The sequence below is a fragment of the Geotrypetes seraphini genome, chromosome 9 (genome assembly GCF_902459505.1).
Source record: "Geotrypetes seraphini chromosome 9, aGeoSer1.1, whole genome shotgun sequence".
NCBI classification, from domain to species: Eukaryota; Metazoa; Chordata; class Amphibia; order Gymnophiona; family Dermophiidae; genus Geotrypetes; species Geotrypetes seraphini.
In genome coordinates, this window is record NC_047092.1 from 164,848,631 (window position 1) to 164,920,719 (window position 72,089).

The window sequence follows — 72,089 nt, forward strand, 5'->3', positions numbered from 1 at the left end:
GTATGCTGAACCTTTGAGTACTCTTGTCCATTCTCATAAGCATACTGCAGAAATATGTCAATCCCGGCTTTTGAAACTTCCTCCCTCTCCCAGGAGTCTGCTGCCCCCTTCAGTTCATTCCAAAGCATGCAAGATTATAAATTTATCATTTTAACTTATTTTTTTGTGTTACCCACCATATGTGTTCTCCCCTAAATGTTTCCTTTCTCTCTTTAAAAATTGTAGTTCATCCCTTTCACCTTCCGTACCAGTCATGCATTAGAATGTATAGTATTTGTTTGTAATTGTATAAAAGAATTTTGTTTTGCCCCCTATATTTTTAAAATGTTATACGTATTGAAGCATTTGATACTGCATACATAACAAAATTTAATAAAACTTGGAAACTTGGAGGAGGGTCTCAACAGTAAGAGAAAGCCGCGAAGCAGCCTGTTTAGCGTGCTGCGGCTGCCAACGCTGGAGAGAAATTAGTTGTTAAGGTCATCTAGCTGGGAGGGTCGCATGGGAGGGAGAGATAGGAGCGTCAGCGGGGGTTGGGCTGGGAGGGGAGAGAAGCAGTCTGCCTCGGGTGCTTCAAGGCCTGGCTTCTTCGGGCAGCAGCAGCGTTTACAATTCGCTGCTGTTGCCGGCTTCAGGCCTTCCTCTTTGGTGGGTCCTGCCTACTTCCTGTTTTCATGAAGACAGGACCCGCCAGAGAGGAAGACCTGAAGCCGGCAACAGCAATGAATTGTGAATGCTGCTGCCCGACGAAGTTCAAGGAGGAAAGGGAGCAGAGGGGGCGAGAATGGCTTGGAGGGAAGAAAAGATGGCAGGGCATGGAGGAAGGTATGCCAGACCAAGGGAAAAGGAAGGGGGAAATGCCATATGGAACAGAGAGAGAGAGGACGGACACTGGATGAAAAGAGAAGAGAGGGCAGTGAATGGAAGGGGCAAGACAGAGGGTGAACAGTAGATGGAAGGGGTAGAGAGAGGGAGACAGACACTGAATGGAAGTGTGGGGGACAGGGGGAGCAGACCGTTGGAAGGAAGTGGGGAGGAGAAAGAAAAAAGGGCACATGCAGGATTGAGGGAAGAGGATAGAGTTAGAAATAAAGATAGACGGGGCCAGGGAGAGACACAGACAGAAAGAATGACAGACAGACAGCGTCCAAGGAGAGAGAGATAAATTTAAAAAAACCCAGACAGACAGACATCTACTCTAGCACCCGTTAATGTAACGGGCTAAAACACTAGTCACTAAATACATTACATTACATTAGTGACTTCTATTCCACCTGTACCTTGCGGTTCTAAGTGGATTACATTGGAAGATAACTGGACATTTCCAGGAAGTTACATTACATTGGAAGGTAGCTGGTTTCAGGTTACATAGTGAGGATTCAGATTATATTTTGTGACATAGAGAAGAAGTTACCAGAGGGGTGGGTAGTTCGCAGGAAATTTGCAGAGGGGTTAGGAGGAGGGGGAAGTTAGGTTAACAAATCAATCACTAAATTAAAAAAAATAAAAGCATTTCCCTTACCGTTGTTGTCTCTCTTCCTCCATGTGCCTTGCCTTCTGGCCTGCCCCTAGGTGTTATTTTTGGGTGATCCAAGGTGCGATCAATGCGGTGTCTTCGTCTGAGTGCTGCATTGCACAAAGCTGTGGGCAGTGGCTTCTCGCACAGGTCCCGCGCCTCATCTGAAAGCCTTCCCTCTGATGTTGCGACATCATAGAGAAGGCTTCCGGGTCAGGCACAGGATGCGCATAGGAGCCTTTTTCCATGGCTTTGTGCACTGCAGCACTCAGGGAGCCGGCCCGAAGACGCCGCGTTGATAGCACCGTGGACCGGAGGCTGAAGAACGCTGTCTTGGGCATAATGGACATACCGGCCCTGTGGACCGGCAGAAAATCTCTGCAGACCGGCACCGGTCCGCAGACCGGCAGTTGAAGAACACGGCTCTAGAGTAAAAAACAGGAGGAGGGACACAGAACTCCCCAAAACCAAGGTTGTAATCTGCTCATACATTATAACTGTCAATGAAACTAATGTATAAATTAATGAACATTACCATTAATCAGTAAAATGCATCAAAATAAAATCAACTTGTTTATCAGAGAAGTTTAATTATCTCTTTAGATTCTATTTACAAACTGGATAGTTTGTCCACGCGCAGTGCAACGCTCAGCCTTTATTCGTGTGGCAGCCATGAGGTCAGAAACAAAGATGTTCCATTGCAAGATTGCACCATCAAAGAACACCGTGCAGTAGTGCGTTTTTTGGGCAGAAGGAGTGAAACCTGTGGAAATTCACCGTTGGAAACTGTCTCAGTATGGACATAGCACCATGACTCAATGAAAAGTTTATGAGTGGGTATAAAGGTTTAAAGTGGGAAGAAGAGGTGTAACCAATGAAGATTGTCTGAAGTGGATGGGAAGCCAATGAAGGAACTTTAGGAGAGAGGTAAGGTGAGTGTAGCGGCTCTCCCAGAATATAAGTCATGCAGCTGAATTCTGGACGGATTGAAGGGGAGCAAGATGACTAAGTGGAAGGCCTGAGAGTATCGAGTTGCAGTAATCTAAGTATAAGGTGATGAGAGCATGGATAAATGTTTTGGTAGTGTGTTCAGAGAGGAAGGGTCAGATTTTGGTAATATTATAGAGGAAAAAGCGGCAGGGTTTTAGCGATATGTTGTATCTGGGCAGTGAAGGAGAGAGGAAGTCAAAGATGAGCTCTAGATTACCAGAAGAGCTCCAAGGAATTTGTTAAGAGCAGAACTCTAAGGAATCTGTTAAAATTCTTGTTGCTGTTTTTGTTAAATTGACTCACTTTCAAAGCTCAGATTGATAGTGTTTGCTCGTCCTTTCATTCTCCATCATATTCATTCCATTCGTCCCTTTCAACCTTTATGTGCCATCCACTCACTTCTTTTACCACTAGTGATTACCTTCAACCACTGAAACTCCCTGTATGCTTTTTACCACTTTATAATGGTACTTTACTGTTGCTGCCACCGTTTCTGCATCATTTTCCTCTGCTGTGAAAATTAATCCCACTGCAGAGGGTGCTACAGCAGAAATGGCAAGTGATAGATGATTTCAACTAAGTTGAAAGTAATCACACAAAATGTGGTTTGGCTGCTGCAGGTGGTGGAGATAACATTTGCCAAATAGTGGGAGAGGAATGTTGATTATACCAATGGGGGTAGGGATGGAAGATATTTTATTGCACCAGGAAAAAGTGGTATTAACTTGTATGACTGAAATGCACCCAATGCACAGTAGCATAAAAGGCTGGGACCTACTGCCTTACTAGTTAAATTTAAAAGAAAAAATAAATCCCTTAAAATATATTCTAACTAAATAAATGGCCAAAATGCTTCTGCTCAAATACTGTCCTGACACTTAAAAGTAACAAATAATTTATAAGTTGTTCAAACATGTGGTCAATTTCTGACCAGGAAAATAAGCAAAAATCTTATAGTAAATGATCAGCATGTTGTTGTTTTTTTGATTAGGCCACTTTGCTGAACCAGTCCAATCTAATAAAGGACTACTAGAAACATAGAAACATGATGGCAGATAAAGGCCATCTAGTCTGCCCACCCACAGTAACCATTATCTATTTCTCTCTCTAAGACAGTGTCCCGCAAACTTTTCCAGCCGGCAGCACACTAAATGCAGTGCCCCGGCAGGAAAGCACCCGGATGTCGACATGATGATGTCATGCGCATGCATGACATCGTATCAATGTCCGCGCATGCGGAGGCCCATCTTGCCACGACCCCGCTGTTACAGGGATACGGGAGGTACAGGGAGAAGAGGAGAGACTCCGGCCAGGAGGAGAGTCGTCCATGCCGGCTTACTTCCTACAGGACGTGCCTCTCGCTGCGAGAAGCACATCCAGTAGGCAGGCAGCCAGTGTGGATGACTCTCCTCCTCGTCATTGTGTCACGGCACACCAGAAATCTCAGGAGGCACATGGTTTGCGATGCACTGCTCTAAGAGATCCCACGTGCCTATCCCACACCTTTTTGAATTCAGATATTGTCTCCATCACCTCTACAGGGAGAAATAATGGGTCTGAAAATAGAGAAGAGGGAGAGATGATGGACCATAGTTTTTAGAGAGGGAAGGAACAGAAAGGGAGAGAAGTTGGACACAAGGGATGGTGTGGAGGGGGGGATAGAGATACTAGATGGGAGGGTAGTTGGGAAAAGAAAGGGAGAGATGGTGGACCCTGGGGTGGTGGGGAAGGAGGGAGAGATGCTGGATGAAAGGGTAGTTAAGAAAAGATAGATCTGTGGAGGGAGACGAAAAAAGGATAGATACCAGACCTCCTGGGGAGGGAAGGGAAACGGGGAGGACAGAGATGGCAGATGGATGGTTAGCATACAGGAAGAAGGAAGAAGGAGACCCTGGCAAGCAAGTTATCAGAAGACAACCAGAGCCTTGGACCAACAAGATTTGAAAAATAACCAGACAACAAAAGGTAGAAAAACTAATTTTATTTTCTGTTTTGTGATTACAATATGTCAGATTTGAAATGTGTATCCTGCCAGAGCTGGTGTTAGACCGCAAACGTGAGCTAGGATTTAACAGAGAGAGGAAAAGTCCTTTTTGTTTCTTTATTTTATTTACACCACAGCGCCAGTGTGGTTAGAAGACAAAGGGGGTGAAAAAGCTATAAAATAAACCCACCAGGATGTTTGAAAAAAACACCCAATTGGGCAGGAAAATCGTATCAAAAAACCAATTCAATAGGCTGAATCGAATCGAAATTTTTTTTCCTGAATCGGGCAGCACTAGTTTGCGCTACTGTCTTAGACTTTAGGACCTGGGATTGGGGAGAGATGGCATCCTGAATACTTTATAATGCAAGTGAAACGAGGATTTGGTCAGACTTTTGAAGAGTCTGCAGAAGAAAAATATTGTATAGGCCGAGGACATGAGACAGCAGGAAATGGGAACTTTTCTATCTTCTATTTTTGTCAATGGCAAGGCTGAGGATGTCAGAGAATTCAGTTAAAATATGTGCTTTATAAGAAAATATAATAATGTGTTTTATAAAGTTTATAAGCTTTGCTGGCCTACCCGGTGAGGTGTTCCTAGTGGTGGTGGCAACGTGTCAATGTGTTGAGAGGAAGAGGTGGGAAATTCTGCTGAGCCAACTCCGGGCCGATTTCCACCCCCCAGTTAGTCCACTCCACTCAATTGGTTCACACACTGAATGGGTCTTTTGGTGTTGTGCCTGGGTAGTTGTTTTGGGATCTCTTCCAGTGGTATGTCAGGATCTCCTTGTGGTCCAAGGAAGGAAACTTTGTTAACCTTGCTGCTTGTGTGTCATTAGGCTATGTAGTGATCGAAAGAAAAAACCAGACCTTTGCACATTTTTGCACTATATGGTGGGTGTATGAGGAGATTCACATTTCCTGTACAGCTAAGTCCGTGTGAAGTTACCTTGTGCTGTATTTGACATCTAGCAAGGTCTCTGTTTGGAAGGAAAGATCTAAGCTTAAAAATGAAGTGGCCAGAAGTTATGGTAAAAGCAGATAGCGTAGCTGGTTTTAAGAAAGATTTGGATAAATTCCTTGAGGAAAAGTCCATTGTCTGTTATTAAGACATGGGGGAAGTGTCTGCTTGCCCTGGATCAGTAGCATGGAATGTTGCTACTCTTTGGGTTTTGACCAGGTACTAGTGACCTGGATTGGCTACCATGAGAATGGGCTACTGGGCATGATTGACCATTGGTCTGACCCAGTTAGGTTATTCTTATGTTATGTTGTCATCTGTAAGGGCCTTTGTTTTCACTTATTTTAATGTATATTTTTTTTTCTGGGAACTTATCAGGGTTTTTTTTTTAATGGGAACAAAAATGGAAGAGAATTAATGTGTGTGGAATGGGGGGGGTAACTAATTTCTTCAGCTAAATAATTCAATCCACCTCAACTAGACATAGGAGAACTCACGCACCATTCACACACCCTCCAACCAAAAACGTCAAAAGAAAAAAATTGTTCGACAACCTCCTAGCCATTCGAGTTGCAACACTCGACCCCCAACTCTACAATTTATTGACCTCGACCATAGACTACAAAACCTTCAAGAGAAATAAAAACCCTTCTATTCAAAAAACACATAAAACCGAACTAACACAATCAGAACTGTCCCAAGCATCACCTGCAACTACTCCATATGTACTTCTGATGTCATGACAATTCAGAAATAATTTATGTTATGTTATGTTTGGAATAATGGTTACATATATGAGGTTCAATAAAAGAAAATTTTCACTGCCTGTTTCTATTCTGACCATTTATTCCGTTTCATGGTTATTACAAAAAATATTTTTTTACATGGGGGGTGTCAAAAAATGATGTGCCCCGGGTGCCACATACCCTAGGTACGCCACAGTTCAAACAGGAACGAAGCATATCCCCAAACACACAGAAACACAGAGATAAAACAGAAATATTCCCAGCTCTGCTTTCAGTATCCCAAAAGAAAGATGTAGCATATGGGAGCTGTGAAATCCCAGGTGGGCAAGGGATACACTCTTCTAGGAATGTGGCAGACTAAAAAATCCACTTCTATGGCTACACTTTCCTTCCCCTGGCTGGTGTGAGCTTTTGCAAAAAAAAAAAATAAATAAAGCAGTCTGCCACAAAGAAAATGTAAACAAAAGACAGTTTATTCTAACTCCTCACTCTCTATATATCACCTCAAGCCTCATCTTTGTAAAAGAATCAGAACGCAGTAGATGGTGATGACGCCAGAATGAGGCTTGGAACGCACACAGGCGGAGGAAGGGGGAAGGAGCTATTGGGACATCCCAGGCACTAAGAAGACGCTACAGTATTAGAGACCCAGAATGAAGTTTGGAATACAGAGAGAGGCAGCCGGAACACTAAGAACACAAGAATTGCCACACTGAGATAGGCCGAAGGTCCATCAAGCCCCTATCCCGTTTCTAACAGTGGCCAAGCACCTAGCTAGATCCCAAGTAGCAAAACCAATTCTATGCTGCTTATCCTAGGTATAAGCAGTGGATTAACCCCAAGCCATCTCATTAATGGCCTATGGACTTCTGAGGTTTAGAACGCATATTTGGTCGTATTAGTGAATACTGGCCAAAGAAATCCCTACAGCCAGCTTCAGAAATAACTACATTTGGCGGGAAAGCCAGCTAACTGGAAATGCTACCTTCAGCCCACACTCCCCTCCCCTTGAAGGGCGTGGATCTCGCACTCCTTGGTTCCTGATTCTTCTGCAGTTTTCTAGGTAACGCCTGCCCTCCTCGCGCTCCTCCCTTCTCCCCTCCCCCTCTAGTCGTGGGGGGCGGAGCTTGCTGCTTTGCGGTTTTGATGCTGCTGAGTCGACTTTTCGTTATTGTTCGGAGGGGGTGGAATGTAGCTATTTGGGCCGGATGGGGCTTTGTCTGAGGGCACAGCTTGCTGCTTTAAACCAGATCGCTGCTGAGAAAAGGAGAACAGAGCATACTTTCGGCTCTACTGCTTCAAGGTATTTGGGGCTGGGGGGGAACATGGTTTAATGATCTTTTTACTTCCGTTTGTTCTCGGTGCCTGTTACAGAGAGTGTTTCCCTGCTTTTTGACAGTACTGCTCCTATGATCTTATTATAACGCAATAAGCTTGAAGGATGCTAAGTTGCATAGGGAGAGGAATGACCTGTAGGAAAAAGGAGGTATTGATGCCCCTGTATAAGACTTTGGTGAGACCTCATTATAAATATTGCATACAATTCTGGAGGCTGCACTTTCAAAAAGATATAAAAAGGATGGAGTCAGTCCAGAGGAAGGCTACTAAAATGGTGTGTGGTCTTCATTATAAGGTGTATGGGGTCAGATTTAAGATCTCAATCTTTGGAGGAAAGGCGGGAGAGGGGAGATATGAGAGGGCATAAGATGAAGTTAAGAGGTGATAGGCGTCGGAGCAACAGTCTCCTGGATGAGGTGGTGGAGACAGAGACTGTCTGAATTCAAGAGAGCATGTGGGATCTCTCGGAGAGAGAAAGAGATAATGGTCACTGCGGATGGGCATACTAGATGGGCCATTTGGCCTTTATCTGCCATCATGTTTCTATATGTATTTTTAAAAGACATTATTGGTTGTGACACATCACAGATAAGGACAAACCGTAACAAAAGTAATGGGGGTGCTGCTGGGTAGCCTCGATACCAGGTGCTCCAAAAATAGGAGCTGGGGAAGGATCAATAGTCTCTACATTGTGCCTGTACTTGCTGTCATATGTACTGGGGCTTGGAAATTCAATGTATCATGGATCTGTACGATAGATGCAGTTGGCTGCATTTTGGATACAGAGAGAAGATGGGGGAGGGAGCGCATTAGAAAGCTAAAAAGCAAGAGGAGAGCAGCTGGAGGGAAGAAGCTTGTGTGGAGGAATGTAGAATGAAGGCAGGGGAGGGAATGGTTAAGAACCACAAAGAGGACTGCTATATCACCCTGTATCTCACATCTCCATCATTCACACCAAGGGATAGTATCGGAGTGATTTTATTTTTCCATTTCATTGTACATTGTAATGCACATATTTATTTCTGTGTTGTAGCATGTGATAATTTACCATGTCTGACTAATTGTAAATTGACCTTGCTAGCACTAATTTCAGAAATCGATTCAAATATCATTATAAACCGCATAGATTCCTTGCAGAAAATTGAGGGTATATTGTATTAAAAGCAGGGTGGATTTGATTTAAATCAAATCTATTTAAATAATTTTTTAATGCACAATTTAAATCACTAGTCAGAAAGACTTGATTTAGTTTCAAACAATTTTTATTGATGCAATCCAACAACAGAGCCAATCGGCAAAAACAGTTACCAATGTAAAGAGACAGGAAATGCAGCTTATTCCAAATAAGAGACAACGTCCAGCATAAAAAAATAAAAAAAATTTGTTATCACCCCACACTGGTAAAAAAAAAAAAAAGTAGTAGAAAAGCAGAACAATAAAGAGGATTCTTCAGGAAATACAAAAAGTACACACTCAAGATTTGAACAAGCAATAAAACAGCCAGAATAATAAGCATCACAAGAACTCGATAACCCCTCCACCCCCCAAACCCCCAAGAGGTGCAAGTGGAGATGAGCAATAAATAGAAGAACCCTAAAAAACCCCCAGAGAGGAACTAACTCTCTATCCATTCCAATTAAGAAGGGAACAGCAGCCTGATATGGAAACTGGCCTCAACAATTACCAAAAAGAGCAAAAGACAATCCCCAACTCAACCTCCCCCCCTACAAGTACCAGAGGAGAGTAATCAACAGCAAACCACACCAGGGTCCTGGACTCTTATGAGCCCCGATGAAATCCCTCCCTCAGATCTACTGACCCCGCTATCCCCCCCTGTACCCCTGCTTACCTACCCTTAACCCCCCCTCCCAGTCATGCAGTGAAATAGTAAGGATGGTGGAGGTGTGTGTGCAACTGTCAGAGCAACAAATTCAAATCAAAGCCTTCCAGGAGGAGGCAAGGCGGCATCCCCCAAGCGATTTAAGATAGAATTACGCAGGCGATGAGGCAAAGATTGTATGTAAAGATCAAACAGAGATCCTAGAGTTCCAACAGTAATAACTCATGAATGCATACTGATGGGGAAAAAGACTATCCTCCTTCTTTGGCTGGATGCCCAGAACCCCTCTTTACAGCAGTGCGGCCAGAAGTTCTCTCGAATTTGGAGCAGATTTTGGAACTCCTTTTCTCCTGTGGCCGGCTGCTGAACTTTTAACTGAGTCTTCCTTTTTTTTTTCTCCTCTGTTGTTACTTTTACTCTTTTTGATTCTTGAGAGTGGGGTTGGGTGTGGGGAGGTGAATGGTTTCTTCTGTATGATAAAACTGTTTGAGCTCATGCTGCTCTTTGCTGTACAGGTGTAGTCTGTTTTTGCTGGAATGGTTGGCAACCTGTTCTGTTTGCTGAGTTCAATAAAAATTATTTAAACATAACTTATGAATGTGTTTCACCAGTGCCAGAACGAAGGAGCTGCCTCGTTTGTCCAATGTTGTAGGAGGCATTTTTTTCCCCTACAATGCAAGATTTGGTAACCCAAAGTCGGGGTCCCTTACCTCGAAACCTGCCCTGGAAGAACACCCACAGGATGAAGCTGAATCGATTGCTGGAGAATACCTTCAAGATACCGAAAAAGTGCCTTAGTGAACAATCTGGGGGCAGATCCACAGAGAATGTATAAAGATATTTGAGGCTTGATTACAGCGACAACAAAGATCAGAAGAAATGCCTCCCATCAGGAAAAGACCATGCTGACATACGTATGCATGACACAAGATACGAAATTGGCACTCCCGCAATTCAGCATAACCCACCCAGGAGGGAATAAACCGCATGAATGTCCATGTCTAAGTCCCAACCTCAGCGAGCAAGGATAAGCGCAACAGATTTAACAGGGAGATTTTCCACCAACCTCCTATGAAAATACAAAATAGAAAGCGTCTCCTCTGCAGAAGGAACAAAGATATCATCCAAAAGTTGAGCTATGTCCAATGTTAGAAAGTCGCAGACAAAGACTTCACATAGTGACAAAGCTGTCTATAAGCAAAAAAACCTCTGCCCACCCAGCCTCCGGTCCCCCAAGGAGGCCAAAGGGCAAAGCTGTCCCGTGGGTGTAAGAAAATGCCTGACCTGAACAAATCCCATAGATCCCCCCACCGACGGTAAGTAGTGCTCCCTAGGCCTGGCAAGAAATCGCCATTCCCCTGCAGCAGCAATAAGCCTGTCTCATTATGAATGGATTAATGAGATTTATTTACCCAAAAATGTAAACACAGAATGAATATATAGCCTCATGCCACCACAACAGAAGAGGGGATACTACCTTCCCAGGTAGAAAGACAAGAAAAAACAGCAAAGGTGACCTGTGGTGTTCAATTCTTTATTGCATCGATTAAGACTCTACACATACATGTTTTGGCCACTATGGCCTGCCTCTGGAGTATGTGTCTTGAATTTATAAAAGAAAATAATGTCAACTATATTATTGATGTACATGAAAGAAATTAAAAATTGAAATGTGTCTTAAGAACATAAGAATAGCCTTACTGGGTCAGACCAATGGTCCATCAAGCCCTGTAGTCCGTCCTCACGGTGGCCAATCCAGGTCCCTAGTACCTTGCCAAAACCCAAAAAGTAGCAAGATTCCAGAATCCCAATGAGAGCAATATTCCAGAGCTGAGCTTTGAGCAGCCAGGTTTGCTCATAGGTGGGTAAAATGTACATGAATGATGGGCACATGACGCAAAAGGTTAAAAAAAAAGTATTAATTTTATTTATTTCCATAACATTTATCAAAAGATTATTGCGTCTTTGGTGGGAGTCATTACAGGCGCCAAATGCTGGTTTTTCTGGCAAAGAATCCCCACCAATAATTCGTTGCTCACTAATATATATTTTCTGTCCAATCAGACATCATCCAAAGCAAAACAACTGGGTGAAGAATAAACAAAGAATTGTTCCAAGGTTTGATAATCACAAAAAACAATAAGGAACAATGCTGCAGAAATTTTTAACACCTTTTTAAACCCGAATGGTGCTCAGAATCCACGGATGGAATGGAAAAAGCTCAACGTGGGGAACAAACCCCTAAAGTATTTTCACAGAATCTATCATTGCACCACCGATTTTGGTAGAAAGGTGATTAAAAATATTTCTTAAAAACCGGTGTAATATTGTTATATGTCCATAAAATGAATAAATATCCAATGCGTAAAGAATTCAAAAACAGTGAACTTAATCAGACTTAGCTTAAATGTCCATACAGCGATGGTCCGGCAAGGTTCTGAGGCGTTTCGCCGAGTTGGCTTCTTCAGAGAACCCGCAACGTTGTGTGAGATTCAATTATAAATCCTTCCTAGACAAAAACAAAAAGAAGGTGAAACTTTATAAGATTCAAAAAAACAAGGTGTATACAAACTCTCGACGCAGTCGGCAGGATACCTGGTTCAAAGGAAAAAGTCTCATTTCCTGTGACGTCAGTGCTCAGCTGAGCACCCTGTATTTGTAATATGCCAAACTGTCCATCATCAGTGTAGAAACGCCCACCATTCAACTTCACGATTCAGTCCAGTAGGAGTCACTGTCCTCCAATGATATATCCATCTCTGCTCGTGTTTCCACAACCAGGCTTAAACATTGCCACCTCTCGTAAGGTTGGCCACTTCCAAAATTAAAAATTATAGATCATTTAGCTGGTGTGATGCCGAATGCCAATGCTACACTAACGGGGCTCCCATGTCACCCCTCCTAATTTTGCTCAAATGCTCAGTGATGCGTACCTTAATACTGCGGATAGTGTGTCCGATGTATAATAGCTTACACGGACATATGATCATGTAAACAACACCCCGAGTGTCACAATCCCTATAATGTTGAAAAATGTGAAATTTGGGTAAGTTGGGATGGTTGATACGAGTTGTTTCGAGAGCATAAGAGCATATTGTGCAGTTTCCACATTTGAAGTGACCCTTAGACTGTGCAGAAGTGTTTATATGTGTACTAACAAATTGAGAGGTAGTGATGTGATCTCGTAAATTTCTGCCTCGGGAAAACGCAAACAATGGGGGTTGAGAGAGCCCTGGGTGTACGTGTAAGATGTGCCAGTGAGATTTAATGATCTTTTTAATGCCAAAGGCTTTATATGAGTAAGGTAGAGTGCACACCATACGAGCTTCTGCAGCAGCAGGAGAGTGCTGTAACAAATAAGTGCGATGAGCATATAAGGCCCTTTTAAAGGCCTTTTTAATGATGCCACTCAGATATCCTCTATCAATGAACCTTTGCCTCATTTCCACAGAGCGTAACTTATATTCCTCTTTATTACTGCATAAGCATCTGAGCCGCAAAAATTGGCCCATGGGCAAATTGTCCCTCAAATGACGTGGATGGTAACTATCATAATGCAATAAATTGTTCCTATCTGTCTGTTTCCGGTGTATCGTGGTCTCAAAATGCCCCTGACACAATACAATATGGATATCAAGAAAGGCAATCTGGGTATTGGAAATGTTAGATGTAAATTGTAAATGTGAATTGCAAGTGTTTAACCACAGCAAAAATTGGTGAAAGGACTCCAAAGTGTTAGTCCATATCAGAAAGATATCATCTATGTAGCGCTTCCACACATATATGTCTGAAGAGTAAATAGAAGTATAGATGTGGGTCTCTTCAAAATCAGTAACATACAAACATGCCAGAGTCGGGGCCATAGTGGCCCCCATAGCAGTGCCCTGAATCTGCAAAAAATACTCAGTGTCAAACATGAAATAGTTCTTTTGCAAAGCTATACTGGCAATGGTTACTAAAAAATCCACTCTCGCTGCTGACAAATTGAGGGTAACTAGATGTCTACGTACAACCTCAATGGCACAACTGTGAGGAATGTTGGTATATAAAGCCGTTATATCTAAAGTGACTAGAAAAGCCCCTGGGGTTTTGTATATCCCTGGATGGACCGCAATAAACGTATTCGCCAACCCAGAAAAATTACATATGCTCAGACCTCCAGCAGTTCAGGAGGTGAGGACCCCAGCTCTGACTCCAGCAGCTCCATTAATTCAGGCCCCATTCATACTCGTTCATCCACAGTAAATTTTCAAGGGCCGGCCTCCCACAAAGCAGGAGGCACTCGGACCACCAGAGGAAGACGGCCCCCGAGGCCTTAACTACTAATAATAACGTATTCATTTTATCCAGTAGGAATTTATCTTCCAATGAACTGACCGTTCTTACAAAGGGTTTATCATTTGTCCCTTTTACTAATTACAACCCTTTAGACACTAGAATTAGCATATACAAATTTATCAGGAAATGCAATCTCACTCTCTTTTTTCAAGATAAGATAACAGATCAAGATCCAATAGGGCTTCACAGACCCTCCACTTGGAACCCCCCCGGGTAATTTGGACCCCCACTTACAAGTTTTTTACAATCTAGTGGAAAAAGACATAGTTAGTTTGGAAAGTCAGCAATCTCACATTTGGCGTAATACCTCCAGGGAGATGATGCAATCTATACATACTCTATCTCGAGATACCAGTATCATCATACGCCCTGCCGATAAAGGTGGAGGCATAGTGCTACAAGACACTACAGCATATGTTAGCGAAGCTCGTAGACAACTTAGTGACACTCATTATTAAGCTTTGCCTACAGATCCCATGGTAGAGATCGCTGATCTTATCCAGCATGTTCTTTTGCAGGCATTGGAGAATGGGACCATTACAGATATAGAGTATCGTTTCTTACATCAAAACCACCCAGTCATTCCAGTTATATACTTCATCCCTAAAATCCATAAAAGCCTCACGCTTCCTCCTGGGCGTCCCATTGTTTCAGGGATAGGTTCTCTTCTGAAGCCATTGTCAGATTTTGTGGCTTTTCATCTCAAACAACAGGTTACTCTTGCTAAATCCTACATAAAAGATACCACTTCTATGCTAATGTGGCTTCAAGAGACCCACTCTGTTCCTCAGGGGGCTTTTCTAGTCACTTTAGATATAACGGCTTTATATACCAACATTCCTCACAGTTGTGCCATTGAGGTTGTACGTAGACATCTAGTTACCCTCAATTTGTCAGCAGCGAGAGTGGATTTTTTAGTAACCATTGCCAGTATAGCTTTGCAAAAGAACTATTTCATGTTTGACACTGAGTATTTTTTGCAGATTCAGGGCACTGCTATGGGGGCCACTATGGCCCCGACTCTGGCATGTTTGTATGTTACTGATTTTGAAGAGACCCACATCTATACTTCTATTTACTCTTCAGACATATATGTGTGGAAGCGCTACATAGATGATATCTTTCTGATATGGACTAACACTTTGGAGTCCTTTCACCAATTTTTGCTGTGGTTAAACACTTGCAATTCACATTTACAATTTACATCTAACATTTCCAATACCCAGATTGCCTTTCTTGATATCCATATTGTATTGTGTCAGGGGCATTTTGAGACCACGATACACCGGAAACAGACAGATAGGAACAATTTATTGCATTATGATAGTTACCATCCACGTCATTTGAGGGACAATTTGCCCATGGGCCAATTTTTGCGGCTCAGATGCTTATGCAGTAATAAAGAGGAATATAAGTTACGCTCTGTGGAAATGAGGCAAAGGTTCATTGATAGAGGATATCTGAGTGGCATCATTAAAAAGGCCTTTAAAAGGGCCTTATATGCTCATCGCACTTATTTGTTACAGCACTCTCCTGCCGCTGCAGAAGCTCGTATGGTGTGCACTCTACCTTACTCATATAAAGCCTTTGGCATTAAAAAGATCATTAAATCTCACTGGCACATCTTACACGTACACCCAGGGCTCTCTCAACCCCCATTGTTTGCGTTTTCCCGAGGCAGAAATTTACGAGATCACATCACTACCTCTCAATTTGTTAGTACACATATAAACACTTCTGCACAGTCTAAGGGTCACTTCAAATGTGGAAACTGCACAATATGCTCTTATGCTTTCGAAACAACTCGTATCAACCATCCCAACTTACCCAAATTTCACATTTTTCAACATTATAGGGATTGTGACACTCGGGGTGTTGTTTACATGATCATATGTCCGTGTAAGCTATTATACATCGGACACACTATCCGCAGTATTAAGGTACGCATCACTGAGCATTTGAGCAAAATTAGGAGGGGTGACATGGGAGACCCGTTAGTGCAGCATTGGCATTCGGCATCACACCAGCTAAATGATCAAGTTTCAAGTTTATTAAATTTTTCTATACCGACTATCAGCAAATATCTAGCCGGTTTACAAGTTAAAATAAGATTAAAAAAATAAAATTTATACAATATATAAAATCTACAATTTTTAATTTTGGAAGTGACCAACCTTACGAGAGGTGGCAATGTTCAAGCCTGGTTGTGGAAACACGAGCAGAGATGGATATATCATTGGAGGACAGTGACTCCTACTGGACTGAATCGTGAAGTTGAATGGTGGGCGTTTCTACACTGATGATGGACAGTTTGGCATATTACAAATACAGGGTGCTCAGCTGAGCACTGACATCACAGGAAATGAGAGACTTTTTCCTTTGAACCAGGTATCCTGCCGACTGCGTCGAGAGTTTGTATACACCTTGTTTTTTTGAATCTTATAAAGTTTCACCTTCTTTTTGTTTTTGTCTAGGAAGGATTTATAATTGAATCTCACACAGCGTTGCGGGTTCTCTGAAGAAGCCAACTCGGCGAAACGCCTCAGAACCTTGCCGGACCATCGCTGTATGGACATTTAAGCTAAGTCTGATTAAGTTCACTGTTTTTGAATTCTTTACGCATTGGATATTTATTCATTTTATGGACATATAACAATATTACACCGGTTTTTAAGAAATATTTTTAATCACCTTTCTACCAAAATCGGTGGTGCAATGATAGATTCTGTGAAAAATGCTTTAGGGGTTTGTTCCCCACGTTGAGCTTTTTCCATTCCATCCGTGGATTCTGAGCACCATTCGGGTTTAAAAAGGTGTTAAAAATTTCAGCAATCTGACATCATTACTTGTCAGCCAATCGGCTAATAGAGGCTGTCCGTAGGATTAAACAAAGAAATTCTTTTTTTGACACCGAAAAAGTTTCACAAATCATATTTTTGTTTACATTACTTTCTAAATATGCATAAAATATTATACAATGCTCAAAGAACACTTTAAATCCGAAACAGCTTGTTTGTTAAAGTCAGCCTGCATTTCTCTTCAGCATCTGCTGATAAATTTGTGTCCCTGTCAGCATCAGAAGAACCTCAATTCATCTCTAAAACCCTAATTCCATATAAACCTCATCGATCTCTTCGCTCTACTGATCAATGCTTATTAGCAGTTCCTTCTCTGAAAATCATAGGCACCAGAAGAGCAGATATTTTTACTGTCGCCGGTCCGCAAAGGTGGAATAAACTTCCTCAATTTATTAGAATTGAAAAAAATATCACAACATTTAAAAAACTTTTAAAAACATATTTATTTAAAGATGCCTTTGACTTTTAATAGTTCCTTTAAATTACTTATGTTCTGGTATTATTGTTTATGAAGTATGCTTAAGCCATTTTGTGCTACCTATTTTACCCTACCTTTTGTACTTTCCCTTTTTTCTTACAAAACCCGAAATTGTAACTTTTTATTTTTCCCTTGCCCCTCAAGTACGTTTTGAATGTTTTTATGTTATGTTAATATAATTATTACGTTAAGTTTCTTATCTCTTTTTATTATATTATGTACATCGCTTAGAAATTGTTATAGGCGATCCATCAAAAGATTGAATAAACTTGAAACTTGAAACTTGAGGAGGCCTACTCCCCCTCCCTCCTATGCTGGAGGTCAAACCCGCTGACCCTTCCTGCTCTGAGTCTCAAAGACTGGTACAGTGTTTCTGGCTCTAACTATTGCCAGATGTAGCCTCATAGGCTCCCTTTTAGTTAAATTTTAATAAAACCTTGAAATCTTGACTTTTCCTCCAGGAAATTGTCCATACCTTTCTTAAAACCAGCTACGCTATCCACTCTTACCAGAGCTTAACTTTTCTCTGAGTGAAAAAATATTTCCTCCTATTGATTTTAAAAGTATTTCCCTGACAGTTTGTTTCCACAAGAAGACACATTTCAATTTTCAATTTGTATTTTCTTTCAAGCACATCAATAACATAGTTGACATTATTTTATTTTATAAATTCAAGACAGATTCCTGAGGCAGGCCATGGTGGCCGAAACACGTACGTGTCGAGTCTTAATCGATCCCACCAAAAAGGGAGCCCAAGGAGGCTTCAATGACGAGACAATCAAGGCACAACAAAGGAGTCGTGAGGATGAGATGTCAATAATTCAGCCATGGGTGTAAAGTTCAAAGCCTTTGAAGATGTGGGATGCATGCTTCTAAAATATGCAGTGCCTACAGTGAACCCTTGACAAAGCAACAAAAGTTAGCAAAATGGGTCCCGTCGGCATTCTTAAAGATAAATGATGTAATTCTCTCTGCTGGTTAAAGTTAAATAAGAAGATTAATAAATAAATTTGGATTTCAACAGAAGAGTTTCAAAACAGGGAGGAGGTGGTTTAGAGTGGAAAATCAGTCTTGGTTTAAAGTTCTTTTCCTAATTCCAAGCAGGTTTCTGAGACCCTCTTCCTCTCCTTTCTTACACTCTTGTTACCTCAAAGTGAGATTTTGTGTACCTTTGGATTGTTCCCATTGGATCACACATACCATTTTTTTTTTTCTTAAATTCAGTAGGAAGCCACTGCTTGCCCTGGATCAGTAGCATGGAATGTTGCTACTCTTTTTGGGTTTTGGCTAGGTACCAGTGACCTGGATTGGCCACCGCGAGAACAGACTACTGGGCTTGATGGACCTTTGGTCTGACCCAGTAAGGCTATTCTTTAGTTGCCTTACCTTGAATCTCCTCATCCACAGAAGAATCACTGTGGTCAGCCAGTGTTGTATGTTGTGTTTCATGAGTTATAAATAAAGAAAAAGGTAAATAATAGTATTTTCTGGTAAAGAATATTTATGACCGTGTTGATCTGCTGATTTGTTTCTCTTCAAGTAGAACTGAAGCTACATTGTGAAGATGCCCAGCTGAAGTTGTGGTGACTGACATCTAGAGATCAAATGATGACCCAAGATACCTGTGTGAGATCAACTATTTAAGAAGAGCCGTATCATTTTTAAAGAGTATTCCTCATGTATGCATTCCCAGCATGTTTTGTTTTCAGACTTTATGATTAAACAATGTTTTATTGACCGAAACAATGTGGAACCATGGCAAAATATCAAAATACAAAATACACCGAAAGGAAGCAGGAAATCTGCTAGAATAATATGTAACAGTACCAAGTCATGTGTCTTTTTTTATATCAACTCTCCCTATCCCTGTGAACCCCCAAGAATCCCCCTTCCCCCCTCTCTCCCTCTCTAGGAAGGGAGTAGACTCGGTTGTTTCAGACTTCTTTATTGCTCTCGTTATGAGTAGATTTGCACAGTTTGGAGAAAATCAATATGCGATACATTCCACATTTTAACAGTAAGCTTTTATTTCGGTCTTTTAAATAAATATTAGTTGTCTTTTGATTCTCTTCCACTTTTTAATGTCTTGTTTCTTTTTTTTCTTCTAAAATATTTCAGCATTTTTTTCTTATCTTACCTCCCCTTTTACAAAGCCGGTGTATTGAATGCTCTGCGCTGCTCCTGACGCTTATAGAAACTCTGGCCTGCCCTAAAAAATCGCTATCGCAGTTTTGTAAAAGGGGGGTTAATTAGGTACACAAACAATAGTATGTATTTTTATTTATTTGAAACATTTTATACTCTGCCATGATCCTAAGTGGCTTACAAAATCAAGAAAAAACCTCACTAAAGGAGGTATAAAAATCACATACTAACACACTTTAATCACTCCAGTAATTTGCTGGAGATATCTGCATATTCTAATTCAAACCTCTTGCCAAAAATGCTTTAAAGAACAGAATAAACTGGCCTCAGAAGTCTTTGGGCAAAGAGTTGCTCCAGAGCTATGGAAGGGAACTGAAGAGCCGGCTGATTCGGCTTCCACTGACAGACCACTCGACACTTTTTATGCTGGTTTGAGTAATGTCAATTTAATAATAAATCAGCAATAGCTTGCATAAATAAATCACATAGCATACAGAGTAATAGCACACATACCAGGCTGGCCAGACTGATGAAGAACTTCGGATCAGTTCTGAAACCATTGTTCAAGGAGTTTTCTTTTATATGATTCTGACAGCTGTGGCCCACGTTGGTGCATGTTAAATTTCACATTTTCATTGTTTAATCATACTCATTATCTCACTTATTAATCTATTGATTGGTTAACATTTCTGAGTGATACTGTGTGTCACGCCCTTCCTCTAGGTCTATTCTATTTCCCCATAAATGTCCTGTTAATATACCAAAGTTCCTCTTTTGAACACCTGGGCCTAACAGCTTTTAGCTCTGTGGTCAGTTTTCTTAAATTTCACGTCCTTGTTTATGTGATGCTTTTAACCACTGTCCATCCTGGCTTGGGTGGAGGGTAGCTTTTCACAAGAATTTCCAACTTTGTCTTCTGTTCGACCTTGTTCAAAGCTGACAGTTTCTGGTCAGAGTGTGTCTTTAACCATTTTAATCTTTTCATCAGCCATTTTAGGTTCTTGGGCTGTGTTGGCCTATTTCTGCTATAGTGGGGATGCTCAGGGGTCTTCCAGTGGTCTTCACCTGTGCTTTCCTGCACAGGACTTTCTGCTCTTCCTTCCTTATCCCCCTCTTCGAAGACTGAGAAGTCTTTGAAATCCCAAGGTCAGGATTTGGTTGAAGTTCATGCTGGTACTTGGTCATGGAGTACAGGCATAAGGCCCAGATACTCAATAAGTGGGTTTGATATGGGATTAAGAGGATAAATAAACTAACCCAACCCCAACTATACTATAGAGGCATGTGTCACAGTATAACTCAGCAATCTTATAAGGTCATATATGCAACTGTTACTATAAAAAAATAATGGTGATAGATTATTAATTTACAGTTTGTTCAAGCAAAGAAGGTGATATACCAATGACTCTTAATAACCTGTCATATCCTGATCCGTAGAGGAAATTATTGTAGGTGTAAGGAGTCCCTATTTCAACATTTGAGATAGTTTGGGCAACTAAGCATCTGCGGGGGTTCATCATCTGATCTGATATTCAGGATCTGTGGCATGTGAAGCAAGTTCACAGTAAATATGGGTGGCTAACATTTTAATATACCTTTCTTTTATGGCTTCATCCTGTCATGAGTATACTATATCAAAAAGGGATAAATTAACAAGTTAGATAATTTCCATGCCCTTCCAAAATAGTCGGGATCAGTGCAGACTCGGCTGGGTCCAAATGCCATCAGGTTATGCTCATAGGCCAGGGCGGAGGTCCAGGTAACCACATCAAATCTTCAGCTGGGCTCGTTACTTCTTATTCACTGCATTTTTTCTCAGCTTAGCAGCAAGAAAGGGGATGGAAAGAATCCAGTTGAAATGGAGAATAGCTAGGGAGCGATTATGGGAGTCAAAACAGGATGAAAATGCATAAAAGTCACAATCAAGCAAAACACATGAATCTTGCAATAGGGCTGTTGTTAAAAATAATTACAAACACATGAATACTAATACTGCATAAGTCCATAAAAGAGTTAAAGTGCAAATCAACGAGTCTCCAATTAAAGCTGTAGAAGTTCAAGGTCATAAAGGTCATCCTGTCCTTAGTAGCAACAGTCAAGAAGTCTTCGCTGGTAAGTCTTTAGGGTTTCCTAGGCGCTTATCAGATTCCTTCTCTGGTAGCAAGGTCCTTCCGCTGGGGCTCATCCATCATCAGGGTTTCATATGAATGGAAATCCTCAGCGATGATATTTCAAATAGCACTAGTCCATAATTGTGCAAATACGTCATTAATAGATATCAAAAGGGTGTAAACACAGATTTTCAAATAGCAAAACAGCTTCATCTGATATGGAAAATGTCTTTGAAGTGATCCACAATTAATAAGGCAGAAATATCTGTACTGTATATGCCATTTAATTTGTTTCCAACAATATCTGAGTAATATTACTAACAGGATAGGTACAGCATTAAAAAGATGAAATACAAAAGAAAACAAAAACTTATCTGCTTCTATTCAAATAGGCTAAGGTCTGATATATATTTGTCAGCCTAAGGGAAATATGGCTACAATGACATATGATGTTAAAAGGACAGAGGTAATATGCTAAAACATAAATATGAATTAGCAAAGAGTCAGACCTAAGTAAAAGGATGGCAAAGCTTTAGCCTTAGACATATTAACACATAGGTTATATTGAAACACACTAAAGTAAAGATGATAAAACCTAAAGATTAAAATAAAATGTATAGGGAAATTTATGAGAGCATTGTCCTTCCCATGGAGTTCTAGCAAAGTTAAGGGTATAATTTTGTTTGGCTCATAATATATTTCACTAAGAAAACAAATAAAATAATACATATTGCTTAAAGCTAGAACAGTGAACAGCCTATAATGGGTTAACTGTATAGTGTATATCTCTCTGTTGAAACACTCAAATCTTAGCTTGGGAGAGTTTTTTTCCAACTGCGACAGAGGAGATGAAAAAGCAGAAGTTAGTTACTTTCGCTTCAGTGTGTGGTACATTCGAAAAAGACTTTCACTAATATTTTGAATTTCAATCAGCAAAAAGACCTAACCACAATATTCTGAATTTCAATCAATAGGACTGGACATTTTCTCCAGCAACTTATTAGAGAATTTTTTTTAAGCAAAGTTAGAAATGTTTTTAAATAAAGCAAAACGCTGATTGCATTGTGTTAAAAACCAGGAAGTATTCCTGCGTGTGTCAGAGAATCAGAAAAAAAAGGAAGTAACTAATTTATTTTTATAAGTTCCAAGAAAAGGCAGAGAGAAAGACTGCTAGAAGGTTTTTGAAACTGTTATGGTAACTAAAGGAAAAATAGTTTTCCTTTTATATTGTTAATTATATTGAGCCCTTAATTATATTTCCAAAAACATTGAATTTGACGTATGACATAATACAACAGATAATGACTCACAGTAACATAAAGGACTGTAGTGCTGAAAAATGGACAGACATTAATTGCTAGCAATTCTCTGTAGAAGACTGCAGGTTTTTTTTTTCCTCTAACTCTTAAGAAACAAATAGTCACTAGTAATAATAATAATAATAGTTTATATACCGCAGGACCGTGAAGTTCTATGCAGTTTACAATGATTAAAGATGTTACAGATTGAGTGGAATAAATAATAATAAATGGGGAATGGCCATATTAAAATCCTGGACCTATAAAGACAAAGGGGGTTTATTTTTATATTGCCAGTTATCATGCCTGTTATTTTGTTAGAAGTAATCATGACATATATCATTGTGCAATTATGCAAAAGCTTAACCCAAATTCTTCTTATTTACGTACACTATCTTTCTCTGATCTTCAGTAATCTGCTTATAGCTTCCCGTTATTACCACTTTCACTTGACAATCTCTATTAACTTCTGGTGTTTTCCTATTTTTGCTCACCAACATTCTTTGAAATCTGTCTGCGATCAAAAACAAAAATTTGTGATCCTTTTTCTCTCTCTCACAAAGCAATCTTATAATACAACGATTTTATATGGGCCAAAGTATTTAGGTTGTCATGAGGCGTTCTAAGGGTGTGGCATGCTGCAATGGTTTTCCTGCGTTATTAATGAATCCTCTAACTTGCCATTTTGGATTGCACTAATGGCAGCTACTTTTGGATTGCGCTAACGGCAGCTATCACGGTTATCACCCCTTCCTCAGAACTTAAAAGACTGTTCTAGCTCCCTTCCAAACCTCTATCATTGGCCTCAGTGCTCCTTACTTCTTTTGAGCACTGACTGTTCCTGAAACTTTCTTTGCAATTTCTATTTTATTTGTTTTAAAGCACTGGCAGTTGCAGAACTCAATATCAGCAAATATAACAAAAAAATCAATAAAGCAAGCTTGTCTTATCTTTTAGACGTATGCTGCTTGTCAGCTCTCTCCACTTCTTTCTGTCTCTATGCAGACTGAATCAATCATAGGAAATCTTCCCGACTCTGTTATGTCAACAGGCAAATATCCCTAGTAAATTACTGGCGTGATTAAAGTGTGTTTAGTGTGTTACAAAATCAACACACATAATTAAAATATATATTACAATACAATCTTGCATCAGATTTTCAAGACATTCTGAAAAACATGTCCTATATTAATTCCTAATAACAATCATCTGCCTCAACCACCCTCAGTTCAAAAGCTTGCTGAGTAACATAATTTCTTAAAAGATCTTGTTGCCAGTTTCTTGATCCTATGCTTTCCTAATTTGGCATTTAGTGGTTTTTTTCTAAGGCGCACTAGCTGATTTAGCGTGCACTAAATCAGCTAGCATGCCTTAGTAAAGACCCCCTTATTTTTGAGTCTTGTCTTTTAGATACATTTATACTTTAGAATTACAGATGTTCCACATTTTTAATATGACCACATGTTGTTGTTGTTTTTTAAAATTTTACAGTGCTTGAATGCACTTTACAGGCTGCATTCTTGTTTTTAATTTGGCTGTGTGATGTTCTGAGCTTCCAAGGAGAATCAGCAAAGCAGTTTATCACTTAACCACACTTACCCACAGGAATATTTGGTAAAACATCACCATCTCCCCAAATAAATTGGAGCCAAAAGAAGTAGTCTTTAGTTCGGTTAAAATGGCAGCCTTATTCAATTTGCTGGTATGATGTCCTTAGATACGGCAAGTCTCAACCCTTGTATCCATATCTGGTGGAGTATTAGAGAGAGAGGAAACGCTGATCTCTAAGTACTGAAGGCTGGACAGATTTTTGACATAGTCAATGAAAATCCACGGTTAATGGCACCTATGAGGGGCTGCTGAAAAGCTCTCAGTCCAACCAAGACATGGAGCCATGAAACTTACAAGTTGTTCCACATTTTTCTTGGCAGTTTTCGTTTCATATCATTGAAACGAAGTGTCAAGAAAAGTGTGGAATAACTTGTAAGTTTCATGGCTGCACATCATTCTCTTCTTGGTTGGGCTGAGAACTTTTCAGTGGCCCCTCTTACACCAGAGATGCTCGGCCTGTGACAAGATGGCCTCTGTACATGCTCCAAATCACTTGTTTTCTCCTCTTCATAAGTTTGTAACATGGTGTGTAGGACAATTCCGAGAATGGCAGCCAGAGGAATTAGAACGTGGTCTTGGAACCAAAGCAGTGTCAGTTCTTTTCATTTGGGTCCTTTTTATAAGTTCAAATTGAATTTGAACTACTGATGTTGTGCTCTGATAAATCCCTTGGATCATCTGATTTCCGTTCAAACCACTTAAATGCCTCAGACTTTAAAAATTCAAATTGTAGGCTGTGGGAGATACCTGGCTGGGTTTTTCAAGAATCCTGCACATTCACCCAATCAGCACTTTAGAAGATGCAAACAAAAGTCTTTGAGACATCTACCTGAGCCTATTCCCTTATAGTCTCGGGAAAGACAAATATATACTTTTAACTTTATATCTTGTATCTAGTGCAGCAGCAGCCTGTACACATTTAGGCAGTTAGCCATATCCCATTCAGTCCAGCGACCTCAGCTTTTGGTCAATTTCCCCAGTTCTCACAGGCTTAATGCACCATAAGTCTGGTTCCTACTTCACTTGTTAAATAGTCCAAACAGAAGAACATTTAGGAGAAAGAAACCCCTTTTCTCCAACAACAGTCTCAATTGGCTTCAGTTCAGTTGCCACACCCCAAACACCTTTAAACCAGTAAGTTCAGTTTACAGAGATCTTGGATTAGAAGCTCACCTTTCTAGTGTTTTCCTGGATGAGTTCTTGGCTAGCTTTCTCACTCCAGTCCTCCCCAGGGCTAGGGAAGGTCTCTTTTCTTTGGGATCCTCTCTCTCTCAGGGGACCTCCCTGAATGACTCTCCTTTGTGGCAGATAAACACATCCCTGCTGAGTCCCGCCTCCTGACTCAGCAGGGCTGCCTTGTTAAGGTGGCTCAGCACTGAGCTGTAAAGCCCAGTGCATTCTGGGACAAGTAGTCCGCTTAGTCTTGGGATAGTAGCCCCTGCTGTATGGAGGTGGAATGGTAGCATTGGTGGAAGATAACCCTTTACTGTTCCAAATAAACACAGAAAAAGAGAAAAGTATGACAAGACTACAGAAAACAGATAGAGAAACTTTTAGTAGGCAATTCTATAACTGAGCACCTGCTAGGAGCCTGTTCTTTAAAATAACATAGGTGCCTGCCTTCCTTTCTAGAATACTAGGGTAATTGTGAATATAATATAATATAATATAAACTAAGTGCACTTAGGCCTGCCATAGAGTTGACAAAACCATGTGTGTCTGAGTGCCTGAGATAAGCACATAACTTATAATATGCAATAAGCTACACATGTGTGAGTCCTGTGCCATGTGACTTGTACACTGCCTTTTTGTAATTATACAACCATAGTCAAAGTGGTTTACAAATATACAGGTACAGTAAAATCCTGATTATCTGAGACTCAAGCAATCGGCACTCACCCAACTAAAAAAAAAAAATTGCCAAGAAAAAAAATCATCCTCCATCACCCGATGCAGCAGCGGCAGTGGTCCTGACCAGACAAACCCCCTTCCATTCCTCCCTACAGCCCCCAAAACAGCAGCGGCAGTGGTCCTGACCCACCAAAAATCCTCCCTCCAGCCCCGAAGTGGCAGTGGTCCTGATACACTAAAGTTAAGTGCTTCCTCCTTTTTTCTTCTTTCAGATGCACATACGAGTTGGTACATTAGCCAAATTTGAAAATATTTTACAAATGGACCAACACCCCAGTAAGGGCACGAAAGAAATTTTGATTAGTGTCCCGGGTATATGAGGTTCAAAAGTTAGGTTTAACATTAGTTTACTCTCGTAAAATTCTTCATAAAAATGGCCTTAGTATGTGCTGAGACTATGTTTTACAGCAGCTTAGTAAAAGGACCCATAGTCATTTTTTTCCTGTTTGTCTTTCTGCTTGAGTTGCTATGAGCCAAGGAAGTGGAAGGGCAGCTGTTGTAACGGAGCGGCGGTTAACATTCTGTGACTGCAAAAGTTAGCAGATTTTTGGGAGGCTCAGTTCTCTGAAAATACTGGCCTGAAGTTTCTGGTTTTCAGACTCCTCCATAATATTTTTTTTTTTTTTTGGGGGGGGGGGAATAGTTATCATGCCTATAGGTGGACATTTAGTTATTTCATATAATGAATTCCAACATTCCTTATGTTGGAAAGTATACAAATATTGTCATAATAGTATAAATTCAAATCTGCCTGCTCATTTTGATAACAGAAGAGGGATGAAATGGGAAAATGACTCTGCTAGATAAATAAGGCCCTCTTTTACTAAGCCACGGTACAAGTTCCTACTGTGGCCTGAAGCACTAAATGCTCCGACATTGCTCCAACGCTCATAGGAATTCTATGCGTTCAGGGCCGCAGTAGAAACCTCTACCGCAGCTTAGTAAAAGGGGGGGTTAAATAAATTAGATTTCATATATAGTACCTTGGTAATATACAGAGGTTTTGTCTTATGCTGTGGATAAGACGTAATTTCTTTATATTGTTATTTCATTAGGCAAGATTATAAGGGGTGCAGTTATCAATATGGTCTGCCGTTAAGACATTTTACCACTAACTCGTGCTATTGCACAGGTCCCATTTCATTGCACCTACCCCCTCTTTTGCTAAGGCGCACTAGCTGATTTAGCACGCGCGCCTTAGTAAAAGGACCCCTTAGTTAGTAATAATTGGTAGTCCATGTTGATAATTGCACTCCTAAGTCCTTTTTAATTAAAATTTTATTATATCATTTCTCTGCCAAAAAGGAATGCAGTTTCATAATGTACCAAATTGTAAAAAATGTGTTTTTTTATTTAAATCTTATGTCATTTTGAATCCCTTTTAGAGACGAACAAAGAACAGTTGTCTTTTAAACATTTTGCCCTGAAACTTGAAGAGCATTCAGAGCTTCTTTTGACGTACACTTCTGTCAAGTAGAGCTCTTTGTGAAACCCATGGCTCAGAAGTGTTTCCTTTGCTGTTTTCTAGTCCTTGCTGGACTGTCCACTACAATTTTGATATGGTTCTTGAAGCAGCCTGTCCCTACTGTGACTGAGTATGAAACTTGGATGTTTTTTTATAAGAATGAACCAGTTTATAGGAAAGATTTCACCTTTACTTTACGTGAACATGTGAAATGTGAAGACAGAAATCCTTTTGTGGTCATTTTGGTATTTTCAAGGCTTAGTGAAGTGAAAGCAAGACAGGCCATCAGGTCAACATGGGGTTCAAATCGAACTTGGTGGGGTCAAGAAGTTGTAACCTTTTTCTTAGTAGGCCATGGAACTGAAGCAGAAGACAGGACAACCTTGTCGATTGTGGAGGATGAAAGCCATTCATATGGCGATATAATACGTCAGGATTTTCTGGACACTTATAACAACCTAACCCTGAAAACAATAATGGCATTTCAATGGGCATCCAAATTTTGCTCCAACACAAAGTATATTATGAAGGCTGATTCAGATGTGTTTATCAATACTGGCAATCTAGTAAAATTTCTCTTAAATTTGAGTTCAACAGAAAACTTATTTACTGGTTTCCCATTTATTGACAATAAGCCTCATCGAGGATCTTATGCAAAAGTATACATTTCTTATGAAGAATATCCTTTCAACGTGTTTCCACCATATTGTAGTGGTCTGGGATATGTAGTGTCGATTAAGCTGGCACAGAGGATCTATGAAACTATGGGTCAAATTAAACCTGTTAAATTTGAGGATGTTTATGTTGGGCTTTGTTTACAAAAACTAAGAGTGAAAGTGTATGTTCCAGAAGATACAGAACTTTTCTTTTTGTTCAAAATTACATATAATATTTGTAAGTACAGACATTTGATTGCAGTGCATGGTTTGTCTTCCAATGAAATCTTAGCGTTTTGGCAGAACTTGGACAAAAATAGTATGTTTGTCTGTAAATGATGCTTTTAATTGTTCACAGAGCTTGAGGCAGCTTCATTTATTGGTGTAATTTGTCAATCCTAATAATATTGTTCCATATTTCTGAAACTGATAGGTAGAAGCAGGATTGGAGTTTGACCTTTTGGCTTGTAAGCCATTCATAAGAATAAGAACCTAAGAATAGCCTTACTGGGTCAAACCAATGGTCCATCTAGCCCAGTAGCCCATCCTCACGATGTCCAATCCAGGTACTAGTCCCTGGCAAAAACCCAAAGGCCCTGATTCTGTATAGGACGCCCAGGAGAGGTGTCCTATATAGAATCGGTCCTACACTAAACCCCGATTCTGTAACCGGCGTCCATGGTAAAGACGCCGGTTAGAGAATCGGGTTAAATTAGACACAGTCGCTACACTTATCGCTGCAAGGGATCTCTCCCTGCTGCAATAAGTATAGCGGCCGCAGCCGCCTGTCCCATGGCCGGCAGGAGGATGCCCAACTCCTCCTGTCGGAACCCCAAACCCCCCCAAACTCGTAATCGCCGACAGGAGGATGCCCAACTCCTCCTGCCGGAAAGCCCGACAACTCCCCGTCCCAACTAATCTCCCTCCCCCAGCTAACGTTTAAATGTTGGTCGGCTGGATGGGTCTTGCTGCCGTCCAGCCGACAGGCCCACCTCGTGGAAATGAGACAGTCCTGCCCCTTCCCGGCCCATCCCCGCTAAATCTAAGGCCTGATTGGCCCAGGCTCTAGAAGCCTGGACCAATCAGGCCTTAGGCATAGCAGGTCCGCCCATCCCCACTAATCCTAAGTCCTGATTGGCCCAGGCTAGGCACCTGCCTACAGCTGCCTAAAATCAGGACGCACTTTGTAGAATCAGGGCCAAAGTGTAGCAACATTCCATGTAGAGAATGAGGCGGGGAAAGAATTTGGCCCCATCCTCGTCCCCGCCTCATCCCCATCCCCACATCCCATCTGCACAAGCCTTGAATAGTTATGATTTTATACTGAAATTATTTTATTAAAATATAAAAAGAAACAATATTCTGTACAATTGTCATTTTATAAACACATATTTCAAATCTGATATATTCTAATTAAAAAATAGATAATAAAATTATTTTTTTCTATCTTTTGTTGTCTCGTCATTTTATTCTTCAAATCATGTTGGTCTCGGGCGCTGGTCTCTGTTTTCTTTTGTCTTCTTTTAACTCACTTGCTAGGGTCTCCTGACCATTTGACATTTCTTCTTTCTCCATGTTCAAAAAAGGACGAAGACTGTGGAATATAATGTTATTGAAATTACATTACATTACATTACAGATTTCTATTCCGCCATTACCGTGCGGTTCAATGCGGATTACAAAAAGAGTTATAGAAGGAGGGTTACAAAGTTAGATCAAAGATCGTTTCCAAGAGTGGGTCAGGTAGGATCAGAGTTTAGGGAAAGGATGGTAAGAAGGAAGGTATTCGTGGTTTTAAGCCTTATTCAGGGAAATCTTCTTTATTGTAGGTTATAATCAGTACAAGTCAATTACATCCACTATGAAGGGAAGCAGACCCAGTTGGTAGCAACGGACCCGACACGGTCCTTGTTTTGATTCTTACGAGCCTTCCTCAGGGGTACAGGTCAGTAAGCACAAGGATGAATGACCTGGACCTTTGAGGAAGGCTCAGAGCTGAAACACAGATCGTGTCGGGTCCGTTGCTACCAACTGGGACTGCTGCCCTTCGTAGTGGATGTAATTGACTTGAACTGATTTTAACCTACAATGAAGAAGATTTCAAGAACATTGTATTTCACAGTTTTCATCCTTTTTTTTTTTTTTTTGTATAAACTGTTTATTCACAAGAGCATTGAAAGACACTCATAACATAAGAATCACAATTTTCCGGTACAAAACAAAATTCCAACACCCAACATGAATCCCTAGGAACATTGAGAGTCCAGGCCTGTGTTCTGCTAGCCTGGAGCCCTCCAAATCCCATCCCAAAAGGAAGACCCAAACCACCCATTGCCCAGGACTCTTGAAGAAAAGAACGATGCATTTTACCTTTCTTGCCCCCCCCAGCAAAACGACAACACCATTCTCTGGAGACTCAGGAGATCCTTTTTCAAAAGGAACAAAGGAAGCGTTTGCAAGACATATAACCATTTGGGGAAGATAATCATCCGAAAGAGGTGAACACGACCCATTAATGAAAGAGGAAGATTCAACCAGCGACGCAAAAGTCCCTTAGTCTCCTGCAACAAACAATCTACATTCAAACGGTACAACGCGGAGACATCCATAGATAGCAAAATACCAAGGTACCGAAAAGAGTGACCCGCCCATCGCAAAGGAAAATCCGGTCCCCAATCCACCCGCAACGAGTCTGGAAACGCCAAAGCCTCCGACTTCAGCTGATTCAAACGGAAACCAGAAAAATCCCCATACTCGCGAAAACACTCCAAGAGGGCATTGAGGGAGGCCCGAGGATACGTCAAATAGACCAAAAGGTCATCAGCAAAAGCCGCCAGTTTAAAATGATGAGCCCCCACTACCATTCCCATGATGTCCGGGTTACCCTGAACATCCCGAATAAGAGGATCTAAGGTCAAAATAAATAACAACGGCGAAAGGGGGCAACCTTGACGAGTGCCCCTACAAATTGGGAAAGGATCGGACAGAGTATCATTAGCCCACACACAGGCCACCGGGTCTGCATAAAGAGTCCGCACCGCCTGAATAAACCAAGGGCCAAGACCATACACTCGCAAGACCTCAAATAAAAAGCCCCAATCCACCTGGTCAAAAGCCTTCTCGGCGTCAAAGCTGATTATCAAAGAAGGCACCTGATCCTGTGCAGTCCGTTCCAGAGCCGCCAAAATACGGCGCACATTTTTAGCAATTGCGCGGCCCTTCACAAAGCCAACCTGCTGATCTGAAATAAGACTCGGGAGTACCAAGGCAAGATGGGTAGCCAAAACTTTAGCGAAAAGCTTAGCCTCAAAGTTCAACAAAGAAATCGGTCTGTACGACTCGGGTTTATTCGGATCCTTCCCAGGTTTCAACAAAACAATGAGCTGAGCTACATTCAAGTGGCGAGGAAGCGCCCCCAACCCAACCGCCTCATTAAACACCAAAGCCAACAAAGGCGCCACCTCAGCATGCAAAATCTTATAAAACTCACTACGCAGACCATCCGGGCCGGGAGACTTACCCAGCGCGCTAGACTGGATTGCCCGTTCGATCTCCTCAGCTGTAAACACAGCCTCCAACTGCGCCTGAGATGAAGCCGAAAGAGTCGGGAGATCCCGACCAGCTAAATATTCCGCCCCATCAAGCGGAGGTCGGGGGGAGCAGAATATAGGTGCTCAAAAAAATCTCGCAAAACCCTGTTAATGTCCCTATCATTATGCACTACCTCCGAGTTCCGTGTCTGAAGAGACGCAATACGAGTGCTTCCCCGCTGCTGCCGAACCAACTTTGCAAGAAGTTTGCTACTCTTATTTGCAAAACAATAAAGATGAAACCGATAATGCTCCATAGACCGGCGAGCGTGTTGATGTAACAGAGAATTAAGCGAACACTGGGCCTCCAACAATCGAGCACGATCCGGAAGAGCCCGGGTAATGCCATAGCGTCGACGGAGAGAAGAAACCATTCTCTCCAGCCTAAGCAGCTCTTGCTGTCTCGCTTTACGCTGAAAACTGACATAAGAAATAATCTCACCCCGAAGGACAGCCTTCGCCGTTTCCCACGCCAACGAAGAAGTGGCAAAATGAACTGCATTAGTGTCCTGAAAAAAGCGCCACCGGGCTACCAGATGTTCATGAAATTTGCTGTCTCGATAAAGATGGCTAGGAAAGCGCCAGCCACGAGGGGTCCCGGGCGTTCGAGATAACTGCCAGACAATCGCCACCCACCATGGTCAGAGACCTCTATAGGTCCCAACTTAGAGTCTACGATCTCCGAAAACAAAGAGCGGGAACAAAGAATATAGTCTATACGGGATAAAGAAGCATGGGCCCGCGAAACATGAGTAAAATCTTTCTCCAGGGGATGCAAAACTCTCCAGGCGTCCACCAAGTCGAGGGAGGCACAAAGAATTGCAATTCCAGTAGCAGATTTCCGAGATTCCCTCCCCACCCCAGACGAGCGATCCCAAAGAGGATCCGCCACCTCATTGAAGTCACCCCCTACCACCAGAGGAACATCTCTATAGACTGACAAAAGATCTGCTAAGTGATGAAAAAATCCCACGCCCGGGTATTGGGGGCATAAAGATTGCAGAGAATATAAGGTTTAGAGTTCAAACTAACCGAGGCAATCACATACCTACCCTCCGGGTCCTTAAGGACATCCTTTATAACCAAATGAAGATGTTTACCCACAAGAATAGCCACCCCAGCCTTCTTACCCAAAGCAGGAGAGTCCAGGACGTCTCCCACCCACCAGGTCCTCAATTTGGCATGTTCCGCAACTGTCAAATGCGTTTCCTGCAGAAAGGCCACGTCCGCCCGGTTCCTCCGAAGCTGTCGAAGCACCTTCTGTCTCTTTATTGGGGAATGAATGCCCCCCACATTCCAAGATAATAGCTTAAGAGAAATAAAGGTGAAACAAAAATAACCAACAAGGAATCAAAAAATTCAAAAGCCCAGGAAGAGGCGTCCCAGCAAGCCCCCCTCCTAAGGCCACACCCATGCGGAAGCCAGTGCTAGCAGTCACCCCGGATCGAGAGAAATAGCTCTTCCCACCCAACCATCCCCGCCCCCCCAAAACCAGCCCTCCCCCACCCCCCTCCAAACCAATCCCAACCCTAGACCCCAACCCACCTACTCCTACCCCACCAAGTCCTTCCTGCCCCCCCACCCCATCCCTTCCGGTCCCCGAAGGAAACCAATCACTACAGATGCCCCCTCCCCAGAATCCCCCCGAAAACAACAAAAGGGACTAGGCAAAACCCCAAAGGGCCAAACAGACAGAATTAGAACCCACACCACAAACCCAAGACATCAGATCGTACCACAATGTCCCAGATGGGCACCTCCACCCAGATGAACCCAATCCCAGAACCCACCCACCCCAAGAACAGCCCTCAAAAGATTCAAACAACGAACCCCCAGAACACAAGCTCAACTAGTACCACAGAACCCCATCCCGACACTACCCCCCCCTCCCTCTAGCCCAGCACAACACACAAACAGCCTACCACACCTCCCCAAACACGCACATCACCCCTGTTAGCAATCTCAACAACCAGAAGGCAAACCAGTACCGCTGGCCCTCAGAGGCAACTCTGGCCGTACGAGAGTGAAAAGGGACCCTGGGCCATCTCTGGAAGCAGAAAAGCCCCACAGTCACAGCTCAAGGCAACAGAGCAGAGGAAAACCACAGTCAAAGAGAGCCGGACAAGTCCATCCAAGGTCCAAACGGAAATCCAATGTAGAGCCCAGGGCCGCAGCCGAGCCCGAAAAAGCATCCCCGAGGACAGGCACCCATCAGGCCGGACTAGCAGTCGATGAAATCACACCAGCAGCACTGGTAGAAGGCAGGTCCGCATTCAACGTGTCCAGCAGGTTCTGCGCCTCCGCTGCAGTAGAGCAAAACTGAGTAGTACCATTATGATGAACCCGCAACCACGCGGGGTAGAGAAGGGCGAAGCGAATGTGGCGGGCTGCCAAGGTAGAACACACCGGTGCAAAAGCTCGCCGTTGCTGGGCCACTTTGGTGGAATAATCCTGAAAGCAAAGCACCCTGCCGTTTTGATAGGTGAGAGCGCGCTCTCCCCGAGCCGCCTGAAGAATAGACTGTTTGTGAGCATAGTTCAAGATCTTCGCTATCACCACTCGCGGCCGGGCCTGATGAGCAGAGCGGAGGCCCAGGCGATGCGCCCTCTCAATGCGAAGAGGGCCCAGATCAGCAGGGAAGATGACGGAGGTAGCCAGCCAGGTTTCCAGCTCGTCCCTCAAGTCCTGCTCCGAAACAGCTTCTGGGAAACCAATAAATCTCAAATTGGACCAGCGAGATCTGTTTTACAGGTCCTCAATGCGGTCCTCGAGGGCAGAGAGAAGGCGCTGATGTCTGGTCTGGGCGTCCTCCACGTGCTGCAGCCGATCCTCCACAGCCCCCACCCGCTGCCTGAACGCTACCACCTCCTGGCCCATAGAGTCTAACGAGGCTTGGACCATAGCCAGCTTGTGGTCCAGAGGCAGGAGTTTCTGCTCTAAGACTAGCTCCATCACCGCTGTTACTCCCGACGTTATTTTGGCGATCCAAGCCGGCCCCCCCCCCGTAGCGGCTCCAGGACTCGGCGGCGCCGCCATTTTAAGATCCCCTTGCCTGCCGCGGTCCTTATCCTTTTGGGCCGATTTCACCGACATGCCTCCCGAAAAGACCCGGAACTTGCCCATTGGATCCGGAGGGGTGGAGGCACTCACAGGGCTCAATCCAAAGGCTCGAAGAGCCGAAAAAACTCCCGAGAAGAGAGGGGATTCTGAGAAGGGCAGCGGGAGAGACACAGGCTAGCGTCTGTCCCGCAGCATGGCGTCACGTGATCTCCCTTTCATCCTTTTTTTTGTACCCTTCTCCAACTGTGGAACTCTTTGGCTTCTTATTATTTGCTACTTCTTTCTCCATGCTCGCCATCCATCTTCTATCTCTGTGTATATATTGTTCCCCATGTTCAGCATCTCCCTTCTCTATGTCCCTTTATAGTATTTCCCCTGTGCCCATCTTCCTGCCTTCATCATCTCACTATTCTATGAACCCCCTCCTCCTGTGTATGGTTTTGTCCATATACCACTCCCATGCAGAAGCAGCATTCCCCTTGTCCCTGTTCCTATGCTCCCATCCATGCCCACCAAGTCCCCTCCTTTTGTATATCTCCCTGTGTCCCCTCTCTTCCTCCCTTACACCAATGTGTCTCTCACACTCTCTTTTTCCTCCTCCCTTACTATGTTCAATATTTCACTCACTCTTCCTTCATCCCCTTGGTTCAGCTTTTCTCTTTCCCTCTCCTCTCGCCTCCTCCCTGCAGGTCCTGCACCTCTCTCCCTTCCCTCTAGCCCCCTTCCCATGGGTTCAACACTATCCCCTCCCTTCAGCACCCAGTGTGGGTCTGGCACTTCTTCCTTCCCTCTAGCTACACTCCACCCACAGAATGAGCCCAGCACCTGTTTCCCTTCCCCCCGACCCCAGACCAGATCTAGCAACTTTCTCCCCTTCATCTCCAGCCGGTCCAGCAGCCTAAGCAACTCCCTCTCCCCTTCGTGGGTACAGCAGCAGCCCCCTACTTGCGAGTCCAGCAGCCCCCTTCCCTGCCCTCCCTATCATGGGTCCAACAGCCCCCCACCCTTGCACCCTCCATCTTGATGACGGGTGGCAAAAAAATCCTAAAAATAAAACAGCAAACCTGCGCTGCTCCTGGGTCGACCCCCTCGCACCTCCCAGCCTCTTAGAAGCTTCCTGCATGTAGGGCTGCTCTGGAGCCTTCTTGCCCCTGAATCACTCCTTACAATATAACCTCCGGCTGAGTTGTTTTTTTTGTAACATTAATTCCCAGAGATTAATAAAATTGAAATCAGTGACCTCATGTACTACAAGTATGATAATGTCATCTATGCTTTGGTATGCCCGTCAATTGTTATATATATAGGACAAACATCAAGACAATTGAAAATAAGACGTATTGAGCACAGTTACTGTGTAATGTCTAAGAAACTATTGGAACCATTAGTAGAACACTGTGAGCTGAAAAATCATAGTTTTTCCACTTTCAAATGTTTTGTACTTGAATATGTACCGCCTAATGAATGGCATGGTGACATATCAGTCAAACTCCCACCTAATCTAATCTAATCTAATCTAAACCTTAAGTTTATATACCGCATCATCTCCATGAGAATGGAGCTCGACACGGTTTACAAGAACTTAAAATAGTGGGTAGAGAAGAAGAAAAAGGATTACATGAACTTATGTGTAGAAGGGGGGGAGAGAAAGGGAGGAAGGATAGAGCTACAATTTGCTGAAAAGCCAGGTTTTCAGTTGTTTGCGGAATAACTGAAGGGAGCTCAGGTTCCGCAGCGGGGTGGTGAGGTCGTTCCAAAGACCTGTGATTTTGAAGAGAAGGGATTTTCCCAGTTTGCCTGAATAGTGGATGCCGCGTGGAGAGGGGAAGGCTAGTTTAAGCCTTTGGGCAGTTCTGAAGGAGTCGGGACTGGAGGAGTTGAAAGACAGTGGGATAAGAGGAGGCAGGATTCCGTGAATGATCTTGAAAGCCAGGCAGGAACATTTGAAATGGATTCTGGAGATTATTGGGAGCCAATGAAGTTTGGCAAGGAGTGGGGAGGCATGGTCAGACTTGCGTTTTGAGAAGATCAGTTTGACTGCAGTATTCTGGATTAGCTGGAGTCTTAGAATACTTTTTTTTGATAGATTTAAGTAGATGGCGTTGCAGTAATCTAGTTTGGAGAGGATGATGGATTGGACAAGGATGGCAAAGTGTTGTTGGCTGAAGTAGGATCTAGCTTTCCTCAGCATGTGAAGGCTGAAAAAGCATGATTTTGCCAAGGAGTTGAGGTGGTCATTGAGGGAGAGAGAGGAATCGATAGTGATACCAAGGACCTTGCATGAAAACTCGAGCTGTAGTGTATCGCCTGTGGGTAGTGTGAAAAGTGTGGGCAGGTGTTCGAATTTTGGGCCGAGCCAGAGTAGTTTTGTTTTAGATTCGTTTAGTTTCATCTGTACCGAGAGGGACCAGGCACGGAGTCTCATTATGCAAGCTGTAATGTTTTCGTGGAGGTTGGTGAGGTTCTGGTCAGTCTCAAGGAGGACAAGGATGTCATCTGCATAAGTGTAGATTGTTTCCCGGGGGGATAGTTGAAAGAGTTTCAGGGAGGATGTTAAAGAGAATAGGGGAAAGGGGTGATCCTTGAGAGACACCGCAAGATGGAGTCCAAGGAGTGGACATGGTGCCATTTGTGTTGACGGTGTAGGAACGGGAGCGTAAGAAGTTTGAGAACCACATTAGGACGGTGGAGTCGATTCCAATCTCGGAAAGTTGGTAAAGTAGTATGTCGTGATGGACGACATCAAAAGCAGCGGAAAGATCAAATTGTAGTAGGACAGCGAATTTGTTACGTGAGTGTAGTTGTTGTACCTTTGAAATTAGGGAAACTAGGAGGGATTCAGTGCTAAAGCAGGGTCTGAAGCCTTGTTGGTAGGGGTGAAGAATGGAGAATCTCTCGAGATAGGAGGAGAGCTGGGTAGCAACTATGGTTTCTAGAAGTTTGGTAAGTAGAGGGATATTTGCTATGGGACGGTAGTTTGATGGTAGGTAGGGGTCGAGATCGGCTTTTTTCATACCTTTTGTCCCAAACAGATCCCTCCGCTCCCAGGAGGAAACGCATCTTCAAATACCCTCTGGTCGGAGCCTCAAACTGGAACTGGAAAGTGCCAGACAAAGGTCATACTCTCGCTTCATACCAAAGCACTGGAATCAGCTACCTCCTAACATCAAATCTCTTAATGGACTTTTGAGCTTTAAGAAAGCAATAAAAACTCCTCAGGACAAGCTAGCATTCAGATGGTTACTCCTAAACCACAGTATTCTTAATAGATATTCAAATGACTCTCTCTCTCTCTTTGCACACACTGACTCTCTTCCTGTGCATGCTTCGGCTCCAAGTGTCTGCTAATCCAGAACAACTGAACTAGACTCATCTCACTGTACCCTGTTGCCTTAGTCTTCTGTTCCTTGTTGTTAACTGTTATGTGTCGTGTTGCTAACTGTTATGTGTGTTAGCATATAACCCGTTCTGGGCTCCTCGAGGAAGACGAGATATAAATCGAACTAAATAAAAGAAAGAAAGGAAGTGTTTTTTTAGAGCTTCCCTGCAAAGTTTCTGAGCGGTTGCTGATATCATCACTATGCCGGTTTGGAGAGCAGTGCCCGCAGTGGGGATTCCCCTGTTTGAATTTGCGTCAACGTCATCACGTGAAGCATTGAATTGTCGGTGCGAGTCTGGACTCTCTCTCTCTTTGCTATCCCCTGACGATGCGCTGTGCGAAAACAGGGTACACGCCTGGCGGGTTCTTTGGGACTTTGTGTATGGAATGGCTCTGTGAAGACTCGTGTTGAGGAGCTAAGAAGATTCTCTTTAAGCTAAAGAGAATTTTGTATTAAAGTTTTTAGGTTGTGGAATCATTGGATTGAGCAAGATTTTTCCTGGCTAATCCTAACGATAAAATTACGGACAAAACTCTTTTTTTAAGAGGACAAGAATATCCAATAGTCTCTTCTCTCAAAATTTTAGAAGTTATACTTGACCGCCATTTAACCCTGGGGGAACATACTGATATGCTTGTTAAGAAATCTTTCTTTGCATTATGGAAATTGCATTCCAGTAAAAAATACTTTGACCCTACTTCTTTTAGATTATTAGTTCAAGCATTAATTTTATCTATAACTTCTGCAATATAATCTATTTGGGAGCTTATAAAACCATTTTAGGAAGATTAAGGCTAATCCAAAATACAGTGGTCCGTTTAATTTTCAGATTAAAAAAACAGGAACATGTCAGCCCTTACTACCGTCAGCTACATCGGTTGCCAATGGAAGCAAGAGTACTTTTTAAATTTGCTTGTATTTGCTATAAGATGTTATTTGGATTAGCTCCGTTATATCTCTTCTCTCATTTTGAACTGTACTGTTCGACTAGGCCTACTTGGCACACTGGTTTATTCCTTTTTCCTAATCCCAAAAATTGCCGTTTAAAAAAGTATTTTGATCAATCTTTGGCTTATCAAGCAGGTAAAGTTCAAGTATAGTTAGATGGTCTGATTCAACCATCTGCATCTTATTGCACCTTTAGAAAACTGGTTAAGACCTATTTGTTCAAAAAAATTGTTACTTGATTGAAGATTATCTCATAGTTTCATACTGTATTTTTCATTATTGAAATATTGTACTGCCTTTTTGTGGGCTTTGTATCATCACTGGAATGTTCAGTCCTTCTTATTTTGTGAACCGCCTAGAACTTTTTGGGTGTTGGCAGTATAGAAAAATAAAGTTGTTATTATTATTATTTCTTATGGGGAAATTCACTTTGATATACAAGTGGTTTGTTTAACCATTTGTTTAATGGGAGCCCAAGACCACGTGTCGACGGGCGTAAAGTAACGCGGGGCTGGTGGAGCCCTCGTGTTGCCCGTCGGCTGGGGGTAGGCGGGTTAGTGTAGTTAGGGGAAGGGCAGAGGTAGACAGGCAGCGATTGGCTGAAGAGCCTGTCAGGGAAGATAGTTTTAAATTCATTGGTGGAGTGGCACGGGGCGAGTGCTTAAAGCCTGCACCCTGGAGGACTCGACTCCTCCTCAGGTCCTCCAGGGCGGTTTTCCTGCCCTCCTGCCCTCTGTTAAGGGTGGCTATAATAGTTTGGGGGGGAGGCGGATTCCCGAGCTACAGGGTCAGGAGACTCATCAGGTGATGAGCGTTGGGACGGCAGGGAGCCGTGCCCGGTGGGTCAGGTGACCTGGAAAAGGGGCATGAGGGTCATGCCACCCCTCTGACTCGTGCTGTGGTGGCAGGGTTGAGGGAATAAATTAAGACACTCTGTAGCTCGGGAGGTTTGGTTTATTCAATGTTCATTATGTTAATGAAGTTAAGATTGTTATGTGTTTGGTTAATAAACTGAGCTGCGGCTGATTGTACCAACAAAAATGACTCAGTGTCTTTTTGAGAATTAAGAAGGGGGTAAAGAAGGGGGGCTGGTAGTTATGTAAATATATATATATATATGTAGGCAGACAGCAGGGTCTATCCAGATCCCACTGTTATTGAAAATTTTAAACTTACAAATAGAAACCAGTACAAGCCAAAACAGTTGTTACATAACTCTTTGAAAAATGCAAAAACAAGTACAGTGGTGCCTCACACAACGAACTTAATTCGTTCCAGGAGCAAGTTTGTTATGCGAAAAGTTCGTTATGTGAAACGCGTTTTCCCATAACAATACATGTTAAAAAAAATAATTCGTTCTGTAGCATAAAATATGCTAAGATGACATAAAAAAAGATAAATTTTTTGTTATTATTTTTATTTAGATACATCTAAAAACATAATTGTTTTTTAAAACAACACACATTTTTTAAATTTAAAGACAGACTAAGTAGAGTCTAATTTTACAGTGAGAGAGGGCAGAGTCTCAGCGGTAAAAACTGGGACTTAACTGTTCATTTTTTTTTTTCTAGCATCGGGGAAGCGGCGAGAGTAGCTCCGCCCCCCCCAACGCATCAGCAGTAGGCGCCGGGCCCCTGCGAGCCGACGGTCCGCCACTGCACAGGGAGCCAGGCGGAGAGAGGGCAGTTAAGTGCAGTGCCTGCGCAGAAGGATGCAGCTCGGGCGACTTCGTTGTGTGAAACGAAGTTCGTTGTAGGAAGCAAGACATGAAGTTCGTTGTGCGCAGCGTTCGCTGTGCGAGGCGTTCGTTATGCGAGGCACCACTGTACTATAAGCTGATATACAAGTGCTTTGGATTACAAACCTGCTTCTGGAACGAATTATGCTGCAAACCAAGGTTTTACTGTACTTCATTTTGTCCCTTTATTGCTGCAAGACTGAAAGAGAATATTTGTAAGCTTTCCCAGAGTTGGTTTGGGACTATTTCTACTGACAACTATTGTGGAGGGGTTTTTTTAATGACCAATGATTAAGCTGTACGTACTTGATTTGGAGCTAATGCTGTTATTATTTAAGCACAGTAATTACTGAGGTCTGTTTTTTTCTCCTCTCTCATGTTGACAGTGACTTCCTGGACCGATCTGGAAGAGAGTGTTGTCTATTTGATTTAATTGGTAATTGAAATCGCCCATTATTATACTGTCGCCCAACTTTTCAGCTTTCCTAGTCTCTGAAAACATTTCTTCATCTGTCTGCTCTTCCATGTGCTGTTGGACATAGAGAATGACACGGGGATAAATTTGTCCCCGTCCCCGCAGGAAAGCAGTTTCCCAGTTCCTGTGAGTTTTGTCACTGTCCCTGTATGTTCCCCATTCCTATAAGCTCTGCCTTAACCGCACAAGCCTCAAACACTTATGATTTTAAAGTGTTTGAGGCTTGTGCAGATGAGGATGGAGCTTAGGCATTGGTGGGATGAGGCATTATGACATCACAATCTGAGATCTAGAATGTTGCTACTTAGGATTTTAAAGTGTTTGAGGCTTGTGCAGATGAGGACGGAGCTTAGGCATTGGTGGAATGAGGCATTATGACATCACAATCTGAGATCTAGAATGTTACTACTTAGGATTTTAAAGTGTTTGAGGCTTGTGCAGGAATGGGTCAGGGTCAGGAAAAGAACTTGCCAGGACGGGAAAATGAATTCCCACGGGAACAGGGAAAAATCTGACCCCGTGTCATTCTCTAATTGGATATTGGTACCTGTGTTAAGTATTTATTACGATGTTACAATTTTGTTCCTTTCTTTCCTCCATAAATTTATGGTGTAGAGGAGTAACCAATGGTCAGAGCTCTGGGCTGAGAACCAGGGAGGCCAAGCTCAAACCATCCTTGGGCAAGTCACTTTTTTCATTGCCTTAGGTACAAAGTTAGATACATTTCTGTTACAGTAGGTAACTTGCCTTGAACTATTTGAAAAATGTGTGAGCTAAATCCAACTGTATTACCACAAGACGGAGTCATTTCGAAACCTGTTGTGTAAATTGCCTTTACTCCAGAAGTAACTAGGCTACTGCCGAAGCGTGACTTCCTTATCTTACAGTATAACTTTAAAAAAAAACCCAGAAGAGTCAGTAATTGGAAAGCTCTTGGAGTGCTTCTAAAGTTCAAGATTTACATAAAAGAGATTACGATGGCTATAAAGCTGTTTTTCACTGAAACATTTCTTTATCTAAAAATAGCTGTAAAGAAATACAGTGGTACCTTGGTTTACGAGCATAATTCGTTCCAGAAGCATGCTCGTAAACCAAAATACTCATATATCAAAGCGAGTTTCCCCATAGGAACTAAGGGAAACTCGCTTGATTCGTTCCCACCCACCCCCATCCCCCGAGGCCAGCGGCGCTGCTCTATCCCCCCCCCACGAGAACCGGCATTGCTCCCCCCAAAGGCCCCCCCCCCCCGCGTGAACTCGCAGGCCTTGAGCATGCGCAGATGCTCAAGGCCCAGCAAAGAAGAGGAGGCCGATCTTCGGGCACCGGCACCAACGCGCAGGACATGCCGGTGCCGGTACCGAGGCCGAGATGGAAGTAAGAAGCCTGTTGGAGTGGGTCTGTAGGGGTCCTGGATCGCGGCAGGGGGGGTGCCGAATCGCAGGGGGGAGGGTGCCAGATCGCGGGGGGCACCGCTCGCAAATCGAGGCGCGCTCGGTTTCCGAGGTGCCGATTTTGCGAATGTTTTGCTCGTCTTGCAAAACACTCGCAAACCGGTGCACTCGTAAACCGAAGTACCACTGTATACAAGATTGCGAACAGTGACCTTAAGGGTACTGTTATGCCCTTAGTTACCCTTAGGGACTTTCCCAGATACTGAAAAATGATCCAAACTCTTTGTGAAGAAAATTGAAGGTATGCAAGTTGGCTTTTCAGCTACAACCTTAGCCATTTCTTGTCCTCAGCTTTGCCCGTTAAAAGAATGTTCATGAAATCACCTCAGATAAGAAACTGATTGTAGCTAAATTCAGCAAAACCTCCTATGAGCATCACTGCTATCTGACCTATCTCATTAAGAACATACATGATGATCTGTTGAATTAGAGCCAGACATTCCCCCACATCTGTAATGTCAGTCATCCTGCTTCTATTAAAATAAAAAGAAAAGAAAAATTGCACCAGATTCGGTAGTGTATGTAAACTATTGACCCATTACATACTTGTACTGATGTTCTCAAAACCACACTGCTCCTTGTGATCCTGGGCAAGTCACTTAGTCCCCCAATTGCCCCAGGTACATTAGATAGATTGTGATCCCACCAGGAGATAGAGAAAAATGCTTGAGTACCTGAATAAATTCATGTAAACCGTTCTCAGCTCCCTTGTGAGAACAGTATAGAAAACGGAATAAATAGTGTGAAAAGCTTCAGCCTCTGATAACCAGAGCTGGTATTGTGACATCATAATGCTTCATTTCACCAATGCCTAAGAGCCAACGTCATCAGTGATGTCACAATGGCTTAATTGCCCTATACTTGGCTCACTTTTACTGCATTTTGATTTCTAGAGTGGCGCAGTGGTTAAAGCTACAGCCTCAGCACCCTGAGGTTGTAGGTTCAATCCCATGCTGCTCCTTGTGATCCTGGGCAAGTCACTTAATCCCCCAATTGCCCCAGGTACATTAGATAGATTGTGAGCCCACCAGGACAGACAGGGAAAAATGCTTGAGTACCTGAATAAATTCATGTAAATCACGCTGAGCTCCCCTGGGAGAACAGTTTAGAAAATTGAATAAATAGTGTGAAAAGCTTCAGCCTCTGATAACCAGAGCTGTATTGTGACATCATAATGGCTCATTCCACTAATGCTTAAGAGCCAACCTCCTCGGTGATGTCACAATGGCTTGACTATCCTATACTTGGTTCACTTCTACTACATTTTGATTTCTAGAGTGGCGCAGTGGTTAAAGCTACAGCCTCAGCACTCTGAGGTTTTGGGTTCAGACCCACACTGATCCTTGTGGGCAAGTCACTTAGGCCCAAATTTTGTAACCGGCGCCTAATGTTAGGCACCTATTTCGCGGGCACCTATCTAAATTGATTAACAAGCTCAATTAAGCTTTTTAATCAGCAATAATTGAAACTTAGATGCCTATCAAGAAAGAGCGATTCTGCAACAAGGCGCCTCTAAAAAATTTAGGCGTCCTTTAAAAAATTAGGCGCTATGCATGTTAGATATGGGCGTGGCTACATGTTAGGTGCCTTAATGCAGAATCGTTGCGCTTAAGCGTTCAGATAGGTGCCTAACTTTTAGGGCTCCTTTTACAACGGTGCACTAGCGTTTTTAGCACACGCACCGGATTAGCTGAAAAAATACCACCTGCTTAAAAGGAGGCGGTAGCGGCTAGCGCGCACGGAATTTTTGCGTGCGCTATTCCTTACGTTAAGGCCCTAGCGCACCTTTGTAAAAGGAGCCCTTAGTTGTGCCTAGAGTTCTTGGGTGCCTCCAAAATAGGTTCCACTCAGCGTGATTCATTAAACAGCACCAAATTTTACTTGAATTGCGCTGAATAGTGCCTAATTAGGTGCCTAAGTTATGGGCACTTATAAAATTTGCCCTTTAATTCCCCATTTCCCCAGGAACATTAGATAGATTGTGAGCCCACTGGGACAAACAGGGAAAAATGCTTGAGTACCTGAATAAATTCATGTGAACCATTCTGAACTCCCTTGGGAGAACAGTATAGAAAATTTGAATCTATCCTATATAATAAAAGATTAGTGGCGCATGCGCTTTTAAAAAAACGTGATTACTGCGGCTGTGGTGTGTGATCCGTGGCCGAGTTCCATTTTAGAATCCGGCCAATGATCACTCTGGCCACTCCCCTCCTCCCGCCCTCACCAACACGAAGGAAGCTCAGCAGACCTCCTGCCCTCACCTCACCAATCCGAAGCAAGCTGGACCATACCTCCCATCCTCGCTCACCGCTGCTGCCGCTGCTGCTGATCCTCCTCTTCGGGGCAGCCTGCGATCGTGGCCGGCTTTGGCGGGCCTCGCGGGCCGCTTTCCGGCCTCGGTGGCACGTTCCCTCTGACGCACGGGATCGCGTCGGGGGGGGAGCGTGCTTCCGGGTTGGGGAGCGGCCTGTGAAGTTCGCTGGGGCCGGCCACCACGATCGCGGCCTGCTATGAAGAGGAGCAGGCCAGAAGACGCCGGGATGGAGGGAGGGTAAGCAGGGGGATTAATTCAGGGGGCCAGAGGGAGAGGGAAAGGGGCCATGGAGAGATAGGGAGAGGGAAAGGGGGCTGCTTTCAGGGGGAGGTGTGCTGGGGACAGACAGTTTTACTCTGGGGGGAAGCCAGAAGGGGCCATGGAGAGACAGGGAGAAGGAAAGGGGGCTGCTTTGGGGGAGGGGTGTGCTGGGGGGAGACAGAAGGGGCCATGGAGAGATAGGGAGAGGGAAAAGGGGCTGCTTTGGGTGGGAGGTGTGTGCTGGGGGCAGACAGCTTTATTCGGGCGGGAGGGGGGGGAGAGACAGAAGGACACAGACAGCGGCCAAGGAGAGAGAGATAAAGAAACACAGACAGACAGACACTCTATTCTAGCACCCGTTAATGTAACGGGCTTAAAGACTAGTGAATAAATAAATGGGTAGCTTTAGTTCTCCATGTCATGGATTCCCCCAGGGCTCATAATTCACCCTGATTTTTTTCAGCATTTTTGCCCAGCTAGTTAGAGCAGTCATTTGTAACATTGCCTTTAAACATTATGGGCTAGGTTCTGTATACGGTACCAAAAAAATGAGCACTAAGCAAGAATTTTATAAACAGTTCTCAAAGTGGTGCTGTTTATAGAATAGCATTTTGCACTGAGATCCACCCCAATTTTGGGTGTGAGGGTTTACACCAACTGAAGCCTGGTGTAAATCCTTGCACCTAAATTTAGTTCAAGTTTATTAAAATTTGATAAAAACGCTTATAAAAAATTTCTAAGTGATTTACAATGTAAAAAAATAGACATCTTAAAACATATAGATGACAGACAATACCCAAAGTCATACTTATTGGGGAGGATAAAAAGGAAGAACTACAATTTTCTAGAAAATCACATAAATGGAGAACAGTAGGATGGGATTAAGAGCTGTCGAAAATGTGACCGTATTTGTTCTTAGCAGGACAATGATTCTAAGGAAGTGGACGGATCAAGTTATTCTTGTTATTTTTCAAAGGCATCTATATAGCAAAAACTTTTGAGAGATCCTTTGAATCTCTCCAGTATAGTTTCTTCCCTAAGATAAAGTGGCAAATAATTCCATATTTGGGGAGCAGTAATTGAAAAAATTTCAGTACGCCTTGTATTTATAATTTGTAATGAAGGAATGGATAAAAGGTGTTGATTTGTGGATCCGTTCTGTTCTGAAACGCTGCCTGCAAATTTATGGAACGCCTCAACCCGCTCATGCTTCTCCCATGACCTTAAAGCCACAAAAAGTCCATCAGGATGTAAACCCACATAGGCAAAACAGGAAAGAGGATGCTATAAAACCGTTTAATAAATTTCAAGTTGAATGAAAACCCAACACAGTACTGTGTTTTGGCGTGTGAAACATGCCTGCATCAGGGGTACTACAAATGAAATGAGATAAAAATGTATTAAAAAATACATAACTTATCATATAAATAAACATAACAAATAAAAGAATATGAAAAAAAAAGAATTAAAAACACACTAAAGCATAGCAATCACATTGGAGCATACACATCAGAAAAACATAGCCAACCTGTAAACTTGAGTTTTGCTTATAAAGAATAATGTTTTACAAAAATATGTAAAATCTGACTCAAAAAAGAAAGAAATTTCAGAAAAAGTGAGAATATAGAATAACCCCCCTACAATATTGGTTAGCATCAGTATATAACAGAAATGAAGTCAATTTCAAACATACAGAGGTACGTACTGTATAAACCAGTGGTCTCCAACTCAAAGCCTTTGCAGGGCCACATTTTGGACTTGTAGGTACTTGGAGGACCGCAGAAAAAATAGTTCATGTCTTATTAAAGAAATGACAATTTTGCATGAGGTAAAACTGTTTATAGTTTATAAATCTCCCCCCCCCCCCCGAAGGCCTGCATGTTCCCCCCTTCTTTGCAGCATCCTCCAGCTTCCCCCCCTGGCCTCCCGGTCTTAGTTTCAGCTAATTACCGCAGCCTGCAGAGAGGATCGCTGGTGCTGTAGTGTTCCTTGCAGGCTGCCATCGGCCTCCGCAGCACATTCCCTCTGCCACGGTTCCACCCTCCTCTGACATCAGGGGCAGGATCGCGGCAGAGGGAACATGCTGCTGAGGATGACGGCAGCCTGCAAGGATCGCTACAGCACTGGCAATCCTCTCTGCAGGCTGCGGTAATTAGTTGAAGGTAAGAACGGGAGGCCAGTGGGGAAGCCGGAGGATGTTGCAAAGAGCGGGCAGCATTAGTACAGACAGTACTAGTACAGGCTGCGGGCCGCAAAATAGTACCTGAAGGGTCGCATGCGGCCCCGGGCCACGAGTTTGAGACCACTGGTATAAACCGTAACAAAGCCCATTGCAGGCATACAGAAGTATATTTACTCCCTTGGCCATGCCTGCTTTTCAGATCTGTGCATAAAAATTTGTGTGTCAATCTTTATAGAATACCGCCTATAAAGCTGTGTATGTAAATTCCAATTAGTGCCAATTGACGTAAATTAGCTTGTTCAGTTAACTAGTGTGTGCCCATATTTGTTCAAATTTGTGTGCCCAATAGATCAATGTAATTTTTAGCATCATTTATAGAATTAGGGTTATATGCATGTGACATGCAGGTTTTGCTGCCCATTAGGGTATCACTTGAGATATTCTGAGATATAAGTGGGTGTGTTAACTGCTTGATGGGGCAAACCAAGTAAAAATGGAACCTTACCAAAATGGAGTTGCTCTGGATGGACAGTTCTTGTTATGCTTGCATTTTGATGCTAAATCAGTAGTGGATAGGGCCCTATTAATTTCTGAGAATTACTCTTGACACTTCTCTATAGAAGAGTGGGGCTCCAATGTGGTTAAAAATTAAAAAGGGAACTTCTGAATCTAAGATTAACTAAACATCTTAGATCTTGTAAGTACAGTGAAGAAGTGAGAACTGTAAACTTTTCTTATTTTTTTGCAATGATTATTGCAACAAGGTCTACCGCAGCAGCTTCCTGAACAAAACTGTCGACCTCAGCTTCCTGAACAAAACGATGTCAAGACTGCTTCTTGTTCAAAATGCTACAGCTATACCAGTCACATGATGTCACAAATGAAGACGGGGCTGGTCTTGTACTTTCACTCTAATGGCTTTTGTTAAAGCCATGTGGTTCCTGTGCTGGATGTAGCCCTTGCTGTGATTATGCTTTTGGGACTTAACATATTGCAGATTCTATTATTGGATGCATTGTTTTGTTTTCATTTTAAATGCTCAGATTAGATTAAATTAAATTTACTCTGGTTTGTTGTGCACTGCATTGGACTATGTCATGTGAAACAGAAAGGTGATATATAAATTACGTGGAAAGGCATTTTTGATATGACGTCGAATCAGATTTTGGATGTTTTGCAAAAAAAAAAAAAAAATTCCAAAAATCCAGGGTCAAACATGGCCATTTTTTAAACCACAAAAAATGACCATCTTTGTGGTTGAAAATTGCCCTGCTTTAGATGTGCTCAGTGCATCATTTTTTTATTTTTTAAATAAAATCTTTATTCATTTTAAAACTTACAATAAGTGTGATAGTAAGTTTAAACATTTAAACATCAAATATAACACTTAATAAATCAGCAATAATTTAAATCATATAACATTATCTCCCTCCCTTCCCACCCTTTCATAACAAATATAAATTATAAATACCATATGATAAAATTTATTTTTCCCTATCATTCCTATATATTAGATGATATACTAAAAAATTACCCCCTCCCCGAATAGTGAACTTATAAATTTGAGGGAAAAATGGTATCTATTCATTACAATATTTTGTTAACGGCTCCCACACCTCTTGAAACTTCCTTAAATACCCCTGCTGTGTAGCTATTGCTCTTTCCAGGGTTAGAAACACGGAAGACTGTGAAGACCTGCAAAGGGACCTAACGAGACTGGAAGACTGGGCAAAAAAGTGGCAAATGAATTTTAACGTAGAGAAATGCAAGGTCATGCATGTAGGGAAAAAGAACCCGATGTTCAGCTACAAAATGGGGGGAACGCTGCTAGGGGTAAGTAACCTTGAAAGAGACCTGGGGGTGATGGTCGACACATCACTGAAACCATCGGCGCAGTGTGCGACAGCCTCAAAGAAAGCAAACAGAATGCTGGGCATCATCAAAAAGGGTATCACGTCCAGGACAAAGGAAGTCATCATGCCGCTGTATCGCATAATGGTGCGCTCGCACCTGGAGTACTGTGTTCAATACTGGTCGCCATACCTCAAGAAGGACATGGCGGTACTCGAGGGAGTGCAGAGGAGGGCTACTAAACTGATAGGTATGGAAAATTTTTCATACGCTGACAGGTTAAAAATGCTGGGGCTGTTCTCCCTGGAGAAGAGGAGACTTAGAGGGGACATGATAGAAACCTTCAAAATCCTAAAGGGCATAGAGAAAGTAAATAAGGACAGATTCTTCAAACTGTGGGGAGCCACAAGTACTAGGGGTCACTCAGAGAAATTGAAAGGGGACAGGTTTAGAACAAATGCTAGGAAGTTCTTTTTTACCCAGAGGGTGGTGGACACATGGAACGCGCTTCCGGAGGATGTGATAGGCCAGAACTCGGTACAGGGGTTCAAGGAAGGTTTGGATGGGTTCCTGGAGGATAAGGGGATAGAGGGGTACAGATAGAACTTGAGATAGGCTATAGAAGTGGTCAGAAACCACTTCACAGGTCACGGACCTGATGGGCCGCCGCGGGAGCGGACCGCTGGGCGAGATGGACCTCTGGTCTGACCCAGTGGAAGCAACTTCTTATGTTCTTATGTTCTTATATATATGGCACAGCGAGTTCCACCAAAAATTATAATTCAATCTATTCCAGTTCTTCCAATTACCAGTAATTTGTTGTATGGCAACCCCTGTCATTATAAGCAAAAGCTTGTTGTTATTCAAAGATATTTGACACTTTGCCCTCATTGACATGCCAAATAATATAGTATCATAGGTTAATGCCATCGGGTTTTCCCATAAATTATTAATTTGGCCCCAAATTGATTTCCAAAAAGCCATAATAAATGGACAATAGAACAATAAATGATCTAAAGTCCCTGCTTCAAGATGACAATGCCAACACCTATTAGACTTAGAGCTATCCAACTTTTGTAACCGAACAGGGGTCCATAATGCTCTATGTAACAGAAAAAACCAAGTTTGTCTCATAGATGCAGACACTGTACATCTCATCCTCCAAGTCCAAATTCGTGGCCATTGAGATGCAGAAATTTGATGCTTAATCTCAATGCTCCAAATGTCCCTAAGGCCAGTTTTTGGTTTCTTTTTTATAAATCCAGCTATCAATTTATACCATTGAATGGCCTGGTGTCCCAGTGCATCATTTTTAAGGGTAATTAAAAAAAAAAGTCTTAAGGGAAAAACACAAAACCAAGCCAATATAATAATAATAATAATTTATTTTCTTGTATACTGCCCCACCAGCAGTTCTAGGTGGTTCACAACAGAAAAACTGAGACATTTCAGCAGAACATACAATTTCAAAAATACACTACTATATACAACAGTATTAGCTAAAATACAATTTCAGTGCATTGCTATCAATAAAGAAAACATAAGTTAAAAATCATAGGTTAAAAATGATTAAAAAGTAAAAACACCATCGTAACTATCAACATTCTTGTTTATCAAATAAGTAAGATTTTGATACTCCAATGTCCTGTCCCAAAAAGTCTTGTAACGACAGGCCCTTGGGAGAGGGAAGATAAACATACCTGAATTTCTGGTACATTTTATTGAATAAAACAATTTCAAGTAAGATACCTGATAAGAGGATAATAATCCAAAAAGTGCCTTATAACAAATACACCCAAACTTGAAAAACACTCTGGCCCCAAATGGCAGCCAGTGCAGTCTAGCATAAAAAGGACTAACATGATCATATTTTTTAAAACCAAAAATTAAGCGGACCGCAGCATTCTGAACTAATCAGAGTCTTAATAAAGTCTTTTTTGGTAACACTAAATAAATAATATTACAATAATCCATGGTAGATAATACAACCAGCAACCGAAAGGACTCCATATCAAAAAACTTCTTAATGGTCCTCAATTTCCAGAATATTGCATAGCTTTTTTAAATTAACAAGTCTATATGCTTCCTAAATATTAAACTACGATCCAAAGTTATTCCCAAAATTTTCAAATTTGCCAGTGGGATGTTGAGGGCCAACAGTCTTACTAGAATGGCCACACGGACATTCTAACAGAGCAGTGGGGCAGCCTAGGGGCCATTGCAGTGAACTATCCATGAAAGGTTCCAGCCAGATACACATCACATCATAACCTCCTTATATTATATGGTGAACCCTCCAGGAATAGCAAAAAAAAATAAAAAAAAACCCAACCCCCAACCTAATTCCAATAGGCCTTTTACCTGCAGCTATCACTTATATGTGGGTTCAGTAGGTATTTTGTGATTTTTGGGGCACTTGCAACTTCTGCCACAAGTGTACTAGTTAGAGCGGGATATAGGCCAAGGTCCCCTTCTCTACAGTCCACTACACTGATCACTAGGCTACTCCAGGGACCTGCTTGCTGCTTTAAGAAGAATGAACACTAGCCCCCTCTTCTATTAAACTGTGTTAGCAGTTTTTAGTACAGAGAGCCACGCTGAATGACCTGCACTGCTCCTGACACTCATAGGAACTCTATGAGCGTCGGGAGCTGTGCAGGCCATTCAGCGCAGCTCCCTGAACTAGAAACGGCTAGCGCAGTTTAATGGAAGAGGGGGTATATCTGCAGGTGTCATACAGCCTGGTATGTTCTGTCACTTTACCTCTGAAGGGGGTAGGAGTGTGTCAGTGACCACTGGAGGATTAAGGGGGAGTGTCATGCTTTTATCTTTTCAATGGCCATCTGGTTAGTTTGGACTCCTTTTTGTCACTTAGGGGCCCTTTTGCACCAAAGCCCAGAGAAATAGAATGGGCTTTGCTGCATTTGCTTTGGAAACATGGCTACCACAGTTTTGTAAACAGGGACCTTAGCTGTTATTGAAACAGGTCTAGCCTAAAATGTCCTATTGTTGTTGCAGAAAAGTGTTCACATCATAAACCCATCCTAGACCTGTCCAAAACACGCCCCCACCTCCACCTCTTGAGATTTAGACGTACAGTGGAGAAAAACGTGTTAATGAGTTTTGAAAATAATGATTTGGACTTTTTGCAAAAATAAGTCCCTCTTCCACTTTTATGCTGTTTTTTGGATGTTTTTCTGTTTAAAAAATGAGCCCCTAGATCGAGGGTCTCCAAACCTTTCGCCACGAGAGCCACATTGGGTACTTCAGCACTTTTCAGCGGGCTGTAGTAAAAAAAAAAAAAGATTAGTCACAGTGCCAGTTACCTACAACTCTGCGAATTGACACTGTTGATCGAGGCTGAACAAGTACAAAGAAATACCGCAAAGTATACAATTACGATTCAGTATTAAATAAAGTTGTGAATAATATTAATAGCAACATAATATGGAATATCAATATATTTTGAACACAATTTTAATGAATGCATTTGAAATCTATCAACACCCCGTAGTTTTGGGGTTTATTTTTTTGCAGATTCTCATTGGAAAATTAGTCCAATTGGTGTATTTCCGCACAGTTCTTCTGTGGGCCGAATAAAATCATATCGCAGGCTGGATGTGGCCTGCAGGCCATACTTTAGACCCCTGCCCTGGATGAAATGCGAAACCTCTTACTCCCTGCTTTTAAATTTGTCTTGTCAAAATTTGATTAGCGGCTCAACTGCCAATAATGGCAAAAAGAGAACATTATAAAATGACAAAACATAAATAGAATCAAGTAATTAAATCATATTAATATCAAATAACAAACTGTGTAAACCAGTGGTCTCAAACTCAAACCCTTTGCAGGGCCACATTTTGGATTTGTAGGTACTTGGAGGGCCTCAGAAAAAAATAGTTAATGTCTTATTGAAGAAATGACAATTTTGCATGAGGTAAAACTCTTTATAGTTTATAAATCTTTCCTTTTGGCTAAGTCATAATAATAAAAATGTAATTTATAGCTAAAGAGACATATGATCAAGAAAGTGTTTGATTTTACTTTTGTGATTATGATAAACATACATAGGGCCTCAAAATAGTACCTGGCGGGCCCTGAGTTTGAGACCACTGGTTTACACCATGGATAATTCAAAAGAAAATTTACCATAATTGAAGACTTGGATAAATAACCATGCATTTATTTTTTTCCTTAGCAAAAACCAAAACAGATGGGATGGCAAAGAACAAAGGTTGAGAGGAAGACTATTCTAGATTTGTCAGGCTGCATAATTACTACTACTACTTTTTATCATTGCTATAGCACTGAAAGGCGTATGCAACTCTGTACATTTAATATTCAAAAGACGGTCCCTTCTCAGAAGTGCCAATTTACTTGTTCTGGGTAATCGCACCTCAGTAGAAATGGGAGGAATTATCAAACGTTGCTATATATTGTATAGTTTCTTTTTTGGGTGATAATTGCATAGGAATGCTACCAAGAGATAAGAAAGCCCCCAATCTAGGCCACTTCAAGTGCAAATGACCTAGACTGGCATAGAAGTACTGCTTCCAAATAACTGGCTAATTACCTGGTATGTCACTGTGCAGCCATTTTCCAGAAGTTGGCTTGTGGAATTTGGTGTACGTGACAAACAGTGAATCTCAGTTTACATCATTGTGGGGGGCGGGGTGGAGGCTGGAATCTTATCTTGGTTTAGTGTAGGCTGGAATTTTATTGTGGCTTAATGAATGTTCAAGCCTGCTATTTATTGCAGAAGCACAGAGTTAATCATGATAGTTAGGCATGTAACCAAAGCTTATAAAAGGAGCAAGCGAGGGACTTTACTTGGAATCCATCTGTGCGCCGTGATAGTCCCGTGATTGACCCAGTCCATCAGCTGCCTCAAAAGGGGGATTTTCCGGCTGTGAGGGACTACGATCATGGTGAAGTTCTAAATCATTTGTGTTTTGTATATTACTGCTATGAAATTTATGTAACGATTAAATTAGTATAATAAGCATTACCTTCTTTGTATGCTGTGAAGTGCTGACTACCTAACGAACTTGGCATTACAGCTCTCTGAATTACTTAGATCTAGCCATAAGGGTACCTCTAGTTAATAAACAGGGAGTTAGTTATCACACAGAGGTAGTGGTTCTCAAGCCAGGCCTTGAGAACCACCTAGCCAGTCAGGTTTCAGGACACCTAGTGGTGTAGTAAGGGTGGAGCAGACCATCCCGGGTGCTGTTGTGGTGGGAGCGCTGGCACCTTTCCGCCCCCCCATGCCACGATGACGCCCTTTCCTCCCCGCTTTAAATCTTCACCAGCACGAGCAACTTTTCCGTCCTGCTGCTTGAGCCAGCCTGACTCCCCTGTGAAATCACTTCTGGGTTGCGGGGCCAGGAAATGACATCAGAGAGAGAGCCAACGCCTTCACGAGCAGCAGGCCAGAGAAACTGCTCACTTTGCAGGGCCACATTTTGGATTTTTAGATACTTAGAGGGCCTCAGAAAAAAGATTCAAAAAGTTACGTGGGAAGGGAGGGTGCAAGTGTGACCTTGGGGATGGGGAAGGAGTGTGTAGTATGTGGAAGGAGTGAGGAGGGGTGGAGATGCTGGGGGGGGGGGGGCTATGCCACTGAGGACAACCACAATGAATATGCATGAAATAAGTTTAAATACAATAAAAGCAATGCTCACAAAGTTAAATCCTGTATATTCATTGTGGGTATTCTGAAAACCCGAGTGGCTGGGTGTGTCCTAAGGACTCCGTTGAGAACCCTGCTCAGAGGCAAGATCTACTAGCTGGATTCAGGGCAGCTGTTACACAGGGCAGCTGCGCTGGGGTGCGCTGGCGCACAAAATATTACCTCGCAGCGCACAAGTTTCTCGTCACAGCGCACACAGTGTAGAGCACAGTTCTTCAACCGCCGGTCCGCAAACAAAATCTTGCCGGTCCGCGAAGGATTCGGTCCCCGCCGCAACGAAAGGCCGGCGTCAGCTGACTTGCAACTTCCTGTTGCAGTCGCTGTGCCGGGACTCCTGCCTTCCACCCCGTTTGCCTCCTGCCTTGTCTCCGCACCTCCAGACCAGCAGCGGCAGCTGTGTATGCTTTTAACTTCGGCACAGAGCTGCCCCTAATCAATAGTTTAGCGCGGTTTCATAAGGCAGCCTCGGGGCCTTTGCTAGGCCGGCCCACATCGCATCATCGAAGCGGGCCGGCTATCAAAGGCCCCGAGGCTGCCTCATGAAACCGCGCTAAACTATTGATTAGGGGCAGCTCTGTGCCGAAGTTAAAAGCATACACAGCTGCCGCTGCTGGTCTGAACTCTTGGGCCGCTGAAGGAGGGCAAAAAGCAGCTGTCCTGGAGGTTTCCCTTCCTCTCGCCTTTACAGGTTCCTTTTTTCCACCTTTTTTTTTTTCCTTCAAACGGCAACGGGCCCCAGCATCGACATCAATCAAGTAAGTTCCACTGTCAATCAAGCGGTTCTGCTCGGCCAAAGCTTCCCCTGTGACATGAGCCACCCTCAGGGGAAAGAAAGTGACCCACAAAGGTGAGGGGAAGGGGGGCAGATGATGGAAGTTGGGGGGGGGGGAGAGAGAGAGAGAGAGAGAAGGGGCAGATGATGGAATGGAGGAGATGAGAGAGAGAGAGAAGGGGACAGATGATGGAAGTGAGAAGAAGGGAGAGAGAGCAGAAGGCAGATGGATGTCAGTTGAGAAGGGAGAGCAGATGCTGAATGGAAGTGGGGAAAGAACACATACTGGATGGAAGGAGGAGATAAATAAAGGGGGAAGAAAATAGTAAGATAATGGAGGGGTGAGGGAAAGGGGTGACAAGCTGTGTGTAGACACAGTGAAAAGAGGGAAACGGGACTAAATAGTAAGAAAGAATTTAATTTAGATGGAGGCAGAAAATAGAGAAGGAAGACCAGAGAAGAAAAGGGAAGAGAGAGCAGAGAATGATCAGATCTGAGTGGAGGAAATGAGAAGAGAGATATGCTAAAAACCACAGGGGGGAGGGAAGGATAGAGATGCCAGACCATGAGGGGAACAGAAGGAAGATGATGGATGCTAGACCAAATTGGGGGGTGGGGGGGGCAGGAGGAGAGATGGCAGGGAAAGACAGACAGTGAATGGAAGGGGCAGATGCTGGACTGAAGAGACAGAGAAGGTTATCATGCTGCTGTACCGGGCCATGGTACGCCCTCACCTGGAGTACTGCGTCCAGCACTGGTACTTTAAGAAGGACACGGTACTACTCGAAAGGATCCAGAGAAGAGCAACTAAAATGGTTAAGGGGCTGGAGGAGTTGCCGTACAGCGAAAGATTAGAGAAACTGGGCCTCTTCTCCCTTGAGCAGAGGAGATTGAGAGGGGACATGATAGAAACATTCAAGGTACTGAAGGGAATAGACTTAGTAGCTAAGGCAGGGAGAACGAGAGGGCACTCTCTAAAGTTGAAAGGGGATAGATTCCATACAAACGTAAGGAAGTTCTGTGGTAGAAAGCAACATATTTATTTGGCTCATAACTTGCTGGCGCCCGATATTTTTAGCTCACAGTGAAAAAAGTTTGCTCACAACACCCGCCCGCTTAGAGGGAACACTGTTCAGGACCCATGATTATAGGCTTCTGGAAGGAAGCAAAGTGAATGGATCTCAGCTGGTGGAAGGAGAGAAAGTAATAATATTGGGAATAAATCTCTGGCTATTTTTGACTGAAGGCAAATGGTGCTAGGATCCCAGCCCTGATTCCAGCTGAGTTGGAGTAAAAGGAAATCATCAGGTCAAAATGAAATCTGATAAGACATGGTGATGTTTGCTAAGCAAGCTAATGAAAAGGCTGCCCGATCTGGTATCTCACATTTATTTGTCTATTCCTTTTATAAGGTGCCTTTGTAGGCTGTCATTTCACTGCAAATAAATAAGAATCTTGGCATTTTCAAGTAGAAAGGGACTGGCAACTTACATGCCACTTTTTGTGGCTTTGATATTCAAAGCAGTGGGCACAGGAGGATTAAGTGGCTTGTCCAGGATCACAAGGAGCAGTTTCCAAGTTTATTAAAATTTGATACACCGCTTACAATAGCTGTCTAAGCGATGTACAAAGTTACAATATAAAAGTTTTTAAAAATTTAAAGGACAAAACGAGGACATAAGCCGTAACACGACATAGTGGAACAAATGGAGGGGAGGGAAGAACTTCAAATAAAATACGAGGGTCATTTCATAAATAATGCACTTTTTTTTCTTCAAGTATTTCTTTATAATCTTTTCTATATAGTCTCCCTGCTTTGCAATGACCGAGTTCCAACATCTGGGAAGTTTCATTCCATCTAAGACACCATTTTTTTTCAAAGATAAGTGAATGATTTCTTTGATTTTTGCTATTGCTATTAAGAATCAAGCATAGCTCTAGCAGCTATCAATACAACAGCCTAGTATTTAAACCTGGAGAAATCAGTATGTACTGAACACTGCAATGATTGGTGGATGAGGCGGAACACTATGCCTTCATATCTCTGAGCATTACCGGCATAACCAGCTTTCAAAGGGAATTCACATATTGTAAATTCCTTCTGAAAGCTGGTTATACCGGTAGTATGAGTGGGCCATAAAATACATGGATTAAAAGTAGCTGCATACCTTGAACTTGTCCAGGTGGTAAAGCAGGGCAAGAGCAATATATTTGAAAATCAAATACGGGGTCTGTTCAAAAAGTTCCAGGTCAGTTTGAATTGCACACCAAGAGGAAGTTCTTTTGAGTTGTGCTAGGCGGCGTGTAGCTTGAAACCTCACGAGTAACCTCCTTTTTTCTGTTTGTTGATATCTGTTTTCGCCTCCGAGCTGTGAAAATGTATTTTTGTGTTTGGCTATTTTTCATCATGTGCGACCTCAATGAGCAGCGCTTCAGCACGAAATTCTGTTTTTAAATTGGGTGAGACCGCGACAGAAACTTATGAAATGTTAAAAGTGTCTTATGGGGATATTCACGGGAGGCATAGAGAAAAGCCTCGCAACAGTAAATGTGGAGTTGGACATGATATACTTTCAGATTGACAAACTGAAAAGTGACAAATCTCCTGGACCGGATGGAATTCACCCGAGAGTATTAAAGGAACTTAAGGTAGAAATTGGAGAACTATTACAAACCATAGCTAACATGTCAATTAGAACTGGGCAAATACCAGACGACTGGAGGATAGCAAATGTCATTCCAATTTACAAAAAAGGATCAAGAGGTGAACCAGGAAACTACAGACCTGTGAGCCTCACATCGGTTCCTGGGAAAATAATTGAAGCACTAATTAAAGACAACATTGTACAACACTTGGAAGAGCACAACCTAATTAGGGCTAGTCAACACGGCTTCAGGAAAGGGAAGTCATGTTTGACAAATCTACTTCAATTCTTTGAGAAGGTGAACAAACAAATTCATAGTGGTAATCCAGTGGACATAATTTACTTGGACTTCCAGAAAGCATTTGACAAGGTCCCTCATGCAAGGCTTATGAGAAAACTATTAAACCATGGAATAGGAGGTGAAGTCCACAGATGGATCGGTAAATGACTAGAGAACAGAATGCAGAGGGTTAACATAAATGGGAAATTCTCGGAATGGGAGAGAGTAACTAGCGGCGTACCCCAGGGCTCGGTTCTCGGGCCTATCTTGTTCAACATTTTCATAAATGACCTAGAAGAGGAAACAACATGCGATATAATAAAGTTTGCAGATGATACAAAACTATGTCGGGCGGTTGGCTCTCTAAGTGACTGCGAGGATCTTCAGAAGGATCTGAACCAGCTGGAAATGTGGGCGACAAAGTGGCAGATGAATTTTAACATAGACAAATGCAAGGTGATGCATCTAGGAAGGAAAAACAAAGAACATGAGTATAGGATGTTGGGGTGACATTAGCTAAATGCGAACAGGAAAGGGATTTGGGGGTACTGATTGACAGAACCCTAAAGCCTTCGGCTCAATGCGCAGCGGCGGCGAAGAGAGCAAACAGGATGTTGGGCATGATTAAGAAGGGGATCACGAGTAGATCGGGAGAAGTCATAATGCCACTTTACAGAGCAATGGTCAGACCGCATTTGGAATACTGTGTACAACACTGGTCTCCATATCTTAAGAAGGATATAACTCTGCTGCAGAGGGTGCAGAGGCGAGCCACGAAACTAGTCAAAGGTATCGAGAATTTGAGCTACAAAGAACGCCTCAGAAAACTGGGACTGTTCACCCTCGAGAAGAGAAGACTGCGAGGAGACATGATAGAGACTTTTAAAATACTAAAAGGATTTGACAAAATAGAGCAAGAAACATCGTTATTCACATTGTCAAATGTGACTCGGACAAGAGGTCATGGACTGAAACTAAGGGGCACCAGGCCCAGGACAAATATTAGGAAGTTCTGTTTCGCACAACGAGTGGTGGACGCTTGGAACGCTCTCCCTGAGGAGGTCGTGATGGAGACCAGCATTCTGGGATTCAAGAGCAAGTTGGATGCACACCTTCTTGCAAATCACATTGGGGGATACGAGTAAACAAGGTTTCTCAGCAGGGAACACCTAGCTTGGCCTCCGCGGGTGCGGGTCGCCGGACTGGATGGACCTAGAGTCTGATCCGGCGAAGCCATTTCTTATGTTCTTATGTTCTTATGTTCTTATGTATGGAAAATTTGGCTACAAAGAACGTCTCCGAAAGCTGGGGCTGTTCACCCTCGAGAAGAGAAGACTGAGAGGGGATTTGATTGAGACTTTTAAAATATTAAAAGGATTTGATAAAATAGACCAGGAAGCAGCATTACTAACATTTTCGGATGTGAAACGGACAAGAGGTCATAGCCTGAAACTGAGTGGCAGCAGGTTCAAGACAAGTGTCGGGAAGTTCTGTTTCGCACAACGAGTGGTGGGCCCTTGGAATGCTCTTCCGGAGGAGGTTGTGGCGGAGACTACTGTTCTGGGTTTCAAGCGCAAGTTGGATGCATACCTTCTTGCAAATCATATTGAGGGATACGGGAAATTCGGGTCTCCAAAAAGGAGTACCTAAATGGGCCACCGCGTGTGCGGATCACCGGACTAAATGGACCTCGGTCTGATCCGGTAAGGGCGTTTCTTATGTTCTTATGTAACATGTCATGAGTCATGGAAGGTGTTTTGAATGCATCAAAATTCACGAATTTTGCGCAAAACTGCAATGACAGTTCTTCCCCAGCCACCTTACTCTCCTGATTTGGCCCCTGCTGACGTCTCATTTCCTAAACTTAAATCCACGCTGAAAGGAGAGCGATTTGACACTATTGAAGACAAAAAAGCAAAATTCGACGCAGCAACTTTTGCCAATTCCTGAAGATGCATTTAAGCAGTAGCATAGTAAGGAGGGTGTGAGGGGGCGGTGTGCTCCGGGCGCGATCTTCAGGGCACTGGCACCCCTTTTCTTTTCCGGCCCCCCCTCTCACACCTCCCCCTGCCGCACATGTGTGCCCTTTCCCCCTTACCTTTTTAATTTTGGCACAAGCAGCAATGTCCTTGCTGCTCGCATCGGCTTCGGTGCTTTCTCATATGTCACTTCCGGGAGGAAGTGACATCAGAGAGAGCTCCGAAGCCAATACGGGCAGCAAGTTTGTCACTGGTTGAGCTGAAGTAAGAAAGGTACGGGGAAGGGGAGTGTATGCGGAGAAGGGGGTGGGAGAGGGACACCACTGCCCCGGGTGCTGGTCACCCTCACTACGGTACACCACTGCACTTAAGGACTGTTTGCAGAAGTGGAAATGACTTTGGGAAAAGTGTATAGACATAGGTAGAGGGAGTACTTTGAAGGGGACCCAATGGAATATTGTAAGATTGTTTAATCAAATTGTATAAAATCAGTCCTGGAACTTTTTGAACAGTCCTCATATATGTTACTGTGTCACTTTCCCCAAAGATAGAGCGCAATTGTTCCAATCAGAATGATGCGCAAAGAAAGTGTCCTTCAACTGATCTGATGAATTCAAATGCCTTTATTTGTCCAAAGTTTCATAAATACATCCATGGACTCAATGACCCGACATGTACATGTTTCGGCCTAACCGGCCTGCCTCAGGAGTCTACAAGTACATACATGGATATAAATAAGTTAAAAACATACAAAGTGCATCAGATCACAAGCTAAAAAACATATATAAATATATAATGACAAACAGTATATAAAATTAGTGTGTACGCTCAGATTCTCCCACCTTTCTCATGACATACAAGGCATCATTAAGAAGAATTGGCATATATTACAATCTCATGAGTGTTTTGAGAACATTACACCCAGTAAGTTTGGTTGTTTTTGCTTCAAGGTACTTTATGGCTTAGCCCCTAAATATATAACAGACCTTTTCTCTTTCTCAACCAACAGACATAGGCGAAGCTCGCACCCGAACTTTGTTTCCCCACCGGTCAGAGGCTGTAAATTTAAAAGTCATCACCAACATCTTTTCTCACATCAAGCAGCTCTGTGGGGTAAAGACCTAGAACAATTACTCATGCCTACTACCTATAGGGAATTCAGAAAACATCTAAAAACACATCTGTTCCTGAAATACTTAGGAAACCAAGCTATACAATCCTAGCTCTCAACAAATGATCTCTAGAACTGTCAATAACCAAGTCGACATTTTGTTGATTCCACTCTATCTGTAACTTCTTTAATCATTGTAAACCGCATAGAACTTCACGGTCCTACGGTATATAAAAAAACTGTTATTATTATTATTATTATTAATAGCATTCTCTAGAAATAGAAATCTTAGAGATATGTTGGTGCCTTCTACTCTCCCTGAATTAACATCTATTACTGGTCCAGTTGGGCGTGTGCCTTGTGGACATTGCTCAATATGTAAACACAGCATGACCATCCAGAGTTATGAACATCCAGTTACTGGAAAGTGTAGTTACTTACCTGTAACGTAGGTTCTCCGTGGACAGCAGGATAGTCAGCCACATATGGGTGTTGTCCCATCAGCTCCCAATTTGCGGATAAGCTCTCCAATAGCTCAGAGAGATTTTTTTTTTCTCTCTCTCTCTCTGAGCACGTGCAGTGCCCGGGCCCCACTGGGCATGCCCGAGCCCTACCCATTTCCTCCTGCTTCCCCCTAATCCCCAGGATGTTCCTAGCTGTGGCCAGGTCGGCCGTATGGGGAGGCGGGTGGGTTGTGTGGCTGACTATCCTGCTGTCCACGGAGAACCTACGTTACAGATAAGTAACTACACTTTCTCCTAGAACAAGCAGGATGAGTCAGCCACATATGGGTGACTCCCTAGCCGAGGGATGTACCAACTGGACCTGCGCCTTAGCGCTCTGTGCATCCCTCGCCTGGCTGTGGAGGCCGAGCCGGGCAGGGTAATCAGGCGAAGCAGGTGAAGTTGAGGAAACAAGGTTTTAGATAAAGTGCTGTGTTAACTGAGCAATAATACTCACAGAACAGTGAACTGGTCAATGACAATCAATGAACAGTGAGAAACCAACTGGTCAACAGTGACAATTCGTACTTGCATGTGAGAATTCATACTTGCCTATTCCACATTCAGTCTAGACAGGAGTGCTGGAAGACCTACTTAACTCACAGAACAGTGAAATTGGTCAATGACAATCAATGAACAGTGAGAAACCAACTGGTCAACAGTGACAATTCGTACTTGCATGTGAGAATTCATACTTGCCTATTCCACATTCAGTCTAGACAGGAGTGCTGGAAGACCTACTTAATCAATATCTATAACACCCTACTCGATCAATGTTTGTCGATATTTATAACACCCTACTTGATCAGTGTTCATCAAGGCTGTGCTAGTAGTTGCTGTCCCTCCCGGGAGGGAAGAGCCACTTCCAAGACTGCTCAGCCGAATGCATTTGGAGCGTGGAATGCTATGTCGAAGCAGTAGTGCTTGGTGAAGGTGTGCATGGAGGACCAAGTGGCTGCATATCAGATGTCCCCTATTGGTGTGTGGTGCAGATGAGACGTTGTGGTGGCTATGGCTCTGCGCTGGTGGGCGTGGGCTCCTACCTGCGGTTGACGCTGCGCTTTTCTATAGGTGAAGGGGATGCACTTGTATATCCAGCGCGAGCGCCTGCGTTTGGTGGCCGGAAGTCCTGGTCTGTTTTGGTCGTAGGAGACGAACAATTGAGGCTTGTCTAATCTGCTGCATAGTCAGGGCCCGTACACAGTCCAGGAGGTGTTGCTGAGGTGGCTGTGTGCCTCCCTGTGGGGAGATGTAGATTGCCGGGAGGCACGCTGAAGCCACCTTCGGCAAGAATCGGGGGTGGGTTCTGGGTACCACCCTGTTCTCATGGAGGAGTGTGTCGGCCAACACGATGGTCAGGGTTTTCCCGGCCAGGAATACGGGATCTGCCTCCCCCAAAGGTTTGAAGGGGTCAAGGTGAGCTGATGCGGCACCAAGTTGAGGTCCCATCCGGGCGGTGGTGGTCTGACCGGTGGGTGCAGATTGGACAGTCCCTTCATGAAATTTTGTGATTAGAAACATAGAAACATAGAAAGATGACGGCAGAAAAGGGCTACAGCCCATCAAGTCTGCCCACTCTTCTGACCCACCCCATCAAGTCTGAGTGCTAATGACCCAGTTCTTTAGCTCGACCCCCGTAGGGATCCCACGTGGATGTCCCATTTATTTTTAAAGTCGAGCACGCTGGTGGCCTTGACCACCTGCACCGGAAGTTTGTTCCAGTGATCTACTACCCTTTCTGTGAAGAAATACTTCCTGGTGTCACCATTAAATTTCCCTCCTCTGAGTTTGAGCGGGTGCCCCCTTGTGACCGAGGGTCCCCTGGGGAAGAATATATCGCTTTCCGCCTCGACACGACCTGTGATGTACTTAAATGTCTCAATCATGTCTCCCCTTTCTCTACGCTCCTCAAGAGTGTAGAGCCGCAGTTTGTCCAGTCTTTCCTCGTATGGGAGACTCTTGAGTCCGGAGACCATTCTAGTGGCCATTCGCTGGACCAATTCAGCTCGAAGCACATCTTTTTGGTAGTGCAGTCTCCAAAATTGCACACAGTATTCCAGGTGAGGTCTCACCATGGTTCTGTAGAGTGGCATTATGACTTCAGGTTTGCGGCTGATGAAGCCTCTATTGATACATCCCAACATTTGCCTTGCCTTGGATGAGGCCTGCTCCACTTGTTTGGCAGCCTTCATGTCTGCACTGACGATTACTCCCAAGTCCCGTTCTTCTGAAGTCCTAGCTAGTGTTTCTCCATTCAAGGTGTAAGTTTTGCATGGATTTCCGTAGCCGAGATGCATGACCTTACATTTCTTAGCGTTGAAGCCCAGCTGCCATGTCGAGGACCAGTTTTCCAATGTGATCAGATCCTGCGTCATACTATCCTTAAGATTGCTTTCACTTACTATATTACACAGTTTGGCGTCGTCGGCGAACAGTGTTACTTTACCCTGAAGCCCTCGGGTCAAGTCTCTTATGAATATGTTGAAAAGGGATGGTCCCAGGACTGAGCCCTGCGGTACTCCGCTAGTCACCTCCGATGTCTCAGAGAGGGTGCCGTTGACCACCACCCTCTGAAGTCTTCCACTCAGCCAATCACTGACCCATGCAGTTAGCTTCTCGCCTAAACCCATCGATTTCATCTTGTTTAATAGTCTGCGGTGTGGGATACTGTCAAACGCTTTGCTGAAATCCAAGTATACTATATCCAGAGACTCTCCCAGGTCTAGCTTTCCCGTCACCCAATCAAAGAAGCTGATAAGATTGGATTGGCATGACCTACCCCTAGTGAATCCATTACTGAATGCCTCGACACTGGTTTGTTGTCTAGGCCAGTGTGGTATGCCGCAATTGCACTTAGGTGTACCTTGATGGAAGTGGATTTTAGGTCCCACTGAGATAAGCTCAGTATGTAATGTAGGATGTCCGGTATGGGGCAGTTGTAGGGGTCTCGCTGCGTGTCTGCGCACCGGTAGCGGAACCTTCTCCATTTCAATCCCATAGCGTTTTCTGGTTGAAGGTCTTCTGGCTGCCATAAGTGTGTGCTCCACGTCTTGTGGTAGGTTCATCCTCTCATCATCCATGCAGTCAGGGCTAAGGAACGCAGGTCGTGGTGGAGGGTAAGGTTCCCGCGTTGTGTTATGAGAACTGCACTGATCGGGAGGGGGGAGAGGTGGGTGAACCGCTATCCCTTGCCGGAACGGGAAACCATGGTTGCAGGGGCCCGGACAGGGCAATCATGATCACCGTTGCTCTGTCCTGAAGGATCTTCTGCAGGACTTAGGGTATGGCGGGTAGGCGTATAAGAGTCCGTGGTTCCAACTCACAGACAGACCGTCGGGGCTGAGACGGCGATGGGTTGATCTCTTTGTGCAGAAGGTTGAGTATTTTGAGTTCAGTTCAGTTGCAAACAGGTCGATGCTCGGTGTGCCCCAGGTGCTGAAGATCTTCTTCGTCGCCGCTGGGTTGAGACACCACTCATCGGGATCCAGCTGGTGGCTGAGGCTTTCTGCCAGGTCGTTCTGCTCCCCCGGGAGGTAAGTTGCCTGGATGGGGCATTGAATGGAGTGGTGAACTCCCATATGCGGCAAGCTTCCTTGCATAGTGAGGCTGACCCTGTCCCTCCCTGCTTGTTGATATAGTGCATGGCCACCTGGGTTTCTGTTTGGTCCGGATGATGGTGTTGTCACGGTGGCTTTATTTATTTCAAACTTTCCTCTGCATTTGTTGCGGAAAGATCATCGTAAGATCCAGGGCATGTTTTCTAAATTTGTATGGGCGGCGAAGAAGCCTAAGATGCCCTTGCAGGGTTTACAGGGGGGTTGGAGCCAGGGGGGCTTGGGCCTGCCTAATTTACAACGCTATAACTATGCTTGTTTGTTACATCACTTGGGGGATTGGTTGAGGGGGTCGACTGTGTTTACACCTGTGCCTATGGAACGGGCATATTATGCTCCTGCGCACATTTTCTCAATCCCAGTCTCCTTGATGTTGGTTGCCCTGAGGAGGGAGTCAGCCAAATCTCGTCTCTGCAGTCCAGGAGGTACTTGTGGACTGGAATCGCTACTGCCTGCGTGAAGTACTGGTACTGGTAGTTCAGGCCTTGTAGTACTCTGTCTTGGGTATTTGTTGTCCACCCACGTGGATCTTGAGAAAGGCTGTGAGTTTCTGGAGGGACTTGGGGTGAGTCCTCGTTTGTGGGTTTTCTTTTTTTTTTTTTTTGGTTAATTAATTAATTAATTAATTATTTATTTATTTTTTGTGGGTGGTGACTCGGGGCATGGCTGGAGGCTGATGTGTTGCTTGTTCCTCCGTTGCTTGGGTGCATGGCATGCCGCTGGAACGCGCCATGTTGTTGTGCGTGGCTCCCTCTAAAGGGGGCATTGGGGGGAGTGTTGCCTGCTGAGAGAGGAGTGGGTCAGCAGGAGGATTAACTGTTGCTGCTGGTCCCAACCATTGTGGTCGCAGGTTCATGTGCTGCTCCACTTGACTGGTTGGGTGGCTCCATGTACCCCACCGACATTCTCTGTCCTTCTTGAGAGGGGGGGAGAGCCTGCAGAGAGGGGGCAGGATGCACCCCTTCATCTGTGCCAGTGCTCCTGGCTGCGTTTCCCACTGTGCCTGAAGGCAGAGAAAGAGGAGTGATAATGCCTCTTGAGTGGGCTTCTCCTGCTGTACTGCCTATTGTATATTAAACTGTACAGCGCTGCATATGCCTTTCAGTGCTATAGAAATCATAAATAGTAGCAGACTCCCTCATGCTGGCTGGAAAAGCATCTGAAGTGCAGTGAACTGCTCTTTAGGCTGAGGAGTTTCAAACCCCCACCTTTGAAGAGGCGTGGTCTGACATGCCACATCACTGATGATATCAGCACCCTGCTGTGAAAGGCAGACTCCTCGTTCCCGACATGAGAGGGGGAGGGGGGTGTTGGAGAGGTGTGAACTGCAGACTCTGCTGGACCCCAAGAGGGAAAGAAGCATTGAGTTGTTTTTTTTGTTTTGTTTTTTCAGCATGTCCTTTACAAGCTGAACTCTGGGGCAGCATGTCTCCTGCTGGTGGGAGAGGTCTGCAGGTCCCCTCCGAGGGAAAGAAGCATGGGAGTTTCTTTCTCCTTAAATTCAGATTGGGAGGAGGGTGGGGCAGAGCCCTCGGGGCTGCAAAAGATTATCAGAGGTTTTCCCAAAAACAAACAGATAGGACTTACCTTTGGGGCTGGAGGGGGAACCCCGATCAGCTCCCTGCAGAGGCTGGGTTTACACGGCAGCATGCAGTCTGGAGGGTGAAAATCCCAATCTGCTGATTGCAGAGGCTGGCTTTATGTGGCAGCATGCAAAAACTCCGGGGGAGATCTCTCAGTCTGGAGGGCGAAAACCCCGATCTGCTGACTGCAGAGGCTGGCTTTACGTGGCAGCATGCAGTGACTCCTGGAGAGATCTCTCGGTCTGGTGAGACTCCTATCGGCTGCCCTGCAGAGGCTGGCTGTAAGCGGCAACATGCAGGGACTCCGGGAGATATTTCTCTACCGGGCCGAGTGCAGGCGGGGGGATTAGCTGAGCCAGGGCATCCTGGAGGCTCCTTGCCGCTACAGCTTGTGGATCCCCCGCTGCTGCATTCTGATGAGGATGGCTGCTGGAGGAAGATTCTCGGGCCTCACTTCTCTTCATGAAGTCTCTCAGTGCCCTTTTCCTTAGCTTACGTGCACGTGGTGACATGTGCGCACAATGCAAGCAACACGGAAATCTCGAGCGCCGGATCCAATCAGTGGGCGCACAATTCATGAGGATCCAGTGTGTTCATCCTTCTCCTGCATCCCAGTTGTTTCTTTAGATGATTCAGGCATCTTCAAGGTGATGAGTAGAAAAGTTGTAATGGAGAGCTGTAGAAAATCCGACCGATGGGAACGGGCGAAAACTAAAGACTGGAGATTAGGGGGAAGCAGGGGGAAATGGGTAGGGCTCGGGCATGCCCAGAGGGTCCCGGGCACTGCACGTGCTCAGAGAGAGAGAAAAAAAAAATCTCAGTCAGTGTTCCCGCTAAGCTGCGCTGGGGTGCGCTGGCGCACAAAATATTACCTCGCAGCGCACAAGTTTCTCGTCACAGCGCACACAGTGTAGAGCACAGTTCTTCAACCGCCGGTCCGCAAACAAAATCTTGCCGGTCCGCGAAGGATTCGGTCCCCGCCGCAACGAAAGGCCGGCGTCAGCTGACTTGCAACTTCCTGTTGCAGTCGCTGTGCCGGGACTCCTGCCTTCGCCGGGACTCCTGCCTTCCACCGCGTTTGCCTCCTGCCTTGTCTCCGCACCTCCAGACCAGCAGCGGCAGCTGTGTATGCTTTTAACTTCGGCACAGAGCTGCCCCTAATCAATAGTTTAGCGCGGTTTCATAAGGCAGCCTCGGGGCCTTTGCTAGGCCGGCCCACATCGCATCATCGAAGCGGGCCGGCTATCAAAGGCCCCGAGGCTGCCTCATGAAACCGCGCTAAACTATTGATTAGGGGCAGCTCTGTGCCGAAGTTAAAAGCATACAGAGCTGCCGCTGCTGGTCTGAACTCTTGGGCCGCTGAAGGAGGGCAAAAAGCAGCTGTCCTGGAGGTTTCCCTTCCTCTCGCCTTTACAGGTTCCTTTTTTCCACCTTTTTTTTTTTTTCCTTCAAACGGCAACGGGCCCCAGCATCGACATCAATCAAGTAAGTTCCACTGTCAATCAAGCGGTTCTGCTCGGCCAAAGCTTCCCCTGTGACATGAGCCACCCTCAGGGGAAAGAAAGTGACCCACAAAGGTGAGGGGAAGGGGGGCAGATGATGGAAGTTGGGGGGGGGAGAGAGAGAGAGAAGGGGCAGATGATGGAATGGAGGAGATGAGAGAGAGAGAGAAGGGGACAGATGATGGAAGTGAGAAGAAGGGAGAGAGAGCAGAAGGCAGATGGATGTCAGTTGAGAAGGGAGAGCAGATGCTGAATGGAAGTGGGGAAAGAACACATACTGGATGGAAGGAGGAGATAAATAAAGGGGGAAGAAAATAGTAAGATAATGGAGGGGTGAGGGAAAGGGGTGACAAGCTGTGTGTAGACACAGTGAAAAGAGGGAAACGGGACTAAATAGTAAGAAAGAATTTAATTTAGATGGAGGCAGAAAATAGAGAAGGAAGACCAGAGAAGAAAAGGGAAGAGAGAGCAGAGAATGATCAGATCTGAGTGGAGGAAATGAGAAGAGAGATATGCTAAAAACCACAGGGGGGAGGGAAGGATAGAGATGCCAGACCATGAGGGGAACAGAAGGAAGATGATGGATGCTAGACCAAATTGGGGGGTGGGGGGGGGGCAGGAGGAGAGATGGCAGGGAAAGACAGACAGTGAATGGAAGGGGCAGATGCTGGACTGAAGAGACAGAGAAGGTTATCATGCTGCTGTACCGGGCCATGGTACGCCCTCACCTGGAGTACTGCGTCCAGCACTGGTACTTTAAGAAGGACACGGTACTACTCGAAAGGATCCAGAGAAGAGCAACTAAAATGGTTAAGGGGCTGGAGGAGTTGCCGTACAGCGAAAGATTAGAGAAACTGGGCCTCTTCTCCCTTGAGCAGAGGAGATTGAGAGGGGACATGATAGAAACATTCAAGGTACTGAAGGGAATAGACTTAGTAGCTAAGGCAGGGAGAACGAGAGGGCACTCTCTAAAGTTGAAAGGGGATAGATTCCATACAAACGTAAGGAAGTTCTGTGGTAGAAAGCAACATATTTATTTGGCTCATAACTTGCTGGCGCCCGATATTTTTAGCTCACAGTGAAAAAAGTTTGCTCACAACACCCGCCCGCTTAGAGGGAACACTGCTTCTGAGCTATTGGAGAGCTTATCTGCAAATTGGGAGCTGTTGGGACAACACCCATATGTGGCTGACTCATCCTGCTTGTCCTAGGAGAATCAAGGTTACATTGAGAGAGTACAGTTGTTGCCAAACTTCACAAGTTATTTATGCAATTATATGTCCATGCCAAAAGTGGTATATTGGCAAAACTAAATGTATGATTAAGATCAGGATGATTGAACATAGGAGTGCTTTAGTAAGATTGTGAGCCTTTTGGGACAGATAGGGAAGTTTTAAGCACCTAGTGTTAACTGCCTTGATCTGGCAATAAATGTTAAGAAAGGTGGTATAACAAATAAACTAAACGTACACACATTTCCCTTTGGCAAATAGTGCCTGATTGGACCCAGTCAGGGCTAGGGGCTCCAGTCCAAGCCAGAAAGTAAATATGGGATCTGAGGCCTATCCAAACACTGTAATAAATGAAGCCTAGCTTGTAACTTGTCAGTCAGGACAGGCACTGGTGTGGTGGTACACTTACTTCATGCCACTGCTCACTGTGTGGTATTCTTTTTTTTTTTTTTATCACTGTGTGGTAATCTAAAGTACATTTTTTCTTCCACATTACATAGGAGTAAAGCATCAGGACAGATTGTTAAGACACAGCCATTGAACAACAAAACACATATGTACCTGATTTATTCTGTAGTATAAGGAACTTTATTTAATGTACATAGTCTGCCAAATATACAATTTTAAAAATAAACTTTCAAAAAGAAAAAAAAAAAAAAAAAAGGAGTTGCATCAGTAGGAACATACAGTCTGCACCAATTGTTGGGTCTTTGTATTGATGATTTAAGTTTTGTTGTATTGAGAGTGCTTAAAACAAGATGTAGAGGAGGAAATCCTGATTTTTTGCTTATGAAAGAGGAACAACGTTTTATTCATAACTATAATACAATTAGTCCACATGGTTTAAACATGGAACTTGATCTGAAACCGTTTCTGTAATTCATACACTTACATATTCTTATACTTTTTTATTTTGGTTTGGTTTATTATTTCTTAATGAACCTTGTTAATGCCGAGTAAAGTTATCCCCCTCCTTCCCTTATTACTTCTTCTATGTGGGTTTTAGTTTGGCCTTTAGATGCTTTTACTTTTATTATTATATGGTGCAGGTTACTAGTCTTTTAATGGGACATATTATCTACACTATCCATTTACTGTTATGGCATTATGGCGATTGGTATTCCCAGGTGTTTCTATGGCTGAATCTGTGACATCAATACGTTGACGTCTGCCATGTATTTAAATCTTGTGACGAATTCCGTTTTCTCTTTTCAGTTACACGATTGAGTTGGTATCTGATGTTTGACTACTGCTTCACGACTTCAGAGTACGTTTTTGAGCCTGTACTTTTCATTTTGTACTCTCGTTTGTTTGGCTTTTTAAGTTCTTTTCGGTAGCGATTCGCCGATTTGTTTTACTTTTCCTGGTTTTGAGTTTTGTGGTTTCATCTCCTTATCCTCTGCTTTTAGGCTCCTAAGTGTTATGCAAGTCTTTTTTTAATGTTAAAATTTCGGTTTGGGCAGCCATTCTCTCCTTTTTATAAATATTAATTTTGTTCCTCTCGGTTGTAATGCAGTTATTTTTTTCACTGTACGGATGTGTCTATCCCAATGAACATTTATTTGCTTTTCAAGGTTTTCTTTTGCATTCTTAGGTGCTTCTGGTTATTTAATGGTTTTATAGCAGGAGTTCATATCATTTCTTTTTTAGCGTTTACCAGTATAGAAACATAGAAAC

The 72,089-nt window shown here is 43.5% G+C and overlaps 1 protein-coding gene across 3 annotated transcripts; it reads left to right on the forward strand.

Moving 5' to 3' along the window:
- Positions 1-7,340: 7,340 nt before the first annotated feature.
- On the forward strand, positions 7,341-28,947 carry LOC117367012 (UDP-GalNAc:beta-1,3-N-acetylgalactosaminyltransferase 1-like). Of its 3 annotated transcripts, none has more exons than XM_033959173.1 (3): positions 7,341-7,500; positions 18,590-18,728; positions 27,511-28,947. In XM_033959173.1, the coding sequence occupies exon 3, from the start codon at positions 27,620-27,622 to the stop codon at positions 28,583-28,585; it is 966 nt and encodes a 321-aa protein (XP_033815064.1). In that variant the 5' UTR covers positions 7,341-7,500; positions 18,590-18,728; positions 27,511-27,619; the 3' UTR covers positions 28,586-28,947. The 3 variants fall into 3 exon arrangements, with proteins under 3 accessions (XP_033815064.1, XP_033815063.1, XP_033815066.1); XM_033959172.1 differs by having other exon boundaries at positions 18,593-18,728; XM_033959175.1 differs by lacking the exon at positions 7,341-7,500 and adding an exon at positions 17,813-18,010 and having other exon boundaries at positions 18,593-18,728.
- Positions 28,948-72,089: the final 43,142 nt, after the last annotated feature.

Bases quoted from the DNA above. Each gene is read 5' to 3' on its own strand.
- LOC117367012 (XM_033959173.1), top strand. From the start codon at position 27,620: ATGGCTCAGAAGTGTTTCCTTTGCTGTTTTCTAGTCCTTGCTGGACTG.